The sequence below is a fragment of the Mytilus edulis genome, chromosome 12 (assembly GCF_963676685.1).
Source record: "Mytilus edulis chromosome 12, xbMytEdul2.2, whole genome shotgun sequence".
Classification (NCBI taxonomy): domain Eukaryota; kingdom Metazoa; phylum Mollusca; class Bivalvia; order Mytilida; family Mytilidae; genus Mytilus; species Mytilus edulis.
This window is the reverse complement of record NC_092355.1, coordinates 43,437,227-43,499,814: the sequence shown is the minus strand read 5'-3', so window position 1 is coordinate 43,499,814 and position 62,588 is coordinate 43,437,227. Positions and strand designations below refer to the sequence as shown.

Below are 62,588 nucleotides of genomic sequence, written 5' to 3'. Positions count from 1 at the left end.
GTCATTTGTTTATGTGTTACATGTTTGTTTTTCGTTCTTATCATTTTTTGTAAATAAATAAGACCGTTAGTTGTCTCGTTTGAATTGTTTTACATTGTCATTTCGGGGCCTTTTATAGCTGTCTATGTTTCTTGGCTATGCCAGTAAAATGAACACGTGGAAGGGTTAACTGGCCTTTTGATTCATGCAAAAGTATGAAATACAAAAAAAAGTTTTTGTATTACATTGCCAGCAAAGACTTAATTATCGAGAAATGGGAATAACTGTAGAAAGATATTGTTTGTAGACTTTGCATTATAAAAACTGTTTAGTATATTTCATTGTGTATTCCAAATTTTTAAATTGTCTATTTTGTTAAATGAATGTATTGACATGGGCTAATTGTATTTAAAATACTAATATATATGCATATTTGATCATAACGTTATGTGTAGTTATTAAATCTTTCGATTTCCATTGAAATGCAAAACTTGATGATATGTCTTATAGTTTATCTTTTTACAAGCAATGAATTTATATCACAATTTTGACATCAGGAATTAATTCAGAAATTGACTATACCTATATATATTATCTTAATATATATCAGTATTGTTAAAACTGTGACACAGAAGAAGGCCATTTGTTGAGCCGCGAAATATTTGTCAACACGATTTAATAACAACATTTTCGTATAATAATATCAGATTATTACATGCCATTTTTCATATCGCATGTATTATCAGCACTAGGTTCGATATCAGCCCAAGAGCCGCATGTCTGAAATATGGAATTTACGTTAATTTAATGCTATTATCATACAGTAAAAATCATATGTTATTAAGACTAAGTATATGATAACATCTTATATCAGTACCGTTGTGAAAATCTTTAGACTGATATTATCTTAATATATATATATATATATATATATTTTATCAAAACACAAACAGATGTTTCTCCAAAAAATTGTTGTCACGAAACCTAACATGTAATCTTTGGGTTGACATTGAGTAACACTTTGGAATAGAGTGAGGCCCCTCATGGGGGGTCCTAGTAATCACATAATCACCATTTTTTTGCCAATATAATCACATAATCATTAAATATTTGCTTATCTTTAGTAATCAAATAATCATAAACTAAAAATACAGTCCTAGGTAATCAAATAATCATGAAATATTTGGCTTAATAATTAAAAAAACGGCCAAGTAATCACATAATCAAAAACCCCATGAGGGCCCTCTAGAGTTTATTCCATATATCAATTCTAAATCCCAACTTAAAACGACGATTCCCAGAATCAAGGTTGTTTTACAAAAAGGTACTTAAAACAACTTTTTTTTTGTCCTTCCGATCACTCTTAAACAAATTATTTATTACACATGTATAACACTTTTTTGGGGAAAGACGGTTTCAAGCCGTCAATTCCCGAATGGGGTTGGCCAGAGCATCATTCCCTCACGTCAATCATTTTGTTTTTATAGTTTGGAAACCCCCTCAAAATGTCATACTGAAATTGATGACAAGGAGAACAGATTGACTTTAAATACATTTCCCTTCTGTTTCTCATGAAATTATCGAATATTGAGCGTTCCCTTACACTATATACGTTTCTTTTACAGTCCGGAAAAATCAGTATTACGAAATATTCTAAATATATCTAACCTAGTGACGTCATTGTTGGAATGCCACACTACACAGGGATATCCTTTATTCAGAATCATAAAAATCATTCACAGTACTTGTATACTAATTTAAAATCCGTATTTGTTAAATATAAACCTAATGGTGTTTGCTGTAGTGCAGATGATTCACACACCAACATGAAATGCTTGAATCTGAGGCTATAATCAGATAATATGTAGGTCAACTTTCGCGGTAAACAATGTCAATGGGGATACATGAGATTGGGGAGAGAAACGGCAGTTTTCATTGTTTCTGTAAAGTTCTGTTTTCAGAATCTTCCTCCAATTCAGGAGCACCTCAATTGATGAGTAATTTTACACTAAAATCAAAGTAAATGTTTCTGAACATTAAAAATGTGACATTTAGTATATGATAAGTAATCTTCTATATAAAAAAAAATGTGTACCAACATAATTATTGAAATGGTTATAAAAAAAAAAAAAAAAAAAAAAAATGTTGCTTTTAGTTTATACCTATTGAGATGGGAGAGAGCAACTGCAGTTTTAATTCTTTCTGTAAAGTTATGTTTTTAGAATCTTTCTCCAATTAAGGAGCACCTCAATTGATGGGTAATTACCCACTAAAATGAAAGTTAATGTATATGAACACTAAAAATGTCACATTTAGTATATATATGATAAGTAGTCATCAATTAAAAAATAATTTTGCGTACCAACATAATTATTGTAGTGGTCATTTTTTTTCTCATTTTTTTTTAAATATTGCTTTTTGTAGTTTAAAGCTATTTATTCATGAATTTTACAGATATATCAAAATGTGGGATCTGGAAACAAACTTCACACAGCTTTTATATCAATCATATTTGATTTTATAAGTACATGTATCCCTGTGATGAGAGTTGTAACTGGGAACTTTATCAATGGAAAATTAAAACTGAATAGATTTTTCAGTGCTCACTTTCTTGAGAATATTGTCACAACAAATTGAGAATAGTCTTAGCCTGCCGTTCAGTTGTACATAATTAAAATTTTAAAATATAATGTAGTAGTTGTTAAATTCAATTGAATTTTAGATAATTAACTCCCAACTTAAATCAAATGTTTTGATTTAGAAGGTGCAGATCTCATTGGTCTAAATTGTCTCTATGATGAATTCTTGACTAAGGAAATGAAATAACAATAAACAACAATTAGTTTCATTATTGTCAGCCTTTCTATATGTTCTAGCTGATCTTTTGCTCATTCTTTGTATGTAGACTATCAAAAGATACCTACCTAAAAATTGGAACAATGGCCGTCTTTTCCCTTCAGAGCTCTTCAGCTCTTTGATTCAAGTCCAAGTATTAAAAGACATTTTACAAAGTTGGTGATTTTTAACAATTAATAAATAAGTTTGCCAACATTAAATTTGATCTCGTTCGTTAAATAAAAACAAAAACAAAAAACGTTTTGGGACCTGGAAAATTTCGTGAAAAGCATGTAATACATAATATATACATCAAATTTTCATAAAATCAAACCACCATAAAATAATTACATTTTCTCTGATTTTTTTACAGAAATTAAAAAAATTACGGTACTTTTACCTGCAACTTAACAGAAATCTTTTTTATGCCCCACCTACAATAGTAGAGGGGCATTATGTTTTCTGGTCTGTGCGCCCGTTCGTTCGTCCTTCCGTCTGTCCTTCCGTCCGTCCGTCCGTCCCGCTTCATGTTAAAGTTTTTGGTCAAGGTAGTTTTTGATGAAGTTGAAGTCCAATCAACTTGAAACTCAGTACACATGTGCCCTATGATATGATCTTTCTAGTTTTAATGCCAAATTAGTGTTTTGATCCCAATTTCACGGTTCACTGAACATAGAAAATGATAGTGCAAATTTCAGGTTAAAGTTTTTGGTCAAGGTAGTTTTTGATGAAGGTGAAGTCCAATCAACTTGAAACTTAGTGTACATGTTCCCTGTGGTATGATCTTTCTAATTTAAATGCCAAATTAGAGTTTTTATCCCAATTTCACGGTCCACTAAACACAGAAAATGATAGTGCGAGTGGGGCATCCGTGTACTATGGACACATTCTTGTTTCTGTTGTAAATTTTGAATAATATTGTAACTATGAATATCATATATTTCACTAAACTCCCTCCCCCTTTTTTTAAAGTGAGTTTGTAATATTAATATTAAAACAATTTTGAATAGCATATGACACCCATATATCAACTTTTTTGAAAATGAAATTTTAGCTCAAGAAGATGCTTCTGACAGTTTTTTTTTAATTACTGTCTACATTTAAAATCAAAAATAGGTTCTTTCCTTTTATAAATATCAACACTGTACATGTAATACACATTTTCATCAATTATTAAAAACGATTGATTAGATATTACTGTAGTCATCCGGACAAGGTTGTATGGGAACAACTGAGTAAGAAGAAACACAATTAAACATAATCTAGAGCTCTATCTTTGTCTAAAAGAATTACCTAATTTAAATACTTTGTGTATACTTATATTTGTGTCTCGTCCAGTGGTTGTACTGATCTATGTCACATTTATTCATAAGGCCGTAAAATAGATTTAATTCAACAATCTGTATGATAGACGCGTTACCGGGGTGAATACGGATATTATACGGATGGGAAAAAAACGGACGTTATATAGATGGGGTAGTCCGTAGTACAAAACGTCCGTAAAACATCCGTTTCATACAGTGAGACGTTTTACGTCCGTAGCTATTTTTTTACCTGTGTACTTTCCGCTAGACGGATGACATTTTAGCGCATTGATATCTGACATTTGAGCGAAAAAAATAATGAACGTTTTAGCGCCAAAGTAGAACCCATTTCAGCGCCTGGTTTTTAACCCGTTTTAGCGAAAATTTAAATTGTTAATGCCCATTTCAGCGAAATATTTTTAACCCATTAGAATATATAATAAACAAAAACAGCACAATATTAAACTTATGATGTCAATTAAAATACGGCACTAAATGTCTAAAAGATTAAATAAAATTTTGAAAGTTCGTTCTAGTCTGAAATTTATATCCCAGAGAACGTATGTAATGGGCTCTGGATATACACCCTATATAATACTGTTGAATTGTATAAAGGAACTGTTCATTCTCTTTATCTTGTCTAGACTGTGGTGCACATTCGTCTATCGTTCGTATTCTTATATTATTTTATGCTCTTGTTTGCATTTTGATAATAGTATCAAGAAAACGTAAATAGCTGGGTAACAACTATTACATTGGTCATTATAATGGACATGGAACAACTCTGGACCATAATTTGTTCGCTTTGAAATACACGGAACTTCTGCCCAAAGCTTAGTGATTATTATTCAACTAGGTAAGTTTTCGTTCAAATGGGCTATCGAAAATTCAGGTGAACAGACTAATCCAGCGCTAAAATGTCCCCTAGTAGTTCAAATTTTTTCGCTAAAATGTCCTGCGCCTAGTATATGTTTGATTTCTTTGTCAGATTAATTTTATTGTTATAACCCCAAGGCTTTATTTGTTCTTCCATTCACAGTTTTGGCATGAACAGTATGTAACGAATTCCGCTAAAACTGCAGTGAGGTATTTTTCCTCCGCGTTACAGGCGTGACTGTGACTTTGAGATGAAGAACATCAATAAAAGCGCGGTTGCTTTGCTTTTTTTGTGTCGTTTGCTGTGCACATACGGATTTTGTGTCATGTATGGATACCCCATATCCTTTCTTTTCAATTGTTATATTTGAATGCAGATACAGAGTTTTAAATTGTAAATGATATTAAAGAGAAAACTGTTTCAAATATATTTTGCAGGTTTGAAATTTGAAAAACCAGAGATGATTCTTGTTCCAATTATTTTGTTTATGTTTCTATACAAGAATGTCGTGTCCTTGCCTTGCCTTTCTAACGAATCAAAGGAGGATTTCGATGACTCCAGAATTGCCCTTAAAGACATGGAAAACAATCTTAAAAACACTGTCGGGAACCTAGAAAGTAGTTTCAACAAGATAACAGCTCTAATAGAGAAAGAGCTTGTGGTAATCAAAACAGCCCTAAAGACTGTAGGAGAAAAGATCAAGAAAGTTGATAGCGACTTCCAGGTTCTAGGGAAAGATTTTCAGAGTAAGAAGTATACAATAATTTTCTTTCACAATCAGCAGTTTTTTGTTCAAAATGTATTGTTCGATGAATACATACATTTTGATTTTAATGTTTGCCGTAAAACAACAATAATAATAGACAGTATTTCCCACAAGACAGAACTAAATAAAAAAGAATCTACTTATTGCCGGAATCTGTATAAAGAGCATGACTTGTATGATGCGACTTCAAGAAAGCTTCTTTGCGTTGTTTCCAATTTGCGTTTTTTTTCTCTTAAAATTCTTTGAAATAAGCTTTTTTATGTTATGGGATTGTAAGCGTATATGTTAGCACGATACTAAATTTATAAGAAGATAAGGCGATGTGGTATCATTGCAAATGAGACTATCAAACTGTACAAATACAAGGCCTCTTTTTTTTAAACTTATGATTTTTTTTAAACTGACAATTCTGACTTTGCTGCATATTTCATTTGCTACCTTTAGAAAATCACAACCTGTGGTTTAAAAAACTATAATCAATGTAGAACTGCTCATACTGGTTTAAATTATAAGGACAGAGGGATACAATCCCATAACATATTTTTTATGTTATGGGATTGTAAGCGTATATGTTAGCACGATACTAAATTTATAAGAAGATAAGGCGATGTGGTATCATTGCAAATGAGACTATCAAACTGTACAAATACAAGGCCTCTTTTTTTTAAACTTATGATTTTTTTTAAACTGACAATTCTGACTTTGCTGCATATTTCATTTGCTACCTTTAGAAAATCACAACCTGTGGTTTAAAAAACTATAATCAATGTAGAACTGCTCATACTGGTTTAAATTATAAGGACAGAGGGATATCAAACTTTTATTTAAGTATTAACTTGTATTTATAATCTTCACAAATGTTGAAAGTGAAAACTCTTTCAGTAAAAGGCACATGTATAAATCTTACACATAACTATCATTCATGCCAAACCTAGACTGGGTCTAGCTAATTCCTGTTTATTTCCAAACAGTCAGTGTAAATAAATTTTAAGACCAGTATTGTGCCCCAACAGTATTTAAAACTAAGCTGGAATGTATTCATACTTGATTTGAGCTTATTGACTAAATCGTTCTTGAAAATATGCTGTGGTGGTTTTAAACTGGAATTATAAATAATGATTTTTTTAATTGGTTTAATATGTTTCAACCTTTTTTCTGCCCCCCCCCCCCCCAAAAAAAAAAAACCAAAAAAACCCACAACAACAACAAAACACAAAACAAAAACAAAAGTAAAATAACATTACACATCAAAACTTATACTCGTGATAGTTTATTGAATATGCTGGATACAATTATAGTCATTGTTCCTTTTAAAAAATTTTGCAGAAACTAAATGGCACAAATACAATGGACACTGTTACTATTACAGTTCTGACCTACAAGACTGGTTCACTGCTGAGGTTCGATAATTACACGTTAACTCTGTTTATCCTGGTTGAAAAAAACTAGTGTAAATTGATATGTTTCATCACAAATGTCAAATATTTAGCTGAAACATGAATTATTTTATGAAGTTCAATGTTATTCTTTACTCAATAAATGAAAACTTTTTGTCGAACCTACAACGAAAATTGCATAAACCACACATATCAATCCCTTATTCCACAACAGTGTCAGCGTCGGTCTACGTCAACATTTAGATGCAGTTTGTGGTTAATTTTTTTTTTAAGGACTTCAATAATTTTGACAGACATTAAAGGTAATTTATGAGCATGGACAGCAGCCTTTTCATCTGATTCATGAGAAAAATTCTAAAATATATTTTGTTTTCATTTTTTGACTTTTTTTATTAAGAAATGGACCTAGTGGTTTGATTTTTGAAAGTTAACGCTTTAAGACAGTCTAGAGTTAGAAAAAAATTAGGCATCAGTAAATTGTTGAACTTGCATAGATATTCATGAAACTCTGACCGAAGCCTTCTTACGATTAAAAGATAACATCTGAATAAAAAAAAAATATTTTCATTTTTTACTGATAGATGAAATGGACTTTATTTTTTGCAATAAACATACAGTTGGGATTTTTATTTATTCTATTTTTTTATATATATAAATCAATAAATTTGTTAAAACTTCACGGAATGTTACGAAACTTGGGCAGAAGTCTCTTAAAAAAAGCATCTGAAGAACAGTTTTATATGGGTTTTTTTTACTGATAAATGGCAGTCAACCTTACAATTTTACATTGACAGCAGCAATCGCAGGCGAAACACTAGTTTCTGTGAAACCCTTTATGAATTTTAATAGTTAAGATTAATATAAGAGTTGTACAGAAATCACAGAAATAGCGTAACAAGAACAAGACGCATATGTGAATCCTATGATATCAAAAAGGAAGGAGGCCAGGTGCATAGTATCCTGTAACGCATCAATTCTAAAGTCATTTGCCTTAGCAAGTGTTGAGACTAAGAACATAACAATACCATTTAAAAGTCAGATTAATATTTGTTCAAGGTGTAACCGTTTTCCTAACTTGTATGCATTCCTGTAGGAAATTGTATCCAACTTTTTCCAATATCCGTATGATTGGTTTAAATGTTTGGAGTTTTTCCTAAATTGTTGGCAAACGGAGCCGAAGCTTTCGTCTTAACACGAAGTAGTATCAGCGTAGAATAGCAATTGATACAATTATTTACTAACTACTTTAAGTACAATAGCAAGTTTATTGTCCACCGAGGCACCAACTATTTCTCAAGGCAAAATTGCTGTCAATCTTATAAAAACGTATATCTATATTAACTTGCATGCTCGTACTTAGAAGCTCATATGAGTGTAACGAAATCAGAGATACATATTTTCATTAGATATAGGGGGAAATAAACATGGAATTGCCCGAATAGCCAGTAAGTGTTGTATTAATAAAGTAAAAAAAGTATTTGTAAAAATAATTAATTGATTCCTCTATAATTTTATCAATAAAATACATACTGAGGAACATGTATACTAATTTGAAATATTGGTGAAGGCGGTGTTTCAGTTAAGAATATGGTAGTTTGAAGTTTAATTTCATTTATTTATATATACAACTGATTTAATTATCTCATGTAATTATTCAATTTCTAGAGAAAATGCAGGGAGATTGGTGGGTACCTCATGAAAATAGATGACAAACAAGAGAATGCAAAAATCCATGCAAGCAGACCAAAAGGTAAATATACAGTACTACCTAGGGTTTTGTATTTTTTTTTCTCTACTTTTCCTCAAACCACATCCTTTTATATTTATTATTTTGTTATTGGAATTAAATAAGGCATACGATTAATACACAAATGACAGATATTTGATTTTTAAACAAAATTGTCCCAAGAAGACAAAGAGATGGAGTTCAACCGTTAGGTCGAAACATGAAATCGGGGAAAATTGAAATGAGCACTTCGCCGGAATGAATATTATTGTAGGAGAATAAGAATGTATCTTAATTGTATATAGCATTTTTAATGAATTATCTGAAGTAAAGATTTTTTTAATAAATGACATAAGATGAGACAAACTAGTGTAAACATATAATAAATAAATAAGAATAAGTAAATAAATAATATTTGCAGACGAAGAATACTGGATAGGACTAACAGACGTGGTTGAAGGAGAATATAGATGGACTTTTGATCAAACCAAAGCTACTTTTCTAACATGGCATAAGGGTTATGGTAAAAGAGGAAAGGGTTACGAATGTTGTGGCCTGCATGCAGGAAGCAAACCAGAATGGTTTGACTTTTCATGCAACCAGAAATTTAATTATTTATGCGAGAGTAATTTCTGTGAGTACACTGTCAACATTTTTATCTTTTTTTTTGTGGTTAGTGTTTTTTTCATTTATTCAATTCCAGTAGATTATTAACGTGATTTTATATATGTTTCTATCCGTTAATCATATAGAATAAAGTTGAGAATGGAAATGGGGAATGTGTCAAAGAGACAACAACCCAACCATAGAAAAGACAACAGCAGAAGGTCACCAACAGGTCTTCAATGTAGCGAAAAATTTCCCGCACCCGGAGGCGTCCTTCAAGTTTTTCACTGTTACTCGATACACGTACATTTTAATGCCCGCGTCACACTGTCCCGATTTTTATATACGATGGACACCCGAATGCGAAAATTGTAAGTTCGTACGAAGTTGGTCCCGATCTCGTTAAAATACAAAAAAGTGACCGAAGCAAGTACGATGAATAACGAAGTCTATACGATGGTGCCGACATTATATACGATAGCAAAAGATGGACATACGAAGGTTAACCGAAGACGGGTATTTAAGCTTCATATCTCAGCCGAAGCCTACACGATGGATCACGAAGGCTACACGATGGATTACGATGATGGCGCGATGGCCATACGATGTATAAAAGATACGAACAGAATTTCGACAACATATCGTTTCTGTACAAGTCTGCCATGCATGGCGGGAAATCGATCTTTTTGTCTAATTCTTATAAAACTTATTTTATTGTCCCCTCGCCTACTACATGTAAGTTGCGTGTAGATAAAATTGTTATGGACACTCTAGAACCAAAATGCTCAAAACGTGGTATGGTGAACATTACTCGTTAAGAATATCTTAAGCGCTATTGACTTTAAAGTTCAAACGTCAAGGTCACAGTGGCAGTTGTAATACAAAGCAATATTACCCTTGTGGACACTCTAAAACCAATATGCTTCAAACGATTTTAACCACATTTGGTATATTGTTCCTCCTTGTAATGATCTGACATTTCTTACGTTCAAGGCCATAGGTCAAGGTCATGCAGATGGACTTGTTTTTTCTCCTTGAAATAGCACAATACACAGGAAATTGGTTGCTCATTTTTTACCTGCTGGTTTTAAAGACAATATTAAAGGTATTTCCAGTTACTGAATGTTTTGGTTGATTTCTAAAAAAATAGTTTATGTATCAAATATGCATATTCAATTTACCATTTTCTGCATGTGTCATATACAAATATAGTGTCCATATTTGTCCTCAATATGTTACATACGAGAGGATGCCACGCTCGGCATTGCCTTGTTTGAACTGTAAAATGTGTGCACTAGTCTGAATAATCACCCATAATTATGCCCATGTTTACTGATCTATCTTAAAGGTAAGGTAATTGGTTCGTTGATCCCTTTTATTCAAAAAGAGCTCTTTCCAGGAGAATATCATAATAATATAGACAAAAGGAAGGATGTGGGGAAAGCAACAAATGCGGCAAAATATGACATATAGAAAACAAAATGGTTATGGAGTAAACATTCGTGTGACAACAACTCAGACGATACATAAAAATCAGAATAATGAAGAAAAAGTTGGTTTCCCTATATACGTGTACCTGCAGTGTTAGTGTACGAGGCGCGTTTATGATTTTCATTATGTTACTTGATATGAAAAATTGAAAAAAAATAATATTTTACTTGTAAAAGTAAATCCTGAGCCTGTAATAGCTGCTCTTCTTGTTCCATTTGAATTTATAGAAACAACGCTGTCGCCTTTCTTGTTCTCATAGAATCATATGATATGAGCTCCATGTTTTGTGAACGTCTTTCTTAACTGTCGTATTAGACTGACCAGTGCATATCGCGCATGGCACTTTAAATGTATTTTAGCGCGAAAATTAACTTACATTTAGCTGGATTTATTGCCGTCGTAGTTCCATCTTGTCGCCTTCGTACTTTTATTCGATGGCAACACGACGGGATTACGAGGTCTTCACGAAGTCGTGTTGCCATCGTAAGACCTTCGGGTAGCTTCGTGATTCATTCGTGTAGACATCGTAATGTCAAAACTGCCCGATGGAAACGATGGAAACACGAATGCAATACGATGTGCAAAGATGCATTCCCGGTGACATTACGATGGTGAGGATGGTGATACGAACTCAATACGAACCCTCAACATCGGACGCACCTTCGGGGATTTTTTAACATGTTAAAAAATTTAGAACCCTTCCGGAAGTTGTCCCCGAAGGCTAGAAAAAGTGGCCGATGGTTCTACGATGGTTAAAGATGACACTACGAATAGCCCGATCTGGATACGATCAGTTCCGATTTTGAAATTTTCCATTATCGTGTTGCCATCGGCGTAAAAATCGGGACAGTGTGACGCGGGCATAACGCGTACACGATAGAAACGTTTAAAACAAACATCAATTTTAATATTTCGCCATTAGTAAATATAAATATTCTGAGTGTCAAGTTCTTTTATCACATTTGTAACATGGAAAATAACAATGAGTTTTTTTTGTAATTTCATAACGATTCATTGTTAACTAAATCCTTTTTTACTTTTATTTTTAGGTTTCTAAAATGAGATAAATCAACAGAGACAGAAATAAAATTTTCGAAAAATAATACAAATTCTTACGTAATTGAATATTTATAATTCCCTTTACATATTTCGTTTTACACGTGGTGTGTTCGGTCTCCTCGCCTTTCTCTCTATCTCCCTAACATACAAACACTATGTATAGAACACCAAAAGCAAGCGACAAAGATCATAAATATATAGACAAAATTCGAACTAAACGCTATTGTAATAACCAATGCGAACAACAGTCCACGAAACACTACACAGGAATGTAAATTAAGCCAACCCAAACCCCATCATAAACAGCTGTGTGGTTTGATGGATTTCTTTTCTAGGGGGGAGAGGGCGCTGCTCCTAAATGGTAAACAATTTCTGCTCCGCCTTTGTTGTTTTGATTAAACGATATTGTCAAGAAGAGTTGATTTGGTAATAAACCACACAATAGGAAAGAACCATTGTCGGTTGCGTATATTCTTTACTACTGCAAAAGAGAGGCGAAGGAAACTAAAGGGACACTCAATTCATAAGTCGAAAACAAAACTTATGTTGTACTGTTATACCACTGTTCCATGTTAGGGGGAGGGTTGGGATCCCGCTAACTTGTTTTCCCCGCCACATTATTTATGTATGTGCCTGTCCCAAGTCAGAAGCCTGTAATTCAGTGGTTGTCGTTTGTTTACGCGTTACATATTTGTTTTTCGTTCATTTTTTGTACATAGCTTTCTCGTTTGAATTGTTTTACATTGTCATTTCGGGGCCTTTTTTAGCTGACTATGCGGTATGGGCTTTTTTCATTGTTGATTATTGTTAATTTCTTTGTCATTTTGGTCTCTTGTGGCCAGTTGTCTTATTGCAATCATACCACATCTTTTTTTTATATTGACAACGTCATTGCAAAAAAGAAAAAAACAACAACAGACAAACAACAGTGCATACAACTCAACATAGAAAAGACTGAGCAAACGAAACTCACCAAAATCTTTTGGGAGATTGCATGTGCTCCGGAAATGTAAGCAGATCCTGCTCCACACGTGACACCCGTCGCAAACAATCAGTACTTTTTATTTGAAAAATTTAACAAATATTTGAAAAATATTATTCGTCTCTGTTGTCTTTTAACAGACTGTGATATTTGAATCTCAACCAGTTTGGTTTTCCTTCTTCTTGAAAGTCTTGCCACGGCACAAAACCTTATGATTGGCTTATAACGCCATACACAACGAATTCCAAATAATGGTGAATCATAATTTTCGTTCTTGTATACGAAAATGAAATAAGCCTCATTAAAGGTGAACTACAATCAGTGAGGAATAAAATATATACTTTTCAATGTTAAACTATATTTAATCTATTTGATTGACTAGAGTTAGCGATTCCCCCCAACCAAAAAAAACCAAAAAAAAAAAACCGACAAAAACAAAAACAAAATAGGCTAACCACGCACGCATAAATTAAAAACTTGCAAAGATACAAAACCCAGTGTACAAAATGTTTATGAATTTGTAGCCATAGAGTTTAAGGTGCTGATGTTTTTCACGGTGGGTATGGTTGTCCTGCGAGAGAACGTACTGTGCTGGTGATTCGGTCCTGACGGGTGCTGGTGATCAATGAAAAAATGTAAACAAAGACGAAAATGATGATTTTTGACGTTTTCACTCATAAAAAATGGAAGAAAACAGTTGAGATTTTTCAATTTCGTTTCTTATGGGTTCATATATAAACCATTAAAAAAATGACCCTCTAAACTGTTTCAGTAAGCGTAACACAAAAATGCTCATTTTCAGAAAATCTCGAACTGAAAAAATAAAACAAAAATGCTCATAGAGTCCGCTTTCTATACCGCAATCCACACGACAAAACAATTTTGTGAAAAAACATTGCAATTTATTAAAATTAACCATTTTCTCAATTTATTCATGTCCTGTCATTGTGCTGGTGGGTCCTGATACGGTGCTGGTGATTTTGGAAAAGAAGTTGGTCATATTTGAAACAAATGTTACAAAATCAATAAAATTAGTCAGATAATTGTTGCCAACAGGATCTACGACTCCTATTTTAGCTCTTGTGCATCCATTTGGCTGTTTAATATGTGTTTTCAAATGATCTGAACTTGTGTTACATAATAACATAAAAGGGCAACATCTTTCGTCCAATATCAGATAACAATATATAGTAACTTAAAGTTAAAAATTCCACAATACTATATAATTCATTTTATGTGTCAATTTGTTCGAAAAAAGTCGAAAAGAAGAGACTTTTTTTAATGTCATGATTATATGTCGCTTTCTAGATCTATGCTTAGCATTTATTTCAGATGACATGGACTCCTCACCCTGCTGCTTTCATAACTTTATCCGTATACATATATTAATAGATAAACAAAAGGCTGCATGCAACACGTATTTTTGTATTTAAAATGATTCGTTGTAACGAGAATATTTGTGGTGAATGGAAACTGTGAGGGTCACAATCTTAAATTGCTTATAAATGTTTGCTGGAACCAGTTTCGTTATCTGATCTGAATTTTCTGAAATGTGCAAGGTAGATAGACATTTTGATTTTTTTTACTCGGTAATGAACCATTGTGTTGATCCCATGCTAAACATAACAAAAATCTCTGTACAAAGAAATAGTGATTTTATTTTCACTAAATTCTCTTTTTCTGCTAAATACAATAATGAACTTTAAATAATAATGCTTTGCAAGAAGTTTCCCCTTGATATATGTACAAAATTATATCTCTATTATTCATTGCCTGTGCTGTTTTGATACTATTGCAGTTTGCACATTTCGGAATTGACAGGCCACAGGAGGGGTCATAAACCGTACACGAAAAGATAAAATATTGATATAAGTACTTAATTTGCATCTTTGAACCCCCACCCCGGCTTGTTTTTTTAGGAGCCTTGGGTGTCTAAAAATGGTCGATTACAGACAGCCGAGTACGCATTTTACTTCCCAGGCGTGTTATTGTTGATTGTTAAAGTCCTGAAAACGGATAGATGGAAACAAAAATGTTTGATATATCTGGCTTTAGATTCAGTTTTTTTTAAATATAAATTAAGGCTACATTTTAATATAATAATTTTATGAATTCACAATATAAAAAAATGCAGAAAAAAAAATGAATGAAGTGAAATATCTTAGTAAGGAGTCATTACTACAGAGATGGTGTGTTTGACACACAAAACTTAAAAGCTTAGTGATATTACCAATATTAAAATAAAAGTGTATTTTAGTTGGGTATTTTTTCCATTTACTCATTTTCAATTATAATCAAGGCACATTTTATTTTTATTCAGGAAAAATATTCATATATAGAAAAGAAGGACACATTGTTCACTTCCTCCCCCGTAATTCTTTATCAAAAATATTTATTTTGAAATAAAAAAGCTAAGAAATCTATATTTTATTAGTGTTCTCTAGGTTATCTCGTCGTAATTCTCTGACATATTCAGCCTGCCCTTTCATAAAATAGTGATTTTTTTTAGTGTTCTATCGAACTTTCGAAAAAAAAACAACCTGATAACCGTTTAGACAAAAAAAAAAAAATTGTTGGAAAAATCTTACAGCAAGTGATTCTTAATAGCTATAAGATACATTTTTCTTTTACAATACAACTTTTAAATCTTACGGGAAACTATTCCAAGCTTTCACTGTAACCTCGCTCTAACTTATCCCCATCCCTCCCCCAAACCACACCAAACAAACAAACCCGCAATACTATTGTCATTCTTATAGTCAGCACTCAATTGTTCACAAACAAATGTGTTTAAGCTGCTAAAGACATGATTCAAACGCTCAGAAAGTCCTTTGTTCTATATTTTTGCTCTCCATTTTTATGCAAAACCTTTTACATTTTTATTTTATGGGTTATTGTTGAAGGTCGTACGATGACGTATGGTTGTTAACACATACTTCCTTTGGTTTCTTATGGAAATTTGTCCATTGACAACAAACATACCACATCATCTACTTTATATAAGTATTGTATAAATCACAACGTATTTTGGTGATCTTGCAAAATGATCGTAATCCCGAAAATCGTAAACATATTTTCTTATCTTAAAAGGGGGCAAGAAGGGTTCCATTAACAGGCCAATAAATAAGATTACAGTTAGTTTAAAAAAAAAATTAAAAAATAGGGGTATTTTTTCTCTCATAATAACAGTAAACACATTCACAACAATGTCAATTTCAAGAAAGCAGACAACAGCTAATAAGTCAATAACAGTACAGCATCAATGATCTTGAATATATGCCACTTTTAACTAGAATATAAAAGCACAGAACCAGGACATAGGAGCACAGAACCAGGACCGTTTTTCTTATCACCAGCACAGCGTCAGGACAATTCCGTTTAACGAACTTGCACGACTTTTGCAATATAATATTGTTGTAATATACTTTGCATGGTACTTATGACACACCAGAGAAAAATTAAGCAACAAAACAGTCGTTTTATTGCCGTTCTGATACAATGTAAACAAACCCACCAGCACAGAATCAGGACCCACCAGCACTCGTCAGGACCAAATCACCAGCACAGTACGTTCTCTCGCAGGACAACCATACCCACCGTGTTTTTGATATATAATTGTGAAATGAACAGAACAAGTCACACATTGTTATTGTGTTATGATTGGCCCATAGATGACCGGTAGTCATTATGGCTGCCCAAAGAAAATTATGATGAACATAAATAAGGCCGTTAGTTTTCTCATTTGAATGGTTTTACATTCTCATTTTGGGGCCTTGTATAGCTGACTATGCGGTATAGGCTTTGCTCATTGTTGAAGGCCGTACGGTGATCAACTTTAGTTGTAAGTTTCTGTGTTATTTTGGTCTCTTGTGGAGAGTTGATCCATTGGCAATCATACCACATCTTTTTTATATGACAGTTTACTGCTCAGCTTGTCCGTATCCCCGTAGTATCTATCATACGTTTTTGATTGGATGGAGTGCTTTTTAAGTCTAATTATGACCTTGGGACTAACATTTTTTTTAATAATGATATATTTTTGCTTATTTGTCAGTCATAATAGAGGATATATTGCTGATTTATAAAATTTGATTGGGTAATGTTCAGGTGTTATAGATGAAAAAAATATGAGATTTGACGGATTTTAGATTGAAGATCGAAAATTCGTGAAAAAAGGAGATGCTACGTATACGAATATGAAACAGCAACCTGACGACACAAATAGAGCATTAAACCTACTGAGAATTTACGGAGATTAACAATATCATACTCACTTTCAATATTTCTTTTCAAAATAGCAACATTTATCGGTTATGAGTAAGGCCCTTTAGAAAATTGATATTACGTTAGATGATCTCCTGCTTTGTTGTTACAGATCTTGTTCTTATTTTACTAGTAAAGGGCTGTGACCTTTATTTTTTTTCTCTCTTTCTTTAAACCCAGCCACTGAGACAAATATTGAATTCATATTCATTCACCATGGTTTATTAAACCCCCATTTTACTCCCCATACAAATCCCCTCCTGTAGGGTTTTGAAGAAGAACAAATAAAATTAATACTACACAATAATAATGATCGACGTCATTATTGCATTGGTTACAGCACGAAAACTGAGAGAAATATGTTCGAGTTCATATAATATATAACGACACCGTAATAGTCGTGTAATCTGAAAAATAACCAATAGTGATTTATTTCCTGTTATATCGTTTTCTTTATTCACAATGAAGATTTGTGTGGTCGATGATGTTTTCGAATGAGTCTGGAGACAACTACCATCTGAACGCACCAATTGTCGTTCCGCTATGTACAGTTTCATGTGATTGTCTCAGGTTTCTTTAAATTGGTTGGTGACCTAAAATTTGAACATCAGTAAAAGTCGCCTATTATTCAAATGACGATAACTGTTTTATTTTTCTCCGTTATATATTCTTTGTTTCTATTTTTGAATTGTAAATGTATGACCATAACTTGTTGAAGGTTTATGACCCCTTCTGTAGCCATTTTTGTACGAATTTTTCAACATTCAATTGTAACAAAACTACAGTTATAATGAATAATAGAGATAGACCATTTTGTACATATACCAAGGGGAAACTTGATGCAAAGCATTATTATTTACGGTGTCATTGCATTTAATAGAAAAAGAGTACTTTGTGGCAAATAAACAAAGATTTTTATAGAAAATCCACAGCCTTTATATTACAGAGATTAGTGTTATAAAATTTGAAACATAGATTACCCACTTGCTTTTCTATGACGTGCTAGTGGCTTTTTTTTTTTTACAAAAGGTCTAATCAACCTGTAAATTCCAAAATACCTCGTGCTGAGTCACTAAAGTCGATCGCACCCTAAAAATACCCACTTACCGTCTTATTACAAAAAATAACCAAATGTTATATATCAGTTTTTTTACACATAAACATATTGACCATTGTAAAAATTTAGTAAATTTTTGTTTTGGGGGCGGGATGTTATATATCAGTATGTATGGTCAGATTATGTTTCTGTATGTAAGAGAGAGTTGTTCCCCTTTTGTCAGTATTTTGTATTTATGTTTGTGACGTCATTCTTTGTCTGATTAAAATGTAGAAATGGAAGCTGATGTGTTTTTATGTGTCCGTATATAATCGCCTCCATCCATGCTACCAGAGCTATTCCCCTAGTCTGTAATACAAATGACGAAAAACTTTATATTAAAATTATAAGAAAACATGGGAACAATCTGCCAAAATACAAAAAAATGCAAAATTTTTACTCAAGTGTCTATCATAGCATATAAACGTAACAAAAATATAAAAGATTACGTTGCGAAATCAGAGTAACAGTTGGAAGACTTTTGAAAAGGGACCATGCTTAAACGGTTTCAAGTAAAAAAAATCACGATTCACTAGTAGTAATGATCTGAATCATAGGCAACAAACTTATGAATATGAGCGATGTTAAGTCTTGAAATTTATTACGAATGTTGGTTGAAGGAATCGCATTTCATTATAATGACAAGAGTTCTTGAGATCATGATATTAATCTGTTTGAATTATTCCTCTTATGCATATTCATTAGTAATTTGCAAATAAATCTCAGTGTGTAATTAACAATTCTCAGTGTGTGTTTTTCAATTTTTTTCATCTCAGTGTGTCTTTTTAAAATCTCAGTGTGTAATTTTGAATTCTCAGTGTGTGTTTTTGATTTTTTTTAAATCTCAGTGTGTAATTTCGATTTCTCAGTGTGTTATTTTAGGTTTTTAAATCTCAGTGTGTATTTTTTCGAAAAAAGGGTTGAAAAATAGTTTTGACGAGAACGGCTTGCCATAAACCTTCCTTTATAATCTTATAACATATAATCGGAGACTTTCAGAGTTATAGGTAATATTTACCCATGAGCAGCAGTACTCCTATATCAACAAGCAATTTATTGAAATCCAAACAACTAAAACAAAATAAAATTAAAAAAAAGAACAAAGTTAACAGACAGACTTCGAATGACAAGATATGTGTACCGGCTTTTGACCTGGGGCTGGCTAAGAACGAGGCCTTTTTTTTTTACCGTGCAACCCTCCTCGAACATGGCAAAATGGTGCAACAACAACAGAATGAAAATATTGTACAAATCGGTTGAAAATAACTAAAAACAAGACAAAACAATAACTATCAAACACCCAAATAACAAAATTAAACAAAAAAGTAATACAGTACCGGTTTACAGATTCGCAGTTATTAAAAACTAGTTAAAAGAAACTACAACTAACAAATACATCATGTCTTCCCACGTGTGTCTATCAGTACACCTCTTACTATTTAGGATATAGACACACCTTGAACAATGCCAAATTGTAAGTTACTATGTTTTACGGAGCAAGAATCTTGCAATAGGATTGGTTTATGTTTAACCCGGGCAGGAATACAACTGAACTCAGCTTTACTATTTACTCCAGGAAAGTACTTTAATGTAAAGTTTTTGAGTTAACACATCTGTTACCTCTAAAAAAAATGTGTTTAATCCGTATAATTCTAAACCCGAATGTTTGAAACTTGAAATACAACCATTTTCATAAGCATCTATTTACTGTCAAATCTACATTTGGCATGTCGAAACTAAGGAGTGCACCGTCGGGAATCCATAAATGTTAGATTCAGTATTGCAATTAAATCGAAAAATGAAACAATACCTACTTCAAAAATTCAGTTTGATGAGAGATAGTATCTGAATTGAAGCTTTCAAATAACAAAACAAACTTCAGCTTGAAAGTTTTCATTCGTATGAAGTCATGTTTGTCAGGGACGATTTTCATTTGTGAGGAAGGGGAGGGAATTTGGAGTAGATACGGGGTAAAAATTGGTACAAATTAAGTTATTATCCTGTTTCCAATAAGAATTCTACATGTAAAGTAATTCTTCCAAACCAAATATGTTTAGCTATGACAAAAAAATAGTTAAAGGTTTTAGTAGTTTTAAGTAACGTTTCCAACTTAATTCTTGTAAACCAGATAACATGTATTATTATTCCCATTGATATCTAAAGTTCCCTCAGTACAAGGGCATATCATATGAGTTTCGAAATATAAACAACGTGCACAGGAGTTAAAGTAACATATTTCAAAAGTAAAATGAAAGATCGTCTCATTTGTCGTAAATATTTGTTTATAAATAAATTTGGTGTTTTAAATGTCTTCTGATTGGTTAAAATTATTAGTTTTATTTTCAATGTTGTCAATTTTGATGGGGACACGCCCACTCTGTCGACGTTGTGTATTCATACGCCAACATGTGTGTACGTTGTTATTGTTAATATAAATGATATAAAAAGTTCTTTGAGTCTTATTTTTGATAGAAATTTATTTATAATGAATGGCAATAATTTATTTTGATTTTATTGAACCATAAAACTAATTTTTGACTCTTCACATTTGCTTCGCGGATTATTCAATGTGAAGAGTCAAAAATTAGTTTTATGGTTCAATAAATTCAAAATAGATAATAGCCATTCATTAAATAATATTTACACTTTGGTAAACGTTAAATTTATTCTTACGAAAAAGTTTGTTGAACACTCATACTTTGAAACATCCTTTTTTTTTTTTTATTAAAATATATATTTATATTAATAAATTTTCATTGTGGTCTTAACGCTCAGTTTTCCTGAAGTATTGGTTGGTTGTCCCGTTTGAATAGTTTTACACTAGTATTTTTTGGGGCCTTTTATAGCTTGCTGTTCGGTGTGAGCCAAGGCTCTGTGTTGAAGACCGCACTTTGACCTATAATGGTTTATACTTGTGTAAATTTTGACTTAGATGGAGAGCTGTCTCATTGGAACTCATACCGTATCTTCTTATATCGTCCGTCTTCAAATTGTTTTCATTGTGAAATAGCAGAATTTTTTTTTTTATGAAGAAAGGATAAAGTATCCACAACATCGGTTTGCCGCATGAAACGTATAGAAAACCGTTTGTTATTGGCACAACGTAGTTTTCTTATTCTCTTCTGTATCGAGGATCGAACAACTATGATCTATTCAGAAACAAACCAACAGGCTCGCAGTAAACCCAATGTATGGCATAGTCCTCACCCGCATCTATCAGTAACATGAAGTTCATCTTCTATAAAGTTGTTTGTCTGATGAATTCAATATTTCGAGCTATCAACCCTCTCAACTGGTCGTTGTTTAAGATGACAAGTTACGTGATCATATTATGACCATACTATATTTGTATTTTGATGATGAACAAGAACAATCGGGGGCTTTGTATTTTACATCCTTCAAAGGTATTTAATAACTTATTGATATCGAATTTGTTCTTTACGTCGTAACAACATACCCTTCCCTTTTATGAATGTGACCTACCGAATTAGACTATTTACCGGATTTGTTATAACATGAGCAACATGACGGGTGCCACATGTGGAGCAGAATCTGCTTACACTTCCGGAGCACATGAGATCACCCCTAGTTTTTGGTGAGGTTCGTGTTGCTTATTCTTTAGTTTTCATCGTTGTGTCATGTGTACTGTTGTTTGTCTGTTGGTCTTTTTCATTTTTAGCCATGGCGTTGTCAGTTTATTTTCGATTTTTGAGTTTGACTGTCCCTCTGGTATCTTTCGTCCCTCTTTTATTGGTGAAAATCTTATATGTGATCATGAGGGGTTTGTTGCAGGGATATGTAATGTCAAGTGTAGTTTTATCTTTTGAGTAAAAGGTATTATTTTCTGTTTATAATTTAGTAGTATCTACTACTAATATTGATATGTCTATCCTTGACATGACAACCAGGTTTCAATTTCAAAATTTCACATTCACTCAAGTTATAGGATGACCGATTGTTTACGAAAATAGTGATTTCTTATGGTTAGATAGGCTGAGTCAATCACCAATCCGATATTTCGTGATGCCTAATCATTTGATACAACTTATCAACGTCTTTTGCACGACGGTAGCACATGATATCACACTTCGGTTTTTGTTGGGGTTCTTGTTGCCGAGTATTATGTTTTATATTTTGTGATTTGTAGACTGTCAAGGGATCAGTGAAAACCCGCCTCCGAGTCGGATTTTATCGATGTGCTGAAAACCCAATGTTAATCATTTCCATTCTCAATTTTAATGTTGCTTGTCTTTTGGTCGGTTTTTTTTTCTTGTGATGGCATTGCCGGTTTGTTTTCGACTTGTGCATTTAAATACCACGTATGAATCATTTGCTTCTCTTTTAAGTTTAGTTAAATAGTATACCAATTGTAGAAGTGTTTTAATTTAAGGTTTTAGTCAGTATATTTACAAACTCTAAAATTGTGCAATCAAATGTGTTTTTTTTTATGACCCCTTTTATTTCATATTTCGGTAAATTCCTGATGTATTTGGACACATCTCACAAATTCAAAGCGTGATAACTATTATCAGTAGTTTTTTCCCTGTAGTATAAGAAAAAAAGGTTGAGATTATCTCGAGAGATGCTTCAGCATATTTACAAATAACTTGTATCAAACCTTCCGTGATAATACTTTTAAGTATCACGTAACAGATATGGGATTTGGAAAAAACATCCGCATCGATTATACAACGGTTGAGATTTAAGTTATGTATAAATGAACGAAGTCCATTTTTCAATACGTTACCAGAGAGACAGTATGGGTGAGAAACCAGGTCTAACACGAAAGTTACCGATCAAAAAGTTCACTCTTTCGTCATTCATATTTTTTTTTATTTTCTTCGTAGATAAAATTACACGGTTTTACTCTGGCTTTTTATTTTTCTTTATCATGAGCGTAATTGAATATAAAGATAAGGAAATATGGTATGAATGAGACAACTATTCACTAAAGTTTAAATGAAGTGGATGTAAGCAATTGAAGAATTGAAGTCAATCGTACGTCCTTCAACAATGAGAAAAACCTATGGTCGCATATAAAATGCCCCTACAAGAAAATTAAATTGAGTAAACCAACGGCCTAATTTATAAAAAAAGAACCCATGTACGAATAACAAATATAACAGACATTATCCAACGACAAGCGATGAACGACAGGCTCCAGTTTTTTGGACAGGCACATAAAGGATGTGGCGGGGTTAAACTTGTTTGTGAACAATTAACCCTCCCCTCATCCTTAGAACAGTGGTGAAACAGTACAACATAAAAAATCAGTTGAAAAAGGTTTAACTCCTTAGGTTTTGAGACGTCATAAACAGTCATAGAAAAATATGTCCTTGTGCAATGCTTAACTATAAGTATCGACAAATTGTAGTATAATGAAAGATCATATCAGTAATATTTGGTAAAGTTTAGTTGAGTGATTACAAAATCGATATTTTACCAATACAAACAAATCAAAGATTTTATTACAGTATTGAAAAGGTAACCTTTTAAAATAAGCTTAATTAAAGTTTACAAGTATTATATCTTAATTTCCGGGCTAGGTTTACAATATAATTGTAAAAATAAGAATGTGCTATTACGTTTGAAATGATTTTACTACAAGTACCGCCAAACTTGCAGACCAAATCTGTCGATAATTAAAGATTATCGTTGATCATCTCAACGAGATTTCTTTTCTAGCATGAACCGGTACGGGGAAAGCGAGAAAAGCAATCGGGTTGAGATGACCAATGATAATCTGTTTATCGCTATTTTACCTATGACGACGTTGTTAATTTCATGTCAATTCCATTAGCAACGCCATGTGCACCTTAGTTTCTAGCGATAATGTTCATATCACTCCGGACTCCACTGAGATAGAAAATTATCAGTCAGCACGGTCAAAGGAAAATTTCGAAAAATAGCGATAAACTTTATTATCGAAAATTTTTGTTTGTGATGATTGTGTGTCAAAACTATCAAAAGTATCAAACGGATCACCAAAAGCACGAATGTTAAACATCTGCATATGTTTTATTACACACAAATTACGATGAGTTCTTTAATAGAAGTTAACTTATTAATCATGCTAAAAGTACCGAAAGATTAGTAGAAGAACACTTACTGGAGACACATATGAAACGATATGTTAGGGGCTTTTTGTGTAGTTTAGATAATAAATACATAGTGAGGACCTTCAAATGTTCAAAGGAGGCCTTTAGCTTTGGTAGTGACATGGTTAATTTCATTCTTAAGGACTTCCTTGTAGTATTTACGTCATACCATCACCACATTGGTGGCTGCTATGTCGACAGGTTTGAATACAAAACGCAATGATAGTACTTTATTTATAATTTAAATCACAAAACAAAGAAGTTATTAAAAGGAAAACTCTAGATGGAACTATGTAATTACTGTTTGGTCTGCTTGCATAGATATGTTCATTTTCTTTGCTGTTTCCAATTTTTTTTTTATTTTTACAAAGCAGTAGTTAAGACGGAGAATGATTTATCAAAACAATCAAAATCTTGAAACGTGACAAAAGAATCGACAGAGAAAGACATTTATGTCTAACCAATCAGGTCAAACAGTTAATCAGGAATCAGCACGAAAGAAGATAATCTGAATGATTAATATTAAATAACAAAATTGTATGAAAATGAAAATGCTTCTTTTAATTCAAAGCAATGAAAAGTTATATCATATTTATAGGTTGCCTTCGATTTCACGTTAATACATTATTAATCAGTGAATTGTATTTCAATATTTTCCGTTCAAACAAACAACTGCTGACTTACGAATGTTTATTAAAAATTACTTTTGCAACAACGATGTATCATTTTTCTACAACTAAGATTTACTTAGTTCTAAGAACCATAGTTTTATCTTAACAAATGACGTAAGGTATAGAATCACAAATACGGAATCAGTCAATTGTTATTAAATAATCCCAGAAATCCTTATTTTATGAAGATTTTACAGTATTTTGCCAAAAAATTACTTTAAAATGCATTTTTATGTATTTTTACAACTTTGATATTGTAAACTGTATCACTTCAAAAACATTTGCACCATACTTGTTATTTTAACTAGTTGTTCAGTGTTTGTTATTTAATAATCCCAGAAATCCTCATTTTATGTATATTTTTAATGGTTTTTGCCCCAAAAATTACATTTGACTGCAGTTTAATGTCAATTAAAAACTCTGATATAGTTGTTGGTGTTGTTATATAACATATACATTATTGGATACATTTAACTTGTGTTTTATAAATTTGTTATTACTTAAATCCAGAAATTCTCACTTTTTCTTGATTTTTTTACTTTTTTGCCCAAAAATGGTGACAAAATGCCTAAATATGTTAGAAAATCACATTGTATGGCAATGTCATGTTTGTTTCACCAGGAAATCCTTTCTTTAGTATACCTACTGAAGTCGTCATTATTGAGGGCCAATATATCATCCAAATATCTAAAAGTATTGTTAAATTTTTGTATCAAATGTTTTTTTCGATGGGTCTTTGCAAATTTTAGTCATAAATTGTCACTCATAACAATACAAAAACAGGTCCGCAATAAGTGGTGCACAGTTAGTCCCCATTGGAATTCCAATAACTTGGCAATATACGGAATCTCTACAGCTAACAAAGATGTTATCAAGTAAAAATTCAAGCGCATATGTAGTATCAAAGCGTACATTCTTGATAACGTAAACATGACAAATATACCTGTTAAATTTCACTATTTTCCCTGTATATCTTTTTTTTTAGTTATCATGTATTATTTTAGTATTATGCTGTAAATGCAAAAAGCTAGTATTTCAAAAGGATAATGACTCGTTCATTTTGAATTTTCTATTTTTTGTATAAGCAGAATTCTAATATAAAATTAAAAAGATACTGAACGAGTAGTTTATTACAGGCTCGATGTCTAAGGGAATTACGTACTGGTGAACGGACAACGATTTGTGTGAAATCCAAATGACCTAAAAACGAATTTTAACCTTGAACGAACATTATATAGTTTCGTTCCCGCAGTATTGATTACAAGCTTTTCAAGAGAAGGGTCACTAAATTTACAAAGAAATTTCTTTACAAGCTTCCCGGATAGTATTTCACGTTTTGTGTGACAACTATGATTCTCAAAAACATCCGCCTTAATTATAAAACGGCTATAATTTCTGCGTATAAATGTTCGCATTAGCAAATAAATGACAGATTTATTTCAGTTACAGAAAAGACGTTTAAGGTAATTTAACAGTGACAATTAATTTTCACGACAAAGAATTCACTCATTCATTTATGTCTTTAAATTTATCTTTTGCTATGATATATACCATAATGTGTTCAAACGAGCAATATTTATTTAAGGCTTTCTAACGAGAAGTGACGAGCATGCAGTATGAAGCCTTTCCAGAAACTTGTGTTGTGCAAACGATAATCATATTCTTTGCTTTTTACTGAAACAAGATTGGTCCACTGCTGACGGATTATTAGTTTACGATGATACGAATCACTAATGCGTTGATATAACATTATTTTTTATCATTCTTTATTATTCTGAACCACTGATACATACGTTCACCATCAATTGCGTAAACTTCACGTAAAGCCATATATTTGGTTCACACCAGTCGATCTTCGTTAATCCAATATTAATTATTTTGAAATACATTTATATGTATTGTACACGTTAGGTGGATAGATATTTTTTTTTATAAGAAACTAAATTCAAGTTTACAGAGAACATATAAATACAATAAAATACATATGCAATAGTTGCAGCAAGATATGATGACCTACATGCATAATAAACGGTGAAACTAGATATGAAAAAATAAGTCTGTTGCTTTACGTTTGCATGGAGGGACAAACCCTTTTATTAAAACACTTAATGAATGAACAACGTTTCCGCTAGCTATAATTAAAGCTAACAGTTTTGTCAAAGTGACAAAAAAAGCTTAAAAGTAAAAACATAGATATTTTTTTTAATGCAAGCATGAAACATCGGAAGCAAGTAAAAATTTCAGCTTCCTGCAAAAGATGATTCTTGGGTGTGATAATCTTGAAAAAAGACAACCACGAATCATCTTTACAATAAATGTACCTATTTTGTTTCAGACATTACATTTTCTAAACAAAAAGAACGATGATTGTTGCCTTGGCTATGTTGGTGATGCTGATATCAAAAGATGTTACTTCTCTGTCTTGCCTTTCAAACGAGGTAAAGAAAGATTTCGATCACTCTAGATTAGCCCTCAAAGAAATGGAAGATCATCTACGAAACACTACCAAGAAGTTTGAAGAAAGTTTCAAGAAAATAACAGCTTCGTTACAGGACCAGCTTGGTGTAACGTTCTTAGTAATGTTGGAGAAAAGATCAAGGAAGTTGACGACGATTTCCAGCTTCTAGGAAAAGATTTGGAGAGTATGTACACCTATACATATTATTTCCTTATTTGCCACATGCAGTTTGTTGAAAATATCTAGTTTGATTACCACCCTTGAACTTTAGTTGATTAATATTTGGGTGGGTGATTCTAAAACATAGAAATCTAACTGTTTGAATTGGAAGCTTACGTTAAAATGTTGACTAGCAAAAACCTTTTAATTGGGAGCAATATAACTCATTCTATTCACGAACACTCTTAATTTGAAATACTTACCGTTTGTTTGGACAAGTACTTTTGGGTTGTTTGTCAAAACAAATGTTCTATATTTTTGCAGTTGTTTCACATCTGTAAATTCATTTCTATTCGTAGCTTCTGTGAACTTGGTGTGTAATTACAGGATCTGGAAGTCTATAGTTATCATTTATTAAGAATTTACAAATATAAAGACAAAACTGTTAAATTATCTTTTGATAGACGACAATTCTTATCCCTTTAAAAATACAAAAACAAAAGACGTACTGGTTTGTTTCAATAAAAAAAAACGATGACAAACATAAATACTACAAAATTAATTATTAAACCAATGAGTAAAAAAAAGATATAATTATGGTAAATGCGAATTGTTGGTTACAACAATTTGGCAACTCTAAAAGTGTATTTCTAAGACCAGGTAAACATAAAGGTTAATTGTAGCTACCTTTCAGAACAATTGTTCATGTAGAAATAAAAAGATGATGTATGAATAACAATGAGCTAACACTTCATGGAACACTAATTATACATGATACATCATAATTACAGATTACAGAACGAGAAGAAACTATCTTAGATGTATAACTGTACATTTTAAAGAAACTGTAAATAATTGGTTACCTTCGATAGAATCTAATAAAAGTATGCGTTTGTGGTGGTTATTGACCTTAAATGTTTTATGTATTTGACTGTTATTCTCGTGCGAACGTTATAAGGGTTATCCCATGAACATGTATCTTGTTTTTATAAAAAAAAACAACATTGTATTGTATAAATGTTGTTGTTGTAGAAAACACGTGGCACAAATACAATGGACACTGTTACTACTACAGTTCTGAATCACAAAACTGGTTCAATGCTGAGGTTTGATAATTACTTATATAACTTTGTATAAATATTAAAAATACCAAGGTGAAATGAGTTGTGTCGATTATTTTGATGTTAAATAATGGATGGGTGTACCTTATTTTAAGCATACATATCTTTTTAAAAGGATGACTTCTGAAGAAATACACAAAGTTACATAAATCTCCAAGATCAAACATATTATGACAGGTACGTCTTGACTACTTCATTTTCGTTAATATCTTTAGGAAAAAGTTGAACGTAGAGATTGAATTTTAGTTCTAAATATGTAGTATCCTTTTGCATGGTGATAGTGAAATGAAACGAATTAATGACATAAAGTTTATTGTTTGGATGTTGTTAATACTAATCAGTGTTATGTATGAAAGTGAAAAAAAGTATTTGATATGTAATTGGGTTTGGTGTTCACTCTTTAAGATGAAAAAATCAAACATAATGGAATTAAATACAGCGAGTATGTCTGCGTTAATTTCAAAGTCGTTATTTATTTTAAACCTTTGACATTGGTGACATTATCAAATCACAATGAACGTTACAAACAATGTTGCATGAGAATACATAATAATTGAATTCTTGATTATGATGTTACGTATTTTTCTAGAGAAAATGCAGGGAACTAGGTGGCTACATTATCAAAACTGGAAACAGCAAAGAAAATGAACATATCTATGCAAGCAGACCAAAAAGTAATTAAATAGTTCCATCTGGAGTTTTTCTTTAATAATTGTGTGGTTTATATTGAACGTGATACAGTAAGACGGAAAATGATTGATCAAAACAAAGTAAAATCTTGAAAAAGTAAAAAAATCGACAGAGAAAGACATTTATATCTGATCAATCAGGTCAAACATTTCAGAATCAGCACTAAAGAAGATAGTCTAAATGATTGATCTTGAAAAACAAAATTGTATGAAAATGAAAATGCTCTTTTTAATTCATTTCAATGAAAAGTTCTTTCATATTTATTGGTTTGCCTTCGATTTCTTTTTAATGCATTATTAATCTCAATATTTTCCGTTCAAACAAATAACTGCTGACTTACAAATGCTTATTAAGTCTTTTCACTTTTTTGTGAAAAGACTTATTGTATTTGTTCTGATTATTATTATTATTATTATTATTATTAGGTCTTTCCACTTTTCTGTGGAAAGACCTATTGTTTTTCTTCTGATTATTTTTTTTTTTTTTTTCTTCCGCCTAATTTTGTTCTTGCGATAAACATTTGTTTCGCAATAAGTCGCTTAGATATTTGGTATATGATATCGAACAGTTGATGCGCTTTTGAAATTTACCCTGCGTAAACGAATACTTTTCTTTGTAGGAGTTATCTCCCCAAACACTGTTTTCCTTGTTAGCGCATCTCCTTCCCAACCGTAAAAGATTATGACAAATTTATTTTACAAAATTGCTCGTTATATCCTTGGCATGATTTGTCCTATTTTGACCGAAGCGATATGACCCCTCCATATGAGAGTTATTTCCCCTTATGCATCTGATATAAGTGATATGAATTTCTATCTTATAAATCATAAGTGATAGAGACCTAGGATCTTTTGATTTGAGGTCCTTGGTCCAAAAAAATGAAAATTAGGTCAAGGTCAAAGGTCAAGGTCATATTCTAATATTTGAATTTGGCTTATTTTCACTTATATCCAAAGACTGTATAAGATATCAACAAATTATTTTTACTAAATTGTTAGTTGCGACATGTCGTAAGATGTAAATTTTGATTGCAAGCGTACGTTGAATGTAAAAGGGAGTTTTCTCCCCTCTTGTATTTAAAAATACGCGTTTGGTGATATAACTCATTAACTAAATATAATTAAGACCTATGGTCTTTTGATTTGAGGTCTTTGGTGTATGACCTTGAAATTGATCTCAAGGTCATAGCTTAATTTGACGTTCTAGATTTTGACCTTTGCTTTTATTCTATATGTATACATGATAAAGATATACAACTTTTAGAAAAAGGTTTCAAACCATTTAACCTTGAAAAAAACAACCGGAAGTGACCTTTTGTAAACCGGAAGTAGCTATTTTTTTGTACTTTATTAATATAAAAGTATAAAGAACCAGATATTTTTGGAATTAGTGTCAAGTAAATATTCAAATATAATCGGAAGTAACATTTTTCAAACCGGAAGTAACAAATTATCTCCCTTATTTAAAAAAAATGTATGGAAACAATATATTTTTGGAATCAGCTTACCAGGAGCTATCATTTGACGATTGAAATGACATTTTAAACTTAGTTTCACAACTTTTCATATCAAAATACATTGTTTTGATGGAAAGACCTTCAATTGTTCTCTGAACAATTGGTTTTTAATTATTATTATTATTTTTTTTTTTCTTCCGCCAAATTTTGTTCTTGCGATAAATGTTTGTTTCGCAATATGTCGCTTAGATTTTTTTTCATATTGTATCGTATAGGTTATGCGCTTTTAAATTTCACCCTGCTAAGCCGAACCATTTTCTTTGTAAGAGTTATCTCCCTATTCACTGTTTGTCATGTGTGTGCATCTCCTTCGTAACAAAATAAGAAAGCGACAAAATTCTTTTTACAAATTGTTCGTTACATCCTCAGGAATTTTTGGCTAATTTGGATCGAAGCGATTCGATGAAATTTTATAGGAGTTATCTACCTTTACGGAATAAATTTGTCGGTATGTTTTTTTAACTCATAAACCGTTAACCGTATAACCCTGGAATGTTTTTATTTGAGTCCCCTGATTCCTAACTTAGAAAATTAGGTCAAGGTCAAAGGTCAAGGTCATATTTTAGATTTTCATATGTCTTTGATTTCCCTATAATTCTTGAATGGTTATAGATACAGAAAATTTAAGCAGTGAAAAATGTTAAGTACTTCAAGGGGCAACTTTTTTACATTATGACTATATTGATTTTACCATCATGTAAGGGACATAACTCCCATCGATGGTTTTTAAAAAGCCATATTTAGGCAAAACTCTTAAACAAAGGTCCTTGACCCATAGGGTCTTTTGCAATGACCTTGTGGAGCAATGACCTTGACGAAGGTCACAAGGTCAAAGGTCAAGGTCATCAAATTATGTGGTTTTGGCACTATTTAAACAGTTTTATGTGTGTTTGAATTTCAACCAACCAACCAACCAATCAACCAACCAACCAACCAATCAATCAATCAATCAATCAATCAATCAATCAATCAATCAATCAATCAATCAATCAATCAATGTTTCCGTTTCATGTGTTTGATACGGGATTCAAGGTCTCTTTTTTTTCCGCTTGTTTTAATTGAGCCTATCAAACGTGTTTAACCAACATGTTTAACAAATATGTTTAACTAACGTGTTTAACCAACATGTTTAACCAACGTGTTTAACCAACCAACCAACCAACCAACCAACCAACCAACCAATCAATCAATCAATCAATGCATGTTTCCGTTTCATGTGTTAAATACGGGATCCAAGATGTTTTTTTTTCGCTCGTTTAAATTGAGCCTATCTAACGTGTTTAACCAGCCAACGTGTTTAACCAACGTGTTTAACCAACATGTTTAACCAACCAACCAACCAACCAACCAACCAACCACCCAACCAATCAATCAATCAATCAATGCATGTTTCCGTTTCATGTGTTAAATACGGGATCCAAGATGGTTTTTTTCGCTCGTTTAAATTGAGCCTATATAACGTGTTTAACCAGCCAACGTGTTTAACCAACGTGTTTAACCAACATGTTTAACCAACGTGTTTAACCAACTTACCAACCAACCAACCAACCAACCAATCAATCAATCAATGCATGTTTGCGTTTCATGTGTTAAATACGGGATCCAAGATGTTTTTTTTTCGCTTGTTTAAATTGAGCCTATCTAACGTGTTTAACCAGCCAACGTGTTTAACCAACGTGTTTAACCAACTTACCAACCAACCAACCAACCAACCAACCAATCAATCAATCAATGCATGTTTCCGTTTCATGTGTTAAATACGGGATCCAAGATGGTTTTTTTCGCTCGTTTAAATTGAGCCTATCTAACGTGTTTAACCAGCCAACGTGTTTAACCAACGTGTTTAACCAACATGTTTAACCAACGTGTTTAACCAACTTACCAACCAACCAACCAACCAACCAACCAATCAATCAATCAATGCATGTTTGCGTTTCATGTGTTAAATACGGGATCCAAGATGGTTTTTTTCGCTTGTTTAAATTGAGCCTATCTAACGTGTTTAACCAGCCAACGTGTTTAACCAACGTGTTTAACCAACATGTTTAACCAACCAACCAACCACCCAACCGATCAATCAATCAATCAATGCATGTTTCCGTTTCATGTGTTAAATACGGGATCCAAGATGTTTTTTTTCCGCTTGTTTAAATTGAGCCTCTCCAACGTGTTTAACCAGCCAACGTGTTTAACCAATATGTTTAACCAAGGTGTTTAACCAATATGTTTAACCAACATGTTTAACCAACGTGTTTAACCAACCAACCAACCAACCAATCAATGCATGTTTCCGTTTCATGTGTTAAATACGGGATCCAATTTTGAGCCTATCCAATGTGTTTAACCAACCAACCAACCAACCAATGCATGTTTCCGTTTCATGTGTTAAATACGGGATCCGAGATGGTTTTTTTTTTTCGCTTGTTCAAATTGAGTCTATCAAACGTGTTTAACCAGCCAACGTGTTTAACCGACATGTTTAACCAACATGTTTAACCAACGTGTTTAACCAACCAACCAACCAACCAACCAATAAATAAATCAATGCATGTTTCCGTTTCATGTGTTAAATACGGGATCCAAGATGGTTTTTTTTCGCTTGTTAAAATTGAGCCTATCAAACGTGTTTAACCAACGTGTTAAACCAACATGTTTAACCAACGTGTTTAACCAACCAACCAACCAACCAATCAATCACTTAATGTATGTTTCCGTGTCATGCGTTTAATACGGGATGCAAGGTCTCTTGAGGTCTTTTTCCCCTTGTTCTAAGTGACCCTATCAAACGTGTTTAATCAACCAACCAACAAACCAACCAACCAACCAATCAATCAACCAACTAATCAATCAATCAATATGTATGACTGTTTATTTATGACAGTTTATTGAAGGAACAAACTCTCAATTATTCAAGAAAATTTTTATTTTATTATTGTTCTTACGTCTCTTCTGAAAAAAAAATCCACATATTCTCTGAAACTACAAGTCCAATCGACCTGAAAATTTGCAGTCAGCAGGGCATACATGTACTGAAGGTTCATAAAAAAACTTTTTGCAGATATCTCTCAAGACTTTTCCTAGAAAAAAGAAATGGCAATGCAGTAAAAATCGCTTGCTAGGTCCGTCAATCTCAGTTAAAACCTAAAAGAAAATGTCCGCTCCGAGATTGAAATACTAATCTGTGTTACAAACAGGTGCTGAAAAATGTACATTATCAGAAAATAATCAATAAATGTGTTTTAAAGTTACAACGGATCGATTAAATCCAAAACATGCACTGCTGGTGAACTGTGATCAAAATGTCAATTTCCTACAATGACAAAAGAAATTACATTGTGTGCATTCCGTCTCTATACATGTTGTCTGTTCAAAGTCCCCACCTAAAAAGAAATAAAAAGACTATCTTTTCGTTATTATAAACCCGTGTCACGTGATGTGGCGCGCGCGCTGTACCTAAAATAAAAGAAAAACTTTCCAAACTAAACATGAAACTTCTCCGGTAACAATAATATAGACCCCATACAGAAACGAACAAACAAACAAACAAACAAACAAACAAACAAACAAACCCCCCCCCCCCCCCCCCCCCCAAATTCAATTAATTTTAAAGGGGGAAAGACCCCCTACAATTGCTTTTTTAAAGCAATTGATTTATATTTATTATTATTATTATTTTTTTTTTTCTTCCGCCAAATTTTGTTCTTGCGATAAATGTTTGTTTCGCAATATGTCGCTTAGATTTTTTTTCATATTGTATCGTATAGGTTATGCGCTTTTAAATTTCACCCTGCTAAGCCGAACCATTTTCTTTGTAAGAGTTATCTCCCTATTCACTGTTTGTCATGTGTGTGCATCTCCTTCGTAACAAAATAAGAAAGCGACAAAATTCTTTTTACAAATTGTTCGTTACATCCTCAGGAATTTTTGGCTAATTTGGATCGAAGCGATTCGATGAAATTTTATAGGAGTTATCTACCTTTACGGAATAAATTTGTCGGTATGTTTTTTTAACTCATAAACCGTTAACCGTATAACCCTGGAATGTTTTTATTTGAGTCCCCTGATTCCTAACTTAGAAAATTAGGTCAAGGTCAAAGGTCAAGGTCATATTTTAGATTTTCATATGTCTTTGATTTCCCTATAATTCTTGAATGGTTATAGATACAGAAAATTTAAGCAGTGAAAAATGTTAAGTACTTCAAGGGGCAACTTTTTTACATTATGACTATATTGATTTTACCATCATGTAAGGGACATAACTCCCATCGATGGTTTTTAAAAAGCCATATTTAGGCAAAACTCTTAAACAAAGGTCCTTGACCCATAGGGTCTTTTGCAATGACCTTGTGGAGCAATGACCTTGACGAAGGTCACAAGGTCAAAGGTCAAGGTCATCAAATTATGTGGTTTTGGCACTATTTAAACAGTTTTATGTGTGTTTGAATTTCAACCAACCAACCAACCAATCAACCAACCAACCAACCAATCAATCAATCAATCAATCAATCAATCAATCAATCAATCAATCAATCAATCAATCAATCAATGTTTCCGTTTCATGTGTTTGATACGGGATTCAAGGTCTCTTTTTTTTCCGCTTGTTTTAATTGAGCCTATCAAACGTGTTTAACCAACATGTTTAACAAATATGTTTAACTAACGTGTTTAACCAACATGTTTAACCAACGTGTTTAACCAACCAACCAACCAACCAACCAACCAACCAACCAATCAATCAATCAATCAATGCATGTTTCCGTTTCATGTGTTAAATACGGGATCCAAGATGTTTTTTTTTCGCTCGTTTAAATTGAGCCTATCTAACGTGTTTAACCAGCCAACGTGTTTAACCAACGTGTTTAACCAACATGTTTAACCAACCAACCAACCAACCAACCAACCAACCACCCAACCAATCAATCAATCAATCAATGCATGTTTCCGTTTCATGTGTTAAATACGGGATCCAAGATGGTTTTTTTCGCTCGTTTAAATTGAGCCTATATAACGTGTTTAACCAGCCAACGTGTTTAACCAACGTGTTTAACCAACATGTTTAACCAACGTGTTTAACCAACTTACCAACCAACCAACCAACCAACCAATCAATCAATCAATGCATGTTTGCGTTTCATGTGTTAAATACGGGATCCAAGATGTTTTTTTTTCGCTTGTTTAAATTGAGCCTATCTAACGTGTTTAACCAGCCAACGTGTTTAACCAACGTGTTTAACCAACTTACCAACCAACCAACCAACCAACCAACCAATCAATCAATCAATGCATGTTTCCGTTTCATGTGTTAAATACGGGATCCAAGATGGTTTTTTTCGCTCGTTTAAATTGAGCCTATCTAACGTGTTTAACCAGCCAACGTGTTTAACCAACGTGTTTAACCAACATGTTTAACCAACGTGTTTAACCAACTTACCAACCAACCAACCAACCAACCAACCAATCAATCAATCAATGCATGTTTGCGTTTCATGTGTTAAATACGGGATCCAAGATGGTTTTTTTCGCTTGTTTAAATTGAGCCTATCTAACGTGTTTAACCAGCCAACGTGTTTAACCAACGTGTTTAACCAACATGTTTAACCAACCAACCAACCACCCAACCGATCAATCAATCAATCAATGCATGTTTCCGTTTCATGTGTTAAATACGGGATCCAAGATGTTTTTTTTCCGCTTGTTTAAATTGAGCCTCTCCAACGTGTTTAACCAGCCAACGTGTTTAACCAATATGTTTAACCAAGGTGTTTAACCAATATGTTTAACCAACATGTTTAACCAACGTGTTTAACCAACCAACCAACCAACCAATCAATGCATGTTTCCGTTTCATGTGTTAAATACGGGATCCAATTTTGAGCCTATCCAATGTGTTTAACCAACCAACCAACCAACCAATGCATGTTTCCGTTTCATGTGTTAAATACGGGATCCGAGATGGTTTTTTTTTTTCGCTTGTTCAAATTGAGTCTATCAAACGTGTTTAACCAGCCAACGTGTTTAACCGACATGTTTAACCAACATGTTTAACCAACGTGTTTAACCAACCAACCAACCAACCAACCAATAAATAAATCAATGCATGTTTCCGTTTCATGTGTTAAATACGGGATCCAAGATGGTTTTTTTTCGCTTGTTAAAATTGAGCCTATCAAACGTGTTTAACCAACGTGTTAAACCAACATGTTTAACCAACGTGTTTAACCAACCAACCAACCAACCAATCAATCACTTAATGTATGTTTCCGTGTCATGCGTTTAATACGGGATGCAAGGTCTCTTGAGGTCTTTTTCCCCTTGTTCTAAGTGACCCTATCAAACGTGTTTAATCAACCAACCAACAAACCAACCAACCAACCAATCAATCAACCAACTAATCAATCAATCAATATGTATGACTGTTTATTTATGACAGTTTATTGAAGGAACAAACTCTCAATTATTCAAGAAAATTTTTATTTTATTATTGTTCTTACGTCTCTTCTGAAAAAAAAATCCACATATTCTCTGAAACTACAAGTCCAATCGACCTGAAAATTTGCAGTCAGCAGGGCATACATGTACTGAAGGTTCATAAAAAAACTTTTTGCAGATATCTCTCAAGACTTTTCCTAGAAAAAAGAAATGGCAATGCAGTAAAAATCGCTTGCTAGGTCCGTCAATCTCAGTTAAAACCTAAAAGAAAATGTCCGCTCCGAGATTGAAATACTAATCTGTGTTACAAACAGGTGCTGAAAAATGTACATTATCAGAAAATAATCAATAAATGTGTTTTAAAGTTACAACGGATCGATTAAATCCAAAACATGCACTGCTGGTGAACTGTGATCAAAATGTCAATTTCCTACAATGACAAAAGAAATTACATTGTGTGCATTCCGTCTCTATACATGTTGTCTGTTCAAAGTCCCCACCTAAAAAGAAATAAAAAGACTATCTTTTCGTTATTATAAACCCGTGTCACGTGATGTGGCGCGCGCGCTGTACCTAAAATAAAAGAAAAACTTTCCAAACTAAACATGAAACTTCTCCGGTAACAATAATATAGACCCCATACAGAAACGAACAAACAAACAAACAAACAAACAAACAAACAAACAAACCCCCCCCCCCCCCCCCCCCAAATTCAATTAATTTTAAAGGGGGAAAGACCCCCTACAATTGCTTTTTTAAAGCAATTGATTTATATTTATTATTATTATTATTTTTTTTTTTCTTCCGCCAAATTTTGTTCTTGCGATAAATGTTTGTTTCGCAATATGTCGCTTAGATTTTTTTTCATATTGTATCGTATAGGTTATGCGCTTTTAAATTTCACCCTGCTAAGCCGAACCATTTTCTTTGTAAGAGTTATCTCCCTATTCACTGTTTGTCATGTGTGTGCATCTCCTTCGTAACAAAATAAGAAAGCGACAAAATTCTTTTTACAAATTGTTCGTTACATCCTCAGGAATTTTTGGCTAATTTGGATCGAAGCGATTCGATGAAATTTTATAGGAGTTATCTACCTTTACGGAATAAATTTGTCGGTATGTTTTTTTAACTCATAAACCGTTAACCGTATAACCCTGGAATGTTTTTATTTGAGTCCCCTGATTCCTAACTTAGAAAATTAGGTCAAGGTCAAAGGTCAAGGTCATATTTTAGATTTTCATATGTCTTTGATTTCCCTATAATTCTTGAATGGTTATAGATACAGAAAATTTAAGCAGTGAAAAATGTTAAGTACTTCAAGGGGCAACTTTTTTACATTATGACTATATTGATTTTACCATCATGTAAGGGACATAACTCCCATCGATGGTTTTTAAAAAGCCATATTTAGGCAAAACTCTTAAACAAAGGTCCTTGACCCATAGGGTCTTTTGCAATGACCTTGTGGAGCAATGACCTTGACGAAGGTCACAAGGTCAAAGGTCAAGGTCATCAAATTATGTGGTTTTGGCACTATTTAAACAGTTTTATGTGTGTTTGAATTTCAACCAACCAACCAACCAATCAACCAACCAACCAACCAATCAATCAATCAATCAATCAATCAATCAATCAATCAATCAATCAATCAATCAATCAATCAATGTTTCCGTTTCATGTGTTTGATACGGGATTCAAGGTCTCTTTTTTTTCCGCTTGTTTTAATTGAGCCTATCAAACGTGTTTAACCAACATGTTTAACAAATATGTTTAACTAACGTGTTTAACCAACATGTTTAACCAACGTGTTTAACCAACCAACCAACCAACCAACCAACCAACCAACCAATCAATCAATCAATCAATGCATGTTTCCGTTTCATGTGTTAAATACGGGATCCAAGATGTTTTTTTTTCGCTCGTTTAAATTGAGCCTATCTAACGTGTTTAACCAGCCAACGTGTTTAACCAACGTGTTTAACCAACATGTTTAACCAACCAACCAACCAACCAACCAACCAACCACCCAACCAATCAATCAATCAATCAATGCATGTTTCCGTTTCATGTGTTAAATACGGGATCCAAGATGGTTTTTTTCGCTCGTTTAAATTGAGCCTATATAACGTGTTTAACCAGCCAACGTGTTTAACCAACGTGTTTAACCAACATGTTTAACCAACGTGTTTAACCAACTTACCAACCAACCAACCAACCAACCAATCAATCAATCAATGCATGTTTGCGTTTCATGTGTTAAATACGGGATCCAAGATGTTTTTTTTTCGCTTGTTTAAATTGAGCCTATCTAACGTGTTTAACCAGCCAACGTGTTTAACCAACGTGTTTAACCAACTTACCAACCAACCAACCAACCAACCAACCAATCAATCAATCAATGCATGTTTCCGTTTCATGTGTTAAATACGGGATCCAAGATGGTTTTTTTCGCTCGTTTAAATTGAGCCTATCTAACGTGTTTAACCAGCCAACGTGTTTAACCAACGTGTTTAACCAACATGTTTAACCAACGTGTTTAACCAACTTACCAACCAACCAACCAACCAACCAACCAATCAATCAATCAATGCATGTTTGCGTTTCATGTGTTAAATACGGGATCCAAGATGGTTTTTTTCGCTTGTTTAAATTGAGCCTATCTAACGTGTTTAACCAGCCAACGTGTTTAACCAACGTGTTTAACCAACATGTTTAACCAACCAACCAACCACCCAACCGATCAATCAATCAATCAATGCATGTTTCCGTTTCATGTGTTAAATACGGGATCCAAGATGTTTTTTTTCCGCTTGTTTAAATTGAGCCTCTCCAACGTGTTTAACCAGCCAACGTGTTTAACCAATATGTTTAACCAAGGTGTTTAACCAATATGTTTAACCAACATGTTTAACCAACGTGTTTAACCAACCAACCAACCAACCAATCAATGCATGTTTCCGTTTCATGTGTTAAATACGGGATCCAATTTTGAGCCTATCCAATGTGTTTAACCAACCAACCAACCAACCAATGCATGTTTCCGTTTCATGTGTTAAATACGGGATCCGAGATGGTTTTTTTTTTTCGCTTGTTCAAATTGAGTCTATCAAACGTGTTTAACCAGCCAACGTGTTTAACCGACATGTTTAACCAACATGTTTAACCAACGTGTTTAACCAACCAACCAACCAACCAACCAATAAATAAATCAATGCATGTTTCCGTTTCATGTGTTAAATACGGGATCCAAGATGGTTTTTTTTCGCTTGTTAAAATTGAGCCTATCAAACGTGTTTAACCAACGTGTTAAACCAACATGTTTAACCAACGTGTTTAACCAACCAACCAACCAACCAATCAATCACTTAATGTATGTTTCCGTGTCATGCGTTTAATACGGGATGCAAGGTCTCTTGAGGTCTTTTTCCCCTTGTTCTAAGTGACCCTATCAAACGTGTTTAATCAACCAACCAACAAACCAACCAACCAACCAATCAATCAACCAACTAATCAATCAATCAATATGTATGACTGTTTATTTATGACAGTTTATTGAAGGAACAAACTCTCAATTATTCAAGAAAATTTTTATTTTATTATTGTTCTTACGTCTCTTCTGAAAAAAAAATCCACATATTCTCTGAAACTACAAGTCCAATCGACCTGAAAATTTGCAGTCAGCAGGGCATACATGTACTGAAGGTTCATAAAAAAACTTTTTGCAGATATCTCTCAAGACTTTTCCTAGAAAAAAGAAATGGCAATGCAGTAAAAATCGCTTGCTAGGTCCGTCAATCTCAGTTAAAACCTAAAAGAAAATGTCCGCTCCGAGATTGAAATACTAATCTGTGTTACAAACAGGTGCTGAAAAATGTACATTATCAGAAAATAATCAATAAATGTGTTTTAAAGTTACAACGGATCGATTAAATCCAAAACATGCACTGCTGGTGAACTGTGATCAAAATGTCAATTTCCTACAATGACAAAAGAAATTACATTGTGTGCATTCCGTCTCTATACATGTTGTCTGTTCAAAGTCCCCACCTAAAAAGAAATAAAAAGACTATCTTTTCGTTATTATAAACCCGTGTCACGTGATGTGGCGCGCGCGCTGTACCTAAAATAAAAGAAAAACTTTCCAAACTAAACATGAAACTTCTCCGGTAACAATAATATAGACCCCATACAGAAACGAACAAACAAACAAACAAACAAACAAACAAACAAACAAACCCCCCCCCCCCCCCCCAAATTCAATTAATTTTAAAGGGGGAAAGACCCCCTACAATTGCTTTTTTAAAGCAATTGATTTATATTTATTATTATTATTATTTTTTTTTTTCTTCCGCCAAATTTTGTTCTTGCGATAAATGTTTGTTTCGCAATATGTCGCTTAGATTTTTTTTCATATTGTATCGTATAGGTTATGCGCTTTTAAATTTCACCCTGCTAAGCCGAACCATTTTCTTTGTAAGAGTTATCTCCCTATTCACTGTTTGTCATGTGTGTGCATCTCCTTCGTAACAAAATAAGAAAGCGACAAAATTCTTTTTACAAATTGTTCGTTACATCCTCAGGAATTTTTGGCTAATTTGGATCGAAGCGATTCGATGAAATTTTATAGGAGTTATCTACCTTTACGGAATAAATTTGTCGGTATGTTTTTTTAACTCATAAACCGTTAACCGTATAACCCTGGAATGTTTTTATTTGAGTCCCCTGATTCCTAACTTAGAAAATTAGGTCAAGGTCAAAGGTCAAGGTCATATTTTAGATTTTCATATGTCTTTGATTTCCCTATAATTCTTGAATGGTTATAGATACAGAAAATTTAAGCAGTGAAAAATGTTAAGTACTTCAAGGGGCAACTTTTTTACATTATGACTATATTGATTTTACCATCATGTAAGGGACATAACTCCCATCGATGGTTTTTAAAAAGCCATATTTAGGCAAAACTCTTAAACAAAGGTCCTTGACCCATAGGGTCTTTTGCAATGACCTTGTGGAGCAATGACCTTGACGAAGGTCACAAGGTCAAAGGTCAAGGTCATCAAATTATGTGGTTTTGGCACTATTTAAACAGTTTTATGTGTGTTTGAATTTCAACCAACCAACCAACCAATCAACCAACCAACCAACCAATCAATCAATCAATCAATCAATCAATCAATCAATCAATCAATCAATCAATCAATCAATCAATGTTTCCGTTTCATGTGTTTGATACGGGATTCAAGGTCTCTTTTTTTTCCGCTTGTTTTAATTGAGCCTATCAAACGTGTTTAACCAACATGTTTAACAAATATGTTTAACTAACGTGTTTAACCAACATGTTTAACCAACGTGTTTAACCAACCAACCAACCAACCAACCAACCAACCAACCAATCAATCAATCAATCAATGCATGTTTCCGTTTCATGTGTTAAATACGGGATCCAAGATGTTTTTTTTTCGCTCGTTTAAATTGAGCCTATCTAACGTGTTTAACCAGCCAACGTGTTTAACCAACGTGTTTAACCAACATGTTTAACCAACCAACCAACCAACCAACCAACCAACCACCCAACCAATCAATCAATCAATCAATGCATGTTTCCGTTTCATGTGTTAAATACGGGATCCAAGATGGTTTTTTTCGCTCGTTTAAATTGAGCCTATATAACGTGTTTAACCAGCCAACGTGTTTAACCAACGTGTTTAACCAACATGTTTAACCAACGTGTTTAACCAACTTACCAACCAACCAACCAACCAACCAATCAATCAATCAATGCATGTTTGCGTTTCATGTGTTAAATACGGGATCCAAGATGTTTTTTTTTCGCTTGTTTAAATTGAGCCTATCTAACGTGTTTAACCAGCCAACGTGTTTAACCAACGTGTTTAACCAACTTACCAACCAACCAACCAACCAACCAACCAATCAATCAATCAATGCATGTTTCCGTTTCATGTGTTAAATACGGGATCCAAGATGGTTTTTTTCGCTCGTTTAAATTGAGCCTATCTAACGTGTTTAACCAGCCAACGTGTTTAACCAACGTGTTTAACCAACATGTTTAACCAACGTGTTTAACCAACTTACCAACCAACCAACCAACCAACCAACCAATCAATCAATCAATGCATGTTTGCGTTTCATGTGTTAAATACGGGATCCAAGATGGTTTTTTTCGCTTGTTTAAATTGAGCCTATCTAACGTGTTTAACCAGCCAACGTGTTTAACCAACGTGTTTAACCAACATGTTTAACCAACCAACCAACCACCCAACCGATCAATCAATCAATCAATGCATGTTTCCGTTTCATGTGTTAAATACGGGATCCAAGATGTTTTTTTTCCGCTTGTTTAAATTGAGCCTCTCCAACGTGTTTAACCAGCCAACGTGTTTAACCAATATGTTTAACCAAGGTGTTTAACCAATATGTTTAACCAACATGTTTAACCAACGTGTTTAACCAACCAACCAACCAACCAATCAATGCATGTTTCCGTTTCATGTGTTAAATACGGGATCCAATTTTGAGCCTATCCAATGTGTTTAACCAACCAACCAACCAACCAATGCATGTTTCCGTTTCATGTGTTAAATACGGGATCCGAGATGGTTTTTTTTTTTCGCTTGTTCAAATTGAGTCTATCAAACGTGTTTAACCAGCCAACGTGTTTAACCGACATGTTTAACCAACATGTTTAACCAACGTGTTTAACCAACCAACCAACCAACCAACCAATAAATAAATCAATGCATGTTTCCGTTTCATGTGTTAAATACGGGATCCAAGATGGTTTTTTTTCGCTTGTTAAAATTGAGCCTATCAAACGTGTTTAACCAACGTGTTAAACCAACATGTTTAACCAACGTGTTTAACCAACCAACCAACCAACCAATCAATCACTTAATGTATGTTTCCGTGTCATGCGTTTAATACGGGATGCAAGGTCTCTTGAGGTCTTTTTCCCCTTGTTCTAAGTGACCCTATCAAACGTGTTTAATCAACCAACCAACAAACCAACCAACCAACCAATCAATCAACCAACTAATCAATCAATCAATATGTATGACTGTTTATTTATGACAGTTTATTGAAGGAACAAACTCTCAATTATTCAAGAAAATTTTTATTTTATTATTGTTCTTACGTCTCTTCTGAAAAAAAAATCCACATATTCTCTGAAACTACAAGTCCAATCGACCTGAAAATTTGCAGTCAGCAGGGCATACATGTACTGAAGGTTCATAAAAAAACTTTTTGCAGATATCTCTCAAGACTTTTCCTAGAAAAAAGAAATGGCAATGCAGTAAAAATCGCTTGCTAGGTCCGTCAATCTCAGTTAAAACCTAAAAGAAAATGTCCGCTCCGAGATTGAAATACTAATCTGTGTTACAAACAGGTGCTGAAAAATGTACATTATCAGAAAATAATCAATAAATGTGTTTTAAAGTTACAACGGATCGATTAAATCCAAAACATGCACTGCTGGTGAACTGTGATCAAAATGTCAATTTCCTACAATGACAAAAGAAATTACATTGTGTGCATTCCGTCTCTATACATGTTGTCTGTTCAAAGTCCCCACCTAAAAAGAAATAAAAAGACTATCTTTTCGTTATTATAAACCCGTGTCACGTGATGTGGCGCGCGCGCTGTACCTAAAATAAAAGAAAAACTTTCCAAACTAAACATGAAACTTCTCCGGTAACAATAATATAGACCCCATACAGAAACGAACAAACAAACAAACAAACAAACAAACAAACAAACAAACCCCCCCCCCCCCCCCCCAAATTCAATTAATTTTAAAGGGGGAAAGACCCCCTACAATTGCTTTTTTAAAGCAATTGATTTATATTTATTATTATTATTATTTTTTTTTTTCTTCCGCCAAATTTTGTTCTTGCGATAAATGTTTGTTTCGCAATATGTCGCTTAGATTTTTTTTCATATTGTATCGTATAGGTTATGCGCTTTTAAATTTCACCCTGCTAAGCCGAACCATTTTCTTTGTAAGAGTTATCTCCCTATTCACTGTTTGTCATGTGTGTGCATCTCCTTCGTAACAAAATAAGAAAGCGACAAAATTCTTTTTACAAATTGTTCGTTACATCCTCAGGAATTTTTGGCTAATTTGGATCGAAGCGATTCGATGAAATTTTATAGGAGTTATCTACCTTTACGGAATAAATTTGTCGGTATGTTTTTTTAACTCATAAACCGTTAACCGTATAACCCTGGAATGTTTTTATTTGAGTCCCCTGATTCCTAACTTAGAAAATTAGGTCAAGGTCAAAGGTCAAGGTCATATTTTAGATTTTCATATGTCTTTGATTTCCCTATAATTCTTGAATGGTTATAGATACAGAAAATTTAAGCAGTGAAAAATGTTAAGTACTTCAAGGGGCAACTTTTTTACATTATGACTATATTGATTTTACCATCATGTAAGGGACATAACTCCCATCGATGGTTTTTAAAAAGCCATATTTAGGCAAAACTCTTAAACAAAGGTCCTTGACCCATAGGGTCTTTTGCAATGACCTTGTGGAGCAATGACCTTGACGAAGGTCACAAGGTCAAAGGTCAAGGTCATCAAATTATGTGGTTTTGGCACTATTTAAACAGTTTTATGTGTGTTTGAATTTCAACCAACCAACCAACCAATCAACCAACCAACCAACCAATCAATCAATCAATCAATCAATCAATCAATCAATCAATCAATCAATCAATCAATCAATCAATGTTTCCGTTTCATGTGTTTGATACGGGATTCAAGGTCTCTTTTTTTTCCGCTTGTTTTAATTGAGCCTATCAAACGTGTTTAACCAACATGTTTAACAAATATGTTTAACTAACGTGTTTAACCAACATGTTTAACCAACGTGTTTAACCAACCAACCAACCAACCAACCAACCAACCAACCAATCAATCAATCAATCAATGCATGTTTCCGTTTCATGTGTTAAATACGGGATCCAAGATGTTTTTTTTTCGCTCGTTTAAATTGAGCCTATCTAACGTGTTTAACCAGCCAACGTGTTTAACCAACGTGTTTAACCAACATGTTTAACCAACCAACCAACCAACCAACCAACCAACCACCCAACCAATCAATCAATCAATCAATGCATGTTTCCGTTTCATGTGTTAAATACGGGATCCAAGATGGTTTTTTTCGCTCGTTTAAATTGAGCCTATATAACGTGTTTAACCAGCCAACGTGTTTAACCAACGTGTTTAACCAACATGTTTAACCAACGTGTTTAACCAACTTACCAACCAACCAACCAACCAACCAATCAATCAATCAATGCATGTTTGCGTTTCATGTGTTAAATACGGGATCCAAGATGTTTTTTTTTCGCTTGTTTAAATTGAGCCTATCTAACGTGTTTAACCAGCCAACGTGTTTAACCAACGTGTTTAACCAACTTACCAACCAACCAACCAACCAACCAACCAATCAATCAATCAATGCATGTTTCCGTTTCATGTGTTAAATACGGGATCCAAGATGGTTTTTTTCGCTCGTTTAAATTGAGCCTATCTAACGTGTTTAACCAGCCAACGTGTTTAACCAACGTGTTTAACCAACATGTTTAACCAACGTGTTTAACCAACTTACCAACCAACCAACCAACCAACCAACCAATCAATCAATCAATGCATGTTTGCGTTTCATGTGTTAAATACGGGATCCAAGATGGTTTTTTTCGCTTGTTTAAATTGAGCCTATCTAACGTGTTTAACCAGCCAACGTGTTTAACCAACGTGTTTAACCAACATGTTTAACCAACCAACCAACCACCCAACCGATCAATCAATCAATCAATGCATGTTTCCGTTTCATGTGTTAAATACGGGATCCAAGATGTTTTTTTTCCGCTTGTTTAAATTGAGCCTCTCCAACGTGTTTAACCAGCCAACGTGTTTAACCAATATGTTTAACCAAGGTGTTTAACCAATATGTTTAACCAACATGTTTAACCAACGTGTTTAACCAACCAACCAACCAACCAATCAATGCATGTTTCCGTTTCATGTGTTAAATACGGGATCCAATTTTGAGCCTATCCAATGTGTTTAACCAACCAACCAACCAACCAATGCATGTTTCCGTTTCATGTGTTAAATACGGGATCCGAGATGGTTTTTTTTTTTCGCTTGTTCAAATTGAGTCTATCAAACGTGTTTAACCAGCCAACGTGTTTAACCGACATGTTTAACCAACATGTTTAACCAACGTGTTTAACCAACCAACCAACCAACCAACCAATAAATAAATCAATGCATGTTTCCGTTTCATGTGTTAAATACGGGATCCAAGATGGTTTTTTTTCGCTTGTTAAAATTGAGCCTATCAAACGTGTTTAACCAACGTGTTAAACCAACATGTTTAACCAACGTGTTTAACCAACCAACCAACCAACCAATCAATCACTTAATGTATGTTTCCGTGTCATGCGTTTAATACGGGATGCAAGGTCTCTTGAGGTCTTTTTCCCCTTGTTCTAAGTGACCCTATCAAACGTGTTTAATCAACCAACCAACAAACCAACCAACCAACCAATCAATCAACCAACTAATCAATCAATCAATATGTATGACTGTTTATTTATGACAGTTTATTGAAGGAACAAACTCTCAATTATTCAAGAAAATTTTTATTTTATTATTGTTCTTACGTCTCTTCTGAAAAAAAAATCCACATATTCTCTGAAACTACAAGTCCAATCGACCTGAAAATTTGCAGTCAGCAGGGCATACATGTACTGAAGGTTCATAAAAAAACTTTTTGCAGATATCTCTCAAGACTTTTCCTAGAAAAAAGAAATGGCAATGCAGTAAAAATCGCTTGCTAGGTCCGTCAATCTCAGTTAAAACCTAAAAGAAAATGTCCGCTCCGAGATTGAAATACTAATCTGTGTTACAAACAGGTGCTGAAAAATGTACATTATCAGAAAATAATCAATAAATGTGTTTTAAAGTTACAACGGATCGATTAAATCCAAAACATGCACTGCTGGTGAACTGTGATCAAAATGTCAATTTCCTACAATGACAAAAGAAATTACATTGTGTGCATTCCGTCTCTATACATGTTGTCTGTTCAAAGTCCCCACCTAAAAAGGAATAAAAAGACTATCTTTTCGTTATTATAAACCCGTGTCACGTGATGTGGCGCGCGCGCTGTACCTAAAATAAAAGAAAAACTTTCCAAACTAAACACGAAACTTCTCCGGTAACAATAATATAGACCCCATACAGAAACAAACAAACAAACAAACAAACAAACACCCCCCACCCCCAATTCAATTAATTTTAAAGGGGGAAAGACCCCCTACAATTGCTTTTTTAAAGCAATTGATTTATATTTATTATTATTTTTTTTTTTTTTTTCTTCCGCCAAATTTTGTTCTTGCGCAAAATGTTTGTTTCGCAATATGTCGCTTAGATATTTCCCATATGGTATCGTATAGTTTATGCGCTTTTAAATTTCACCCTGCTAACCCGATCCATTTTCTATGTAAGAGTTATCTCCCTTTTCACTGTTTACCCTCTGTGTGCATCTTCTTCGTAACAAAAAAAGATAGCGACAAAATTCTTTTTACAAACTGTTTGTTACATCCTCAGAAATTTTTGGCTAATTTGGATCGAAGCGATTCGATGAAATTTTATAGGAGTTATCTACCTTTACAAAATAAATTTGTCGGTATGTTCATTTAACTCATAAAGAGTTAACCGTATGACCCTGGAATGTTTTTATTTGAGTCCCCTGGGTCCTAACTTAGAAAATGAGGTCAAGGTCAAAGGTCAAGGTCAAGTTCTCAATTGTGACTTTTGCTTCTTTTTGCATTTTCTCCGACACTTTGAAAGATACATACTAAAGAATAAGTGCAAAATGTCAGCTTTATTGTAATGAAGATATGCTACATTTAATCTTATACAATTTAATGGCATCTTATAGGAGTTATTGCCCCTCAAATGTCTTGATATGAGGTTATTTGATTATGACTTCAACTAAGTTCATTAAAAAGGCATTTGACCTTGTAAAAAAGATTAGGTGACAAATGACCTTGAAAAATGACTACCGGAAGTGACCTTGAGAAAACCGGAAGTAGCCTTTTTTGCAATTTTTTCATCTCAAAGTACCCAGAATCGATATATTTTGTCATAAAGATACATACACTGATTACTGGAGACGAAACATGACTTCCAACAAACCGGAAGTGGCCAATTATTTCCCCATCTACATACAATAGTATATAGAAACTATATATTTTTGGAATCAGTGTGAAATAAGCTATCATATGAGACCGGAAGTGACATTTATTTCACCGGAAGTAGCATATTATCTCCCTTTTATCACTCAAAAACATAATTAAACCATTATTTATCTCATCAGTATGAAGAAACTATCTTCTTATCAAAATTTCTTTGGTGTGGAAAGACTTTCAATTGTTCTCTGAACAATTGGTTTTTAATTATTATTATTATTTTTTTTTTTTTTTTCTTCCGCCTAAATTTTTTTCTTGCGTAGTATTGATATTTCAAAAGATGTCGCTTAGATATTTGGAATATGATGTCGTATAGTTTATACGCTTTAAAAATTTACAACTGCGTAACAAAATACTTTACGTTGTAAGAGTTATCTCCCCAAACACTGTTATTCTTGTGGCCACTACTCCTTCGCAACCGTAAAAGATTACGACAAATTTATTTTACCAAATTGCTCGTTACATCTTCAGGATTAGAATATTCATTCGGACCGAAGCTATCCGGAGACTCCATATGAGAGTTATTTCCCCTTATGCATTTGATATAAGTGATATGTGTTTCTTACTGGTAAACCATCAGTGATATAGGCCTAGGGTCTTTAGATTTGAGGTCCTTGGTCCAAAAAAATGAAAATAAGGTCAAGGTCAAAGGTCAAGGTCATATTCTAAATTTTGATTTTGGCTTATTTTCTCTTATTTTCAACAACCGTGAAAGATATTGACAAATTATTTTTACTAAATTGTGAGTTGTGACATGTTGTAACTTATAAATTTCGGTTGGAAGGGTGCGTAAACAATAAATGAGAGTTTTCGCCCATCTTATATTTAAAATCATGCCTAAAGTGATATAACTCATTAACCATACATATTACAGACCTAGGGTCTTTTTATTTGAGGTCCTTGATTGGTGACCTTGAAATTGAGGTCAAGGTCAAAGGTTAATAGGACGTTCTAGATTTTGACCTTTGCTTTAAATTCATATTTATACATTATAAAGTCATAGGAACTGACATTTTAGATTGATTTTTAATATTTTGATAATAAAATCGATCTTTACTTGTGGAAAGACCTTCAATTGTTCTTTGATCAATTGGTTTTTAATTATTATTATTATTATTATTATTATTATTTTTTTTTTTCTTCCGCCTAATTTTTTTTCTTGCGTAGTATTGTTGTTTAATAAGTTGTCGCTTAGATATTTGGAATATGATATCGTATAGTTTATACGCTTTAAAAATTTACAACCGCGTAACAAAATACTTTACATTGTATGAGTTATCTCCCCGAACACTGTTTTTCTTGTGGCCACTACTCCTTCGCAACCGTAAAAGATTACGACAAATTTATTTTACCAAATTGCTCGTTTCTTCTTCAGGATTAGGATATTCATTTGGACCGAAGCTATCTGGAGACTCCATATGAGAGTTATATCCCCTTATGCATTTGATATAAGTGATATGCGTTTCTTACTGGTAAACCATCAGTGATATAGGCCTAGGGTCTTTGGATTTAAGTTCCTTGGTCCAAAAAAATGAAAATAAGGTCAAGGTCAAAGGTCAAGGTCATATTCTAAATTTTGATTTTGGCTTATTTTCTCTTATTTTCAACAACCGTGAAAGATATTGACAAATTATTTTTACTAAATTGTGAGTTGCGACATGTTGTAACTTATAAATTTTGGTTGGAAGGGTGCGTAAACAATAAATGAGAGTTTTCGCCCATCTTATATTTAAAATCATGCCTAAAGTGATATAACTCATTAACCATACATATTAAAGACCTAGGGTCTTTTGATTTGAGGTCCTTGGTTGGTGACCTTGAAATTGAGGTCAAGGTCAAAGGTTAATAGGACCTTCTAGATTTTGACCTTTGCTTTAAATTCATATTTATACATTATAAAGTCATAGGAACTGACATTTTAGATTGATTTTTAATATTTTGATAATAAAATAGATTTGTACTTGTGGAAAGACCTTCAATTGTTCTCTGAACAATTAGTTTTTAATTATAAATTACTTTTGGTTTGGTTTCTTATACAACAACGATGTATCATTTTCCTAGCATTTAGATTTACTTAGTTCTCAGAACCACATTTTATCTTAATACATAACGTAAGATATAGAATTTTAATACGGAACCAGTCAGGCAAAACATACTGAAATATAAATAGTTTCTTTGCGTAGTGGTAACTTTCAAAATATGTAAAATATATTGATACTTTTGGTAAGAAATTAGTGAATTTAACATAAAAGCAAAACAGCCTAGCATAAGTGGTGTAATGCAATAAGATAATACAAATGAGTGTTACAGAATATTTTAATACATTTGAAAATAAATAAAAATTTTAGACGTTGGATACTGGATCGGATTGACAGATTTGATTGAAGGAGAATTCCGATGGAATTTTGATCAAAGTAAAGCTACTTTTCTACCATGGGTCAGTGGATATGGCAAACAAGGCAGTAGTTACAATTGTGTTGCCATAAATACTGCTGCAAAAGTAGAATGGTTTGATACTTCATGCAACACTGCATATGCATATATATGCGAGAGTAATTTTTGTAAGTTGATAATTAAGCAGCTCAATTTGTATATCTTCTAAAAAACGTAATACAAGATCAGTTGTATGTGACTTCAGAAACTATTTCATAATCAATTGTATATGTTTACTTATCATAATTTTGTTGAAAAACATTATTGACTATTTTATAGATACGCGGTAAAAATGTGCACGATTCACATGTACACGAAAGATGACAAAATATAAGAAAGTTCGTTACTAAAACAATAGTTCAGTACACAACCAAAGCGTACATACAAACCAAATTAAAACTTTGGATTGTAATTAAACAATCAAAGTAACCAACTACATAAAGTAATTGATATGTTTTTGGATCGGCAAATACCATTTTGTAAATACAATATCTAAATGTATACAACATTTTAAATGTCCTTAAACATGTAATACAAAAATGAAGTTATCCATACAAGTGTTAATCATTACTGATTTCTTTTTCATTTGTAGGTTTCTAATTTAGATATGACAGCAACCAAATAAAGAAGACATTGCCTGCATTGTTTGTACTAAGTCTTACTTATTTGTCTATATTGATAATTCTTCATACACAGACAAAACAGTGACAAGGAACCCACATTGAATTTTGGTTTTAAAAGGTTGCAATATCACATTTGAAAAATAAATTCTGTTTACACAGCAACTTTATAACGATTATTTATATAAATTTAGCATTGTCGTTTCTTAATATAATTTCCGTACGAAAAAAAATGATGGATAATGTTAAAACAATTTGCTTAATTCGTACGGAAATTATAATAAGAAAGGACAAGGTCGGCTCTTAAAGTTAACCAGTGAGGGTCGTTTATATTTTCCATAGATAACATAATGACCTAAAATTCTATTGGCTACAAATGACCATGTTGATTCTATTTACACATATTTTAAGTTAAACTACTGTTCTAATTACTACAGAATACACTTATGTGTCATGTTGAAACCATGACTTAAACTACAGGATAACTAATGTATTTAAACTCAGAAATCCTGTTGATGATGGTGCAATGCGATGAAATCTATGAAATGTGAAGTAACTAAAGGATTATTTTTAACCATGAGCAAATGCTTCTTTATACGCAACATGTTAGTCAAGAAAAGAGGCATAGCAATCCATTTAAACTTTTTTCCAAAAGAGTAAAGAATTTAAAATACGTCCAAAACGACAAAACTAGTTTAGTTTAAACATATTTATTAATAGTTGTTTGGGAAACAAGTTTTGCAACTTACATCAATCCCTTTCCGCTTTGCGGGTTCTAGTGCTGTCTTGTAGCGGCGTTAGCTTTCTCTATTTAGAAATCTACAAGGTTGTACTTTATGTGCAAGAGATATGGCTCTCTCTTAACATGGGTCAGCCATTTATCGTCCACTTCCAACGGACTAACATCGTTCCTCAAGACCATACTCGCAAATATACAAAACCAGTGATTAACTAAGGTGCCTCGGACGAATAAACAATTCCTTTTGGTCTGTTGTCCTCATGTTTTCTGTGCTGGTTTTGGAAGATATTTACCAATCACAGTCATGATAGTTTTAACAGTGTGAATCGTATCATAAATTTTAGTCAACTAATTTGAGTGAAGGTACAAGGGAAGTCTTAAAAAACTTGAAAATGTCAACTGAACTAACATATACAAAAGTAAACGATTTCGATTCTTTAAAAAAGAAATACACTTAACACGTGCAAAATCCGCTGAACGAAATATAAACACATTTTGCCCTAATAGAGTTCAACATATGTGTTTTAGTACTAAAAATTGTGTAATTAAAAGACAAAATATTTCCCGGTTTACCACCATTTGACGTAGCTAAAAGAAATTGAAAGTTGTTTTTCATTCGTGTTATGTGTTTTAGCTTTGGATTTTGCCATTTGATAAAGAATTTTTCTTGGAGTTCGGTAAATGTATTTCGAGAGTTTGACTTTCAAATGTGATTCTAAATCAATTAAAAAAATGTAGATGAGTAAAAGAAAATGTCTGGTATACGCCAAGAAAGATACAAATATGTTTTTAGATTAAAAATGTCAAACTTTTGGGTATAATACTGTAGAATTAATATATCAACATTTATTATATATATTTGATCAACACGATTTTGGCCCTTGGAAGAAATGGCGCTTTTCAAGATAGGTCTAACATGTAAATATAAACAGAATATGCTTGCCAATGACGCAACTTTCATAAGTTCATTTACTAATAACCGTTTATGAACTGTTTCCTTTTATTGAGTGTTTGTTTATTAAGAGTCAATTCCTGTGGCATATTTTAATAACCAACACTCTAAGGGTTGACGTGTCCTGATAATGTCTATATTCGTTTATAAATATTTCAAAAAATACATATGTTACACTGAAGAGACAATCTACTTATTGTTGCAACAAAATATAAATGGAAGAAGATATGGTGTATACAACATTTAAACAGTAACCCAAAAGACAAAAATATAAATAAAAGTTTTTCTCTTATGGTTGCGGTCTGTTATCTTTTTCTTAAAATTGAATATTGAAACAAGGAACGTGTTAAAGAGACAACAAACCGACAAAAGACCAGAAAAATCTTCAACAAAGCAAGAAAACCCCATACCTTGAAATCGGCTTCAGCTGCCCCTAAACAAAAATATGTACTAGTTCAGAGAAAATGGAAGTCACACTTAACTCCGAAACATATAAATGAAACAAAATAAAAAATAGCATGCAAGACTTAGAAAGGCCGGTGGTTCCTGACACAAAAATGCAGTAGGGGTTTAAAATTTTTTGTGAGATCTAAACCCTCCCTCTATACCTCTAGCTAATGAAGAATAATCAAATACACAGCAATAAGCACAGTAAAACTCATTTTTAAAGAAGTCCAAGTCCAATGTCAGGATATGTAACAAAAGAAACGAAACAAAAAGACAATGACTGCCATAAATTTACAGTTACTGGCATGTCAACTCCAGGAATCAAAACTCGTATCATGCCAACAACTGGTGATAGATCAAATTTGTTTATTTCCGATGAAAAGACAATTTGAGTGTATCAATATTAATTCCAAATAATAATGAAAATAGTACCATAACTTGCATAACGATATATTTTTGAATTAAACTAAATGGAGTGTGATGCAAAGAGTTCTTCGTGCTAGTGCAAGGTGGAAGATACCCAGAAGCAATAAAAATTCCACGGAATGGCAGACAGACAAGACCATGCAAAAAAGACGAAAAGACAAAAAAAAAAACCCAACATTCTACTAAACACTTCACAGAACACCATAGAATTCACCAACAGGAACCAGCAATTAAGGTGAAATAAGAATGATTAACATTTTCAACCATTGACGATATAGATATATCAAATTACAACATTTACACCGAAACTATTTAGAAATAGATAAATGGATAATGAAACGTTTAACTTATGGTGATAGTCCACTCAAAGACACAATAAAAGCACGATAAAAGTGCTATACACAAATATAAGCAATGTATAACAAACAATCGAACAAAAATGAAAGAATACAAAAGAAAAACAAGACATGGTTATAGATATAAAAAGAAGATGTGGCATGATTTCCAATTGGACAACTCTCCACAATATATCAAAATGACACCAAAATTACCTTCTACAGGTCACCGCCAACCTTATCAATGAGCAGAGCCCATACCGCAGTCAGCTATAAAATGCCCAAAAATGACAAATGTAAAACAATTCAAATAAAATTATAAACAGCCTTATTTATGTATAAAATAATGAAAGAAAAAACAAATATGTTACACATCCTAAAAACGACAACCACTGAATTATAGGTTGGGACAGGTAAATACAGAATGTTGCAGGGTAAAACTAGTTTGAAGGCTCCAATCCTCCTCCAACTATGGACAGTAGTGTAAACAATACAAAAACACACTAAAAAAATCAGTTGAAAAATGCGTATGGATACAAATAGAAATATATCTAACAAAAATTCAAAGTGGACGTAGACTGGTATTTGTACATCCTAACAATGAAAAGACAATTAGTTTTAATCTTAGAGTACTCACAATTACAGGCAGCTAGTTTAAGCCAAAACAATATGTATCTCAAAAAAATTATTAATTAGTACACAACCGACATCCAATTAGATTATCACATTCTAATCAACCCCAATCCTGTCGTGGTCATTGTTCGAAAACGCTGTTATAGATATCAATGATTATATGTGTTAGAATCAGATCGACGCCCACCCTTTAGTGGACGTCTGCTCCTCAAATCGACTTCTAAATATGACGTAACAATAAAATATTCACTAATCGATGGCCAATGCTATGCCTATCTAATAGTCGTCCATGAGTCTTACGTATGTATCAATGGTAATTCACTAAGTTAATTTATTATATTCTCTCATAGATAAACAAATTTGGTTTTAGAATTTTGACAATATCAATTCAAAATCTTAACAACGCTAGATATCCCATCATATTGTGTACTGTGATGTTGTCAAAGAGCAAGGGATGTATAAGAGTGTGTTAGTAATAGTCAGTTTGTTGTGAGCAACTATGACATTGCAATTATGATTAACTATCATTTGCAACTACTTCGTGCACCATTGACGATAAATGATATTATAAAAGTCCCTGCATGTAACTGTGAGTAAATAAGGGTAAAGAAGTTTTATTAGAAGGTTAAAAGTACTGAGGAAGTAAGGATATTTTTGAAGAAAACACGAAAGCGCTAACTTGTACGGTTTCAAAGAGGAAGCGATTAGACCATGCAGAGATTACTGCCGTATGTATAGGTGCTCAGTTGTTGAGACAGAGTTAAACACCATAAAACATTATACAATATCATATACCAAATACCTGATCAACATTTCACGAAACAAAGCACCATCTGCAAAACAAAAGTAAAAGTAGGTAAAAGTGGCAAAAATAGACAAATAGACAGAACATAACCAAAAAGTGTTTTACAAGTGAAGCTGGAAAAGTCGTATACATATAAGATTATAATGGGATTTAGATAAAACTAAGAATCGCACCCAATGACGTAATTTGAATAGAATGTCAATTTTTAATAATTGATACATAAGTTTGTTTAATTTGTTAAAACTTAAGTTTCAATATGTAACACTCTTCAAGGATGATATATTTGTATTAGTGCATAAGTAATAAGTAAGGTTTGTTCCAACAGTTTATGGTTGCTTATATAATTGATCAAAATTCTACGAAAGATGTGTCAGCATGATTACTAAGAATCACTTTATAAACACTACACTATGGTTTCAACATATCATTTTACGGATAGCATGATAAATCTGTGACAAAAACTACGTTAATTAGCATCGAATAACAAAGACTTTGATTATAAATATATGTCAACAGGTTGTGCACAGTCCTTGTCGTTCGGAATTAAGTCACATACTAGAAAGACAGCCAAGGTTTGTAACAAGTTATTTATTCAGTCATGCATCCAAATTTATATTTAGTGTATCTATAAACAGCTGATATATCATATTTAAGAAAGTATCTTTGGATGGACAAAAACATAAAGTGTATACCAATGACATGACAAATTATAAAATACTGTTGTGTGTGTAAAAGGGGAGGAGAACGGAACTGATCTTCTGATCTTCTGTTGTTTTTTGTTTAATGTTTATTTTTTTCGCTTAACTGTCATTGGAAGGTCGTCATTCATGAGCAATTCTACTGGTAATCAGCATATCAGTATACATCATAGACTTTGTAAGCTACTGCTAACTTTCGTGATCAAATTAATAGAAATTTGCTTCGGTAGTTTCTTCTCTTCTTTATTTTTGCTGTATCCTTCACCTGGTTCTTCTCCTCCTTTATTAGTTCAATATATAGCCACATTTCAGATGCGTGAATTCTCGTGAGAATGTTTTCCAACTGTACGGGGGAAACTGCTTACAGTTGGTTTCAGTAATTCCTTTCTGGCCGCACAATTTCATTGAATGTCCCTCACATTCAACGTGTGTTTGACAATATGTTGTTTGTCAACTTTGTTCTTGTTTTTTAAGAGTAATATTTTAAACATCTCGGGTTTTTTAACACACGTCTCTGGTTTTTACTTTATATTTAAAATTTAGTTTTCCATAGTTTATAACTGTAATTTAGTAGTGAACGATCTGATACATGTATTTTTAAATTAGTCACAAAAAGATATTACAATGTTGATTAGGATTAACTATTTGCGATGTTCTGCACTGAAACACTTTACAATAACCTTGCAGTATATCGATATATAAGAACGTATTGGGACCTTTCAAAACGTTCTTTAGAATCATGTACAGTGGACTCATAATTTTACCATTTCATTTTATGCTTTTGATTTACAGTCAATACTATTTTATGATTGAAATATATAATATAACATAAGCGCATTACTGGTTTATAAAAATATGGGTAAAAAAAACCCTAAGAAAACGTAGTAAAAAAAACCTGAAAGATATTCTACTAAAATAGACCTTCCTTCTTAATAAAACCAACAAAAACAACAAAATATCCGATAACACACATTTTATGGATTAATCATCATCGCTCAAAGACGAATATTTCAAAGCCAGGATGTATTAAAATCAAACAGTAAAAGAGCTTAATGGCTAAGAGGGTAAAAATAATAGCCAAATGACCAATAGGGGCCTAAAAATAGCCAAATTCAACGGTTCAATTTTGCCGGCAAGAGTTGAAACATTTATTTCTTTTTAATTTTTAAATCTTTTCACTGACTTTACATTTTAGTCATATGAATTATGTTTTAACTCAATAGAACATGGATGCAATCGGAAAAACACGGATAGATCTGAAAAATTGTGTTTTGAAGAATATTTATTTATATTAGTCCATTTTCGACAGTTTAACATTATTTTTAATGATAATTATTTACCTAAAACTTGATTCAAATCCAACTTCACAGGTTTGAAAATTCAAAAACAAGATATGGTTTACGGTCGAACCAGTTTGTTGATGGTTATGTGCCAGTATGTCACGTCCTGGTCCTGTCTTTCTAACGAATCAAATAAAGATTTCGATGACTCTAGAACTGATCTTAAAGACATGGAAACTCGTCTGCGAAATACTGTCAAGAAACTCAAAAATGGTTTCAAGAAAATTTCAGCTTCAATACAGGACCAGCTGGGGGTAGTCAAAAATGCCTTTGCGAATGTCGGAGAAAAAGTAAAGAAAGTTGATAGTGATATTCAAGTTCTAGGGAGAGACTTTCAGAGTAAGTATAATCCTTTTATACATTTTCTTCTAACATTTGTAGTGTTGTTTTTATTAAATTTTGTTTTATTGCTATCTTTTGAATAATTTGAACTTTATTATTTGCTCTAGAAAGACTAATTACAAGTACTTCCCTTTTGCTTTTTGTGACCTTGGGTTGTTCAAATGTATGGGTAAACAATCTGTCTTTTACGCCCTTTTTTCTCGATTTGTTTTTATATGAAGACTTTTAAAAAAATATACTGACTTTATTTATATGCAAGTAATAGTCTACTGATATTGATAATAGTTACAAGTTGTATTTATTTATGTAGATACATATAACAATTTGTTTTAAAAGTGTATAATAATAGAATCAAATCGGTAATTGGCAAATGAACTTTTGCTGCTGTCAGTGTAAAAGTGTAATATTGACTGTAAAAAAGTTCACTCATCCGTAAAATACAAACATTAAAAACAACAATTGTTCTGAAGATAACACCATCATCAGGAAGGTTCGAAGTTGAATATTTAAAAGCAAAGGATGTATAAAAACTTCAACAGTCGAAGAGCGCTATAAAACCAAAAAAGACCAAAACAATAGCCAAACCATTCTAAGTCAACTTTGTCTGAGGGAATTTAAACCTTAGTTTAAAAGAAGTGCGAAAGGTATCAGAGGGACAGTAAACTCATAGATGAAAAATAAACTGACAAAGCCATAGCTTATAAAGAAAAAGACAAACAGAAGGCTTTAGTAACTGTCATGCTGGATTTAATTGATTGAAATGCACCGGGTTTCAATGGTTGATGGTTTTTGTTTTGTCTATAGTTACAGTTGTCTGTTCATGTTTGATTTCACAATTTCAAATGACGGTCTTTGACCCAGTACTGTTCCCTTTTTAACCTCGTCTAAACTATTCGAAACTTCTAAATACTCACCAAAAAAAAAAAAACAAAAAAAAACAAAAACAAAAACTTTAACAATAAACGCGACAACACAAATAACAGTTGCCGTCTAATACCATTATCCGTATATACTTAGTATGTTTCGCCAATTTCATATTATTGTCACCTCACATAACCATTTTTTTGTAGAAACTAAATGGCAGAAATACAATGGTCATTTTTACTATTACAGTTCAGACGCCACAACCTGGTTTAATGCGGAGTTAATATAAACTTATGATGACTTGATGGAATTATAGAGGTACCGGTATTTGTAAAAGTCTTGTTTCTAAGAAACCGATTTTTATGCTAAAGCCACCATCTTCATTTTGTAAATCGAGATAACTTATCCTGAAAGAATCAGCATACTCTGTGAAAACTACTTTGTATAACAAAAAAGCGGACCATTACAGAAAAAATGATATTCGTCACTAAATAATACTTCGCACTAAAAAAAAAGAGAAAAAAATGCTTGACATACAGGTGTTTATAAACTTATAAAAGACACCAGGATTATAACATTTGTCCGCCTGGTGTGCGTTTCATCAACAAAAAACTAACCAGTGACGTTCTAATTATGAAAAGGCAAACTAAGTTCATCGAGGACCCAAATTTCCTAAAGGTTTTGCCAATACAGCTATGGTAAAAAATAAAATTGAGAATGGAAATGGGAAATGTGTCAAAGCGACATCAACCCGACCATAGATTAGATAACAGCCGAAGGCCACCAATGGGTCTTCGATGAAGCCAGAAACTCCCGCACCCAAAGGCGTCCTTCAGCTGGTCCCTAAACAAATATGTATACTAGTTCAGTGATAATGGACGTAATACTAAACTCCGAATTATACACTAAACTAAAATTAAAAATCATACAAGACTAACAAAGGTCAGAGGCTCCTGACTTGGGACAGGCGCTAAATTGCGGCGGGGTTAAACATGTTTTTGAGATCTCAACCCTCCCCGTATACCTCTAGCCAATGTAGAAAAAAACAAACGCACAACAATACGCACAGTAAAACGCAGTTTAAGAGAAGTCCGAGTCCGATGTCAGAATATGAAACAAAAGAAAATAAACAAAATGACAATAATACACAAATAACAACAGACTACTAGCAGTTACTGACATGCCAGCTCCAGACCTCAATTACACTGATTGAAAGATTATGTCTTCATCATATGAATATCAGGAACAATCCCTCCTTTTATAGGTTTAGTATTATACCATCATAGAGTAGATGTGTTTAATACTGATGCAAAGACCCTATAATTGAATCAATATTAAAGCAAACATATGCAATCTTTAATGACCTGACAAAAGTATCGTAACTATATCCTTTCTTAATAAGTCTGTTTAAAGGTTTTGTTAGCTTTTGAGGTGATTGCTAACACTTTTGTGCTTTGTAAAGAATTTTACCATAACAGATTGGATGTGAAATACCTGATCGTATAAGATATCTGCATCTTGAGTTATATTTACGAATGATTTCCTTATACCGATGATAAAATTTAGTAAATGTTTTGACTAGTTTGTGATATCGAAAACACTGGTGTAATAATTTTTCAGTAATACACACATTTCTCTCGCTAATACGTTGTTACATCCACGAGCATAATCTATTCATGGGGTAGACAATCCTTAGTATTTCGAAAAATTAAAAAAATGGAACCAATCCATTGATATAATGATAATTCATGTCAACGCAAAAGTTTGACTACAAGGCTGGTGACACCCTCGGGGAGGAATCCTCCCCTGCAGTGGCATCGACCCAGTGGTTGAAAATGAAATCATTTAAGATACCAGAATTAACCTTTTTATACGCCTGATGCGCGATCCGTCTACAAACGTTTTATCAGTGATGCTTGAATAAAAAAAGGTCCTTCATTTATAAATATTATCTATGATATTTCTCAATTTGTTTTTCGAATATTTTATTTGTAGAGAAACTGCAGGGAGATTGGTGGTTACATTATATAAATTGATGACAGGGAAGAGAATGCAAAAATCAATGCAAGCAGATCATCCAGTAAAATGTAGTTTTGTGAATTTGTTTTTCAATTGTTTTACATGCTTTTTAAGGAAAAAT

General features: G+C 33.0%; 1 protein-coding gene and 1 long non-coding RNA gene across 2 annotated transcripts in view; both read left to right on the top strand.

Moving 5' to 3' along the window:
• LOC139497639 (perlucin-like protein) overlaps nucleotides 1-12,038 on the top strand; it is a 13,663-nt gene extending 1,625 nt beyond the window's left edge. The window contains exons 2-6 of the mRNA XM_071285868.1: nucleotides 5,433-5,741; nucleotides 7,088-7,161; nucleotides 8,824-8,908; nucleotides 9,306-9,518; nucleotides 12,031-12,038. Of these exons, the coding sequence (XP_071141969.1) occupies nucleotides 5,456-5,741; nucleotides 7,088-7,161; nucleotides 8,824-8,908; nucleotides 9,306-9,518; nucleotides 12,031-12,038 (666 nt within the window). The 5' untranslated portion in view covers nucleotides 5,433-5,455. The remainder of the gene's footprint in view (nucleotides 1-5,432; nucleotides 5,742-7,087; nucleotides 7,162-8,823; nucleotides 8,909-9,305; nucleotides 9,519-12,030) is intronic.
• A 15,679-nt stretch (nucleotides 12,039-27,717) lies between these two features.
• Nucleotides 27,718-53,011, top strand: LOC139498533 (uncharacterized). Its single transcript, XR_011657958.1, has 5 exons — nucleotides 27,718-27,792; nucleotides 28,800-28,873; nucleotides 29,478-29,562; nucleotides 52,163-52,375; nucleotides 52,840-53,011. It is a non-coding gene; the product is annotated as an uncharacterized lncRNA (long non-coding RNA).
• The last annotated feature ends 9,577 nt before the right edge of the window (nucleotides 53,012-62,588 follow it).